Source organism: Apus apus, chromosome 17 (assembly GCF_020740795.1).
Source record: "Apus apus isolate bApuApu2 chromosome 17, bApuApu2.pri.cur, whole genome shotgun sequence".
Lineage (NCBI taxonomy): Eukaryota > Metazoa > Chordata > Aves > Apodiformes > Apodidae > Apus > Apus apus.
In genome coordinates this window covers 1,538,284-1,608,669 of record NC_067298.1, presented here as the reverse complement: position 1 = coordinate 1,608,669, position 70,386 = coordinate 1,538,284, and the positions used below count along the sequence as shown (strand labels likewise).

Below are 70,386 nucleotides of genomic sequence, written 5' to 3'. Positions count from 1 at the left end.
GTCAGTGGTGCAGGAAAGACACAAGAAGAGGAAAAGAAAATACTACAGGAAAATATAATTTAACCATCCAGAGAAGACATGCAAATGCAGACATTTGCTCAGTGAGGGGCTTCTGGATTTCTCCTAATGAACTCTAATGCAAAGAGGAAATTAAAGAACTCTGTTTTCCACTCTGCCCAGTTGCAAAGTGTCTGCAGGGGGAATGGGGCTGGTGCCAGGGAGGACCTCAGTGGATCATTCAGCTGGGGAAGGACTGGCCCATGGAGGAACATTTCTGCTCTCAGGCTGCACAAACCACACTTGTCAGGAATATATTTTTGGGGACAGAGTGTTCTTGTTTGTTCAGCAAAGCAAACAACTCTTTCAACAAAACTGAAACTTGAAGCAGGAGAAGATCAGCCTGGATAGACTGCTTGACCAAGTGGCTTTGGTTTTTATTTTTTCTGAAATGAAAAGATGTTCCAATATCTGAGACTGTTTCTTTTCTGAAATGGAGGCATCTGGTTTTCTAGTGCATCACACTTTTAATTTTGAATTGTGAGCTAAGTATAGCATGAATGGGGCTTCTTTGCTGAAGGTTTGGGAGAATTGAAACCAAATGTTTAAAAATTATCTATCCAAAATGCTTGGCTTGACTGAACTCAAATGACTGTTGGGTTTGTTCTTTTAAAAAAACTGTAAACAATATTGAAATTCTGTTTATCCCCATATGCCTTGAGAATTGTTTACAATTTTTAGACATTTTTCAGGAACGAAAAACCTGTTCCTCGTGTATATTTATGCTGGCAGCTGCTCTCTGAAGGACAGCTCAGCTCCTCCAAAAGTAGAAGCATATGACAAGTTTCTCTTTAGTAAAGCTGGTCGAAGATGGGATGTGACACCAGTATGAATTTCCCCTGGCCAGTCTGGCCATGGCTGCATCCTGGCAGGCTCTGCAGCGCCGGGTGCCCAGGGTCCCACGTGCAGCATCAGCCCCACAGCCTCCCCATCAGCTCCCCAGCTCCAGGGCACGTTGTGTCTGAGGTGGGGTTTAGGTGGTTGAAATGTGAGCCCCCGACTTTGGACAGACATTCCCAGCCTGCCTGGAAAATGAGCCACAGCTTCTGTGTGTGGAGGGTGGGATCTGCACCGGGATGTGGCCACAAAAGGGTGTGGGGTCCTGTGGCTGGGCTGGGCTGCATGGACACCCATCAGCTCTTCCATTAAGCAGCTTTTCTGAGGCAGTGCAAGCCCAGATTTTGATCCTGATGGCCATTACTGCATCAGCAGCATCTTCCAGATGTCTCTTACAGAAAGTGTCTGCTTGTGCCAGCTGGGAAAAAGCTGGAGCAGGGAGAGCTCACATGGCACCTCTTGCTCACCAAGACACCCAGGGGCAATATCCAGTCTCTACTGGCAGAGCTGGCTGTGTCCTCAGCCCCAGCCCTGCCAGCAGCTCACATGGGTAGACACACAGATAATGTCTTTTTTTATCCTCGAATCTTCTTTTTGTGGAAAATGGAGGAATTTGGTCTCAGGCCAATTCTGGTGTTGAGTTACAGGGGAGCACAGTGGGGGGTTTCATTATAAATCCTGGTGTAGTGATGCCCTTGGTTCTACCTTTCTAGAGGGCTAGTGATGTGTCTGTGGGATGGGATGTGGCCCTGAGTTGGGGTCCTTGGACTTTGCTTTGGACAACAGACCCTGTCTGGGCTTAGCAGACATGCTCTTGTGGTCAGAGAAGCTGACTATAAAAAGCAAGTAGGAAGTGGCTCCCAGCAATCCAGCAAACCCTGTGATGCTGCTGGGCTGATGATGTGCTTGCAGGGCCCCACTGGATGCTCTCTGCCTCCACCAGCCCTGCACCTTGCTGGATCCTGCCCCAATCATGTGGGCAGCCTGTGGTTGAAGCCTTCTGCACCCCAGAGCCATTTTGCACCCACCAGGCCCTGGGGAGCTGCAGACCAAGGCAGGCTGTTAGATCTGTGACTGCATTTGCCCCTGTCCATATCATACATTTGGCCATTTCCCTCTGTGCTCTTAGACCTATCCTTGTTCTCACCCCGTTGCCATCTTTTCTGTGCCCAGCCGTGGGGGTCTCCAGCAGTGAGATCTATTATTGATTCTGTTCCATAAGCCCTGTACAAGGGAAGATAAGTGCTCCCCAGCCAATACCTCTCAGTCATTTCCTTCAGCTGTTGCTCACATGCCCTAAATCACAGCTGGTGGTGAAAGACCAAAATAAATGAGCTGAAGAAACCCTGGCTGCTCAGGTCTAATCCTGTCTACAACATTGCCCCAGTGTTACTGGAGGGGCTCACGGGGGCCTGATGCTGGTGTGACTGTGAAGAAGGACCCTCCATTGCCAGGACTGTTCTGAGCTGCAAGAGAGGAAATAGCAAAGAGGTTTTGTGAGGGAGATGCCCTTGTGGCTGAGAAGTCGTGTTTGAAGTTCCTCTGCTGCTCTGAGGACCTTGGGTAGCACTCACACCAGGGAATTTGGCCTCCAAAAATGACACAGTTCTCTTAAGAACCATGAGGTGATTATCACCGTTATTATTCCTGTTTAACAATGCTGAAATGCAGGGCTGAGAGCCCTGAAGAGCTCTGCTGGGCTCCCAGCAGCTGTTGCCAAAAGCCAGGTCGTCCATAGGGCCTTTCTTGGCCACCAGGTGTGGGAAGTCTCCAGCTGGGCAGCGTGCTCAGGGCTCGGCGCAGTGTTGGCCTCCACTGGCAGCTTCACACCTGGATGGAGGACACATCCAAAGCTGGTTCACACGGTGCAGCACAAGAGCCTGAGGGCAGCCTTGGACTGGATTTGATGGATCCCCGTGGAGCTGGGGTGGAGCAAGCAGAGCAGCACCAGCCCCCACGCAGCGTGAGGACAGGCCCAGGATGAAGGAGGTACCATTTTTTTTGTTCACAGCCCATGGCTGGCCAACCTCTTAGGTAATAAATGCTGTGAGCTGAGGAATGCAGTCTTGTTATTGCCTGGTGGAGGGGGAATTCATTCTGCACGTTGGCTTCTCCAGAGTTTTCCACCCAGGCGCCGGTGACTTCTTCCCACCACGTAGATGTTTCTGGATTTCAGCAAAACTCCCCACTTCTCATCTGGATAGTCCTTGCTGGGTGGAGTGCAAAGCCCACGTCGTTAACTCCGGATAATGGTGATTAAAAGAACATGAAATCAAAGGTGCTCAGAAAAGAAATGGAAAACTTCTCTGCGGAAGCCAAAAGATTATATTAAACTTCAGCGGTTTAATAAAGTATTACGAAGTTTGGGAGCCTGTTTTCCCTGGGACTTGATCTGTTTATACATCTAAAAAAGTAAATAGAATATCACTTTACTTGACCACACAGGGAACCTGATCCATGCTCTGCTGTATGTATTTCTTGGTGAGTTGCTTCCACCTCGGGTTTCGTGCCATGCGCCGTGGGTCGGGGCTGTTCCTCTCCTCCCAGGTGGTAGGAAAAGTGGGAATTCATCCAGCTCGGTGGCAAAATGAGGCTCTTGGGCACATGGTGTGATTAGAGGGGTGCCCTGCAGAGGGACAGGAGTTGGACTCAGTGGTCCTGGTGGGTCCCTTCCAACTCAGCATCTCCTGGGGTTCTACAAAACACTGTGGACGTGGCAGGGCCAGCGATGGCCGAGGGGTGGGGGGTGGAGGGAGTGGTGAAGACTTGACTTTTCAAGGGTGGCTTTTTTTTTTTGCAATCTAAAGAAAGGAATATGACATGAAGCTTGCTGGAGAAACAAGAAGTGACAGATGATGGAAACGACGCCAAGGATGCCAGGGAGGAGTTCCCAGCAGGCAGATCCCCTCCAGCTGCTGTGGGGTGCCTGTGGTTTAGGAGCCTAAAATCAGACTCAAGTGGGTAATTCCATGTTTTTTTCCCCTTTTTCATCAACCTGCCCACCCTTTCCAAGTTGCTGCCTCCAGCAAAAAGAGAGCACGGCCTCTCAGTACCCGTAACCTTTATTGAATGTGTGCTTTTTTTGTTCTTAAATGAAATTCAAATCAGTCTGTTTCAGACAGAAATAGCACCAAAGGGATGACAGGATCACCAAGCAGAGGGGAGTGAGAAGACAAAACCCAGAGCCTGCTATCTCTGAACAAGATTTTTTTGTAATGGTTAAGAAAATGGGCAATTTATTATTATTATTATTATTTTTCTAATCTGGAGACCTAAAAGAGTGTCTGCTGGTGATTGTGTGGGAGAACTGAGGAGGGGAAGGATCAGTGTTGGTAAAAATAACTCAGTGCTGGCTCAAATCATTGCTGGCAATTTAACTTCTTAGGGCTGCACCCTGAAGGCCACCACGAGGAGTCTTGTAGGTGGCCCATGGGTGTTCATGTTCCTTTTAGCTGTGTAAATTATTGGGTGGCAGCGTTTCCTTAGGAGTTGATTAACTTGCCCATGGCATGAAGTCAGCATCAACGAGCACGTGGCCGCAGCAGCCCTATCCTCACCTTCCCAGAAATGGCAGCAATGGAGGGACTGGTTTTTGTCTTGCCAAACTGCACCAGTAAAGGAAAAGCCCATTTCTCAGAAACGTTTCCAGGTGTGGCCAGTTGAAGGAGGGTGCAAAGTAGCTTCTCACAGCTTGGTTTGGCTGAAAGCTGCTGTGGGCTACAGGGAGGTCTCATGTTCAAGGGTGTTTCTGGATGGGGCTCTACAAGCCTCCACCAAAGTGTGTATCACAGGATCACAGGATCCTTTTGGCTGGAAAAGACCTTCAAGATCATCGAGTCCAACCACCACCCTAACTCTGCAGCATCCACCACTAAACCCTGTTCCCTGGCACCACATCTGTCTTCTCAGATGTCTCCAGGGATGGTGGCCCAACCACCTCCTCGGACAGCCTGGATCACCCAGTCCAACTCCTGCCCCAGAACAGAACACCCCAAAGTTCACACCTTGTCCCTGAGGGTGTTGTCCAAGTGTTTACTGAATATTGTCAGGCTCGGTGCCACCACTGCTTCCCTGGGGAGCCCATTCCAGTGCTCCACCACCCTCTGGGTGAAGAATCTCTTCCTAACGTCCAACCTAACCCCTGCACATCTTCCCACCATTCCCTCAGGTGCTATCCTTGGTCACCAGAGAGAAGAGGGCAGCACCTACTCCTCCTCCCTCCCTACTGAGGAAGCAGGAGCTGCCATGAGGTCTCCCCTCAGTCTCCTCTTCTCCAGGCTGAACAGACCAAGTGCCTCCAGCCCCTCCTTGTATGGCTTCCCCTCTAAACCCTTCACCAACCTCGTGGCCTCCTCTGGACACTCTCCAGTAGCTTTATATCAATTTTGTGCTGTGGCACCCAAAACTGCACCCAGTGCTGAAGATGGGGATGCACCAGTGCAGAGTGAAGTGTCACCGTCCGTGGAAAAGAACACCCTGATTTTTGCAGAGTAAGAGCAACCCTGGTGCTCAGCACCCCTGCACTACAGCTCGGGGTGCTTTTCAGGGCTGTGATGTCTCCTTAGTGGGGCTGGGCAAGGTGCTGTGCAAACCTCACAGAGACCCACTGCCCTGTGGCTGTTGTGTCCAGTTCTGGGCTCCCCAGTTCCAGAGGGAAAGGGATCGACTGGAGAGAGTCCAAGGGAGGCTGCAAGGATGATGAAGGGGCTGGAACACCTGCCTGATGAGGAAAGGCTGAGAGACCTGGGGCTGTTCAGTCTGGAGAGGAGAAGCCTGAGGGGGGATCTCATGAATGTCTATCAATACATGAGGGCATCAAGAAGGCAGGACAAGCTCTTGTCACTTGTGCCCTGGGACAGGACATGGGGCAATGGATTCAAACTGGAGCCCAGGAAGTTCCAGCTCAACATGAGGAAGAACTTCTTTCCTGTGAGGGTGACAGAGCCCTGGGACAGGCTGCCCAGAGAGGCTGTGGAGTCTCCTTCTCTGGAGACTTCGAAGACCCCTCTGGACACGTTCCTGTGTGACCTGCCCTAGTTTTGGTCCTGCAGGGGGGTTGGACTTGATGATCTTTGGAGGTGCCTTCCAACCCCTGACATCCTGTCATTCTGTGAGGGGTGATGGAGGTGTGTCCATCTGCTGGAAGATTCATTTGGTGCTTGACATTGACAGGAGGCTTTATGAAGGTGATTTTCTCCTTCCTTCCTTCCTTCCTTCCTTCCTTCCTTCCTTCCTTCCTTTCCTTTCTTTCTTTCTTTCTTTCTTTCTTTCTTTCTTTCTTTCTTTCTTTCTTTCTTTCTTTCTTTCTTTCTTTCTTTCTTTCTTTCTTTCTTTCTTTCTTTCTTTCTTTCTTTCTTTCTTTCTTTCTTTCTTTCTTTCTTTCTTTCTTTCTTTCTTTCTTTCTTTCTTTCTTTCTTTCTTTCTTTCTTTCTTTCTTTCTTTCTTTCTTTCTTTCTTTCTTTCTTTCTTTCTTTCTTTCTTCTTTCTTTCTTTCTTTCTTTCTTTCTTTCTTTCTTTCTTTCTTTCTTTCTTTCTTTCTTTCTTTCTTTCTTTCTTTCTTTCTTTCTTTCTTTCTTTCCTTCTTTCTTTCCTTCTTTCTTTCCTTCTTTCTTTCCTTCTTTCTTTCTTTCTTTCCTTCTTTCTTTCTTTCCTTCTTTCTTTCTTTCTTTCTTTCTTTCTTTCTTTCTTTCTTTCTTTCTTTCTTTCTTTCTTTCTTTCTTTCTTTCTTTCTTTCTTTCTTTCTTTCTTTCTTTCTTTCCTTCTTTCTTTCTTTCTCTCTTTCTCTCTTTCTCTCTTTCTCTCTTTCTCTCTTTCTCTCTTTCTTTCTTTCTCTCTTTCTTTCTTTCTTTCTTTCTTTCTTTCTTTCTTTCTTTCTTTCTTTCTTTCTTTCTTTCTTTCTTTCTTTCTTTCTTTCTTTCTTTCTTCCTTTCTTTCTTCCTTTCTTCCTTCCTTTCTTCCTTCCTTTCTTCCTTCCTTTCTTCCTTCCTTTCTTCCTTTCTTTCTTCCTTTCTTTCTTCCTTTCTTTCTTCCTTTCTCTCTTTCTCTCTTTCTCTTTCTTCCTTTCTTTCTTCCTTTCTTTCCTTTCTTTCCTTTCTTTCCTTTCTTTCTTTCCTTCTTTCCTTCTTTCCTTTTAAAACAAATGTTCTACAGTCTAACCATTGTGTGGCATGGAAGCCTAAGCTTCATCAGTGCCTAATGGCACATTTGATTATTGAAAGCAGAACTGTAATACACCTAATTAGTTTCTCATCATTAATGTATTGATTTTCCTGCTTAAAAAAAAAAAAATCAAACTAGATAGGTCACTTTCATTTTTATTTATAGATAGTTTTGCTTTGCCCTCCTCATACAGATGTTCAATAGTGCAGGCCAAAGAGAGGTGCAGTTTTTGATAGTTTCCTTCCAATTCTTCCTAGGTTAAAATAATCTAAACTTCATGGCTGGATTTTAAAATAAGCCTAAAGAGTTTAGAGGCTTAAATGTTCCTAAGAGTTCAAAGCAATTTGATTGCATGACCTCTTTTTAAAAGCCATTGTTCATCCGTGGGGGGATTGTTCAAAAACACTTATGGCCCTGATCAAAAAAACCAAATCCCCCAAGAGTTTTATGAGGTGGGCATTGAGGGACTCCAACCCTGAGAAATGAAGGGAAGTAAAACATTCAGGGAATTTCAGGCAAGTGTCCCTGTGCAGCTGAGCTCAGTGCTGGGAAGAGATTTTTTTAAAGGTATGTGTTGATAGGCTTGTGTCCTCACCACAGCTCTGCTGATTTCATGGCAGTGATTTGGTGGCAGTTGTAGAAAGTCATTTGTGTGCTTTAAATTCATGTATGTGCTTTAAATTAACTTACGTGTTTTATATTCATGTATGTGCTTTATATTAATTTATGTGCTTTAAATTCATGTATGTGCTTTACATTCATGTATGTGCTTTGTATTGCTCTGGCAAGTTCAGCATGGGAGGAACCAGCTGTAGCACAATCAAGCTGCTTTCTACTGGCCTAAATGTGACCAGGTGAGAGACAATAGCAGAATAATTACCTTGATTTTTAAAAATCATACTCCTCGGTGGTGTTTATACTTGTCAAAGGCATGTACAGATTAGCTCAGTCTTAAGTCTCCTGGAAAGAGCAGAGGAACTCTTCTTTTCAGCTTGAGAACCTCAGCTGGGCCTCAGTGGTGCTGGCACTGCTGTGCTGACACCGTGTCCCTGCCACCAGCTCAGCATTTGCACTTGGCTGGAAGAGCAGTGGGAGAGCTGGTGGCCATCTCCCACTCCTGCCCCAACAAGGTTTTCCCAATAATTACTAACTGGCTGCACCTTAAGCCCATTCCCTCATGATGTGTCTGGCACAGGCAGGGAGCAGATTGCTCCCCCCACCTCCAGTGACACTTTGGGAAGGCCAAGAGCCCAACACTCTTCCAGCTTCTTCTGGTTTGGGTTTTGAGCTCCAGGAATGAGCTTCAGAGACTCTGGGAGGGACCACGACCCCATGGAGCCAAAGCTGCTTGACCATCTCTGAGTTTTGTCATGTCATGTCTTGCATGAACACGGAGGGGCTGAAGGGAGGCAGGTAAGAGAAAGGGCTGTTGAGGGGCTGTGAGGTCCCTTTGCTGGTCTGCTGTGGGGCGTTGGCAGGAGGCAGTCACATAAAATGTGACTGGCACAGGGCATTGCCAGGAAAGTGGCTTAAAATGGGACACACTGGAACCAGAATGGTGGGAAGGAGGGTGAAGGAGGCAGCAAGGGTGGTACTGAGCTGTGCCATGCCTGGACAGGCAGCTGAGCAGAGCCTGGCTTTGGTACCACCAGCCCATCAGCACCACTCCACCAGCTGGGGCATGGAAACCTGAGCTCAGGTGAGGCTTTGGGGTGACAATGGTGGGAGAAGGTCCTGAGGCCTCCCAGCACTGATGGTGGCATTTTCACAGAATCACGGAATTGTCAGAGTTGGAAGGGACCCCTAGAGCTCATCCAGTCCAACTGCCCTGCTAAAGCAGGGTCCCCTGGAGCACGTCACCCAGGGCTGCATCCAGGCAGGTCTCCAGAGAAGGAGACTCCACACCCTCCCTGGGCAGCCTGTCCCAGGGCTCTGTCACCCTCACTGTAAAGAAGTTTTTCCTCATATTCCAGTGGCACTTCCCATGTTCCAGCTTGTGCCCGTTGCCCCTCGTCCTGTCCCTGGGCACTGCTGAGCAGGGTCTGGCTCCATCCTCCTGCACCCACCCTGAGATACTTGTAGGCACTGATAAGGTCTCCCCTCAGCCTTCTCCTCTCCAGGCTGAACAGCCCCAGCTCTCTCAGCCTTTCCTCATCAGGAAGATGCTCCAATCTCCCAGTCATCTTTGTTCCCCTCCCCTGGCTTCTCTCCAGCAGTTCCCTGTCTCTCTTGAACTGGGGAGCCCAGAACTGGTCCCAGTTCTCCAGCTGTGGCCTCACCAGGGCAGAGTAGAGGAGGAGAACGACCTCTCTTCGACCTACTGGCCACACTCTTCCATATGCACCCCAGGATTCCAGTGGCCCTCTTGGCCACAAGGGCACACTCCTGGCTCATGGATAGTTTCCTGTCTACCAGGACTCCCAGATCCTGCTCCTCAGAACTGCTTTCCAGCAGGTCCACCCCTAACCTGTACTGGTGCAGGAGGTTCTTCCTCCCCAGGTGCAGGATGTTCTTCTCAGCCCAGCTCTCCAGCCTGCCCAGGTCACACTGGATGGCAGCACAGCCCCCTGGAGTGTCACCACCCCTCCCAGTTTGGTATCATCTGTTAACTTGCTGAGGAAAATGTTAATAATAATTATATTTTAATTATATAAGTAAAATAATTACTTGATAAATTTAATTAGCTTGGGAAATGGGCCTAGCATGAGAAACCTTTTTGTGTGTGTGTGTGTGTTTTTGGTGGGTTTGTGTCTTTAGAGCATGGGAAGGTCCCAAGATCCCACAGCTTTGGGAACAGAGGGAGGTGTGTCGGGATGGGTGGGAAGGAGGAGGGTGAGGGCAGACAGGAGGGCATGTGGGACCTGGTGCTGTGAAGTTAAGCAGGTGCCAAAGTGTGTTCCTGACCTGTCAAGCAGGACAGCCCAAGGTGGAAATTGCTCCTCTTGGGTTCAATCACAATTTCAGACACAATTCTCTTTGGACTCCTTGAAATCCCTGCTCAGCAGTGATTTTATGATGACCTTGGCCAGTGTGCAGGCAGCCAGGGAGCTTGGGCCCCAGGCTTCTTCATGACCAGGTGACCCCCCACTTTCTTTGTTCTACCCCATCTTTTACAAGTGAGACTCAGGAGAGGGAGCATCATCCTGTTGTGTTTATACAGCACCGGGTGATAACGAGGTGCTCCTGCAGTCCCCAGAATTCTGCAGATCAAGAGGCAGCAGATAAATGAGCCCATGGCAACACGAGATCCTGCTTCACTAACAGATTTTTGTCACTGAGACATTTCCACCAGCCAAAACCAGGTGATAAGGATCAAAGCAAAGAATGTAAAGCTCCTGGTTATTGCAAACAGGAGATTTGTTTTGCCTAGACCGTTTTTAAAGCCCTGCACAACCAAGGCTCTTGTTCCTACTTCCCCCTCAGTTCTGCTTTAGGAAAGGACAAGAAAGCTCCTCATTTTCTCCACGTGACTTTTGTTCATTTTTTGCCCCCAAACAACCCTCTCTCCAATGGTTTAAGACCAACTGAAGCCGTTCTTCATTATGGCCTAAATACCAGCCCCTGCACAGGGTGAACTTGCTTCCTGCACACAAGTGGTGGGATGGTGGGTCCCCCCATCACCTTCAAGACCACGAGCATCACTTCAGGGTGGCCTTTCCTTGCCCATCACTCAAATCCCTTCCAATGGGTTCCCCTGGGAAAAGGACCCAGCTCTCAGTGTAGGAAATGGGGTGGTGTTGCTGGCAGTGGGAGATGCTGGTTTTGAGCCAACTCCCCTCAACGAGGCCTTTTGACTACCTGGCAATTCTCGTCAGAGAGCCAAAAAGGTTTGTTTGTTTTCTTTCACTTTTGGCTACCCAAACTGTTTTTTCTCAAAACAAAACAAAGGAATATTGGTTTTGGCTCCTGTACGACGAGAAATAAGTTTGGTTGATGAAAAGAGCTTGATGAATGGGGGCAAAAGTCAAAGAAAACATTGGATAAATTAAAATAATTTCACCAAAGGGTTCATGCAATAAAAAAAAAAGTCCCCTAAGGGAAGGTTTTGAAAGTCAAATTCATTAGTAAGCCTCTTTTTTTTTTTTTTAATTGTTAAAAGTGATGAGGTCTGGTCTAAAATGGCCTTTGCAAGCCAAAATCTGGCTGCCCTTCCAGCAATGCTCTGAGCTCCCACAAGCACCCCTGTCACTTCTGGAGCTGGACCTGAGGACATCTACAGCCTTTGCACCTGCCTTTATTTATGCAGGCAGGGTGCTAAACCCTGGGCCCACCAAAGGGAGCAGCCAAAGCTGCAGGTCCTGTCATTAGGATGAAGTTGCTGTTCCCAGCTTCCTCTTCTGGATGGACACATCCCCTCAGGGGAGAGAAAACAAAGCAATGAGAAAGAAAAATATCAGAACCAAGCGTGTTTCAGCACAACTGTTTTGTTTTGTTTTGTTTTGTTTTCTTCTGTATTTCCCCCCCTCTCTACTGATAGGTAAAAAAAATATATATTATATTATATTTTCCTTTTCTTAAATTACTATTTTTTTTTTTTTGCAGCCTCAGTCCCATCCGAAGTCCTGCCCTGTCATCTGGTAGAACTTCATGTTGAAGGGCCGGTAGAAGTCCCGCAGCCTCTGCACCACCTCCTGGTCTATGTCAGGGTGGGTCCTGCCTTTTGTCTTCCCCAGGCAGTGGGGTTTGCTGCTGCCCTCTGCCTTCTTCAGGCACGGGAACCCCTTGGTTTTGTTGAAGTAGAAGTGTTTGTCGGTGATGATCCTCTTGAGGCCCAGGAAGTCCTGCACCCTGCCCAGCTCCCCCGCGGGGTCGCTGATCAGCCTCTCCCCGCTGACAAAGAGGATCTGCCCGATGGGGAAGTGGAGGAGCCAGTTCTCCAGGTGCTTGGCGTAGATGCCGATCTGGATGGCGCTCCACGAGGTGTCGATCAGGCCCGTAGTCCTGTTTTTGAAGGTCAGGCTCTCAAAGGTGGGGATGTCGGGCCTCTTGGAGAGCGTCTGGGTGTAGTCTGAGATGGCTCTGGTCACGGGGTCCCGCACCACCACGATCAGCTTCGTGCCCTTGGACATGGCGGAGATGCGGGCGGGGGCCTCCTTGGTGACAAAGTAGCTGGGGGTCTTCTCCATGGTGATCTGCCCCTCCAGGGTCCTGGGCATCAGGTCCCTGAGAGAGGGAGAGAGGGAGACGTTAGTGCCAAGTGCCCCTGGACGGGGTGGGGGGAGCCTCGTGCCCACAGTGCTCCAGGGATGTCCCAGGAACCCAGGGCAGGATGCTCCTGAGCCTCAAGCTTCCAGCACAGCTTTATTTCCCCCTTCTGTGGATTATCAGGAGGCCCATAATGTTCTGACTCAGCAAAGCACCTGAACACTCTCCTGGTTTCCCACTTCCTCTGGCTGCCCATTTACTTGGAGTTACACCTAAACCCATTTTGCCTTTGCAAGGCCTCTAAAGAGCTTCCTGAGGGGGCTCCCACCTCCCTTCTTGCAGCAGCACTTTAAGAACAGAACACATCTCTACAATCCTGATGTCCTGGCCCTTTAAATTCCTCCCTGCCCACCCTGGGGCTTCCTGCACCTTTGGCTTAAATTCCCTGGAATAACAGTGAAGTTCTCAAGTAACAACCCTCCCTTCCTGCAGGGCACAAGGGATTTTCCAGTGCCAGGAGGTAAGCCTCTATCTTTTGGTCTTTTCCAGGTGGCAGCAAGCTGATGTCACAGAAAAATGTGCAGTATCAGCCCCCTGACCTCAGCGATTTCCTTCTTCCACCCAAAGAAATCCTACACACAGGCTGCTTTGGGAAGCTCTCCCAGCTGTGGCTGGGAAGGGGCTTGGGGCTTGGGCCAGGGTCCATCCTGCTCCATGAGGTCCATCCTGCTCTTGAGCATCCAGAGCCCTCCTGGGCAAGGCATTGGGTGGGATTTGCTAAAGGACCACAGGATTTGGCTGCAGGATAACCTGAGATCCTCTGTGTTCAGGCAAGCCAGGAGGGTGTAGGAGCCATAGGGGTGCTCCCAGCTCCTCTCTTTGCTCCTCCCTTGCCTTCTACACCACATCCTATCCCCTCACATTCACATCACCCCATGTATCACCCCTGGAAAGAAACATCTGCAAAAAAAACCCCACAGTGATTCACACCATCATCATCTGATTACTCAAATCCATCTCTCCTTCCAGGCTCTCAGCCTGGTCTCCTTCCAACAGTCGGGTCCTTCCCGGTGGGAATGGGAGATGGATGGGAGGTGCCAGCAATGGTCACTGCTGTGCCTCCAGCAGTTCTCATGGCAACTGCAGCCCTGAGTCCTGAGGAGCAGGGACCCACAACCCCCCCATGCCCTGAGCCCTTGTCTTTGACATCCGTGTGCCACGATGACCTGCTCCCTGCCTGCCTTACTCTCAGCATCCTGCAGCAGCAACAGCTGGTTTGCAAACCAGTGCAATATGCCAGCTAAATTAAACTCATCTATCAAAAAAGCAACAGTGAAAAGCCAACAACAGCTAAAAACACCAATAACAACCAAACCCCAGGCTGAGTCGTTGTGTTACAAATGAGGCAGTGAGGACCAAACCCTTCCTCGAGCCCTTCTTTCTATTTGCAACCACATTACATAGAGGCTGAGCAAAGACATGGTCCTAGAGAAGCCAAATCTCTGCCGGGGCTTTCTGTTTGGGGTGGAACTGTATGTATTTGGGGCATTGAGGCTGGAGAAGAAACGAGCTGAAGGGTAGGAGAGCTCTGGTGCATCCTGAAGGATGTCACTAAGGTCGGGTTCAAAGCCAGCATGAGGACACCTTTGCCCAGCAGACACCTCATTGTGCAGTGGGATTTGCCATCACCTGGTGCCAAGGCCAAGAGTGTAAATGCTTCAGAAGCAGGCTGACCAAAGTCATCCTGGATGAAGTGAGTTGGTGGCGACGAACCATGGGTGTCCCAGCACCACTTCAGCCACGGGGACCCCCACTGCCCTCAGCTGGGAGGAGGTGACAGGAGAAAGACCTTACAAGCCACCACTTTCACACACTTTGCTGTAGACAGCTGATGCCAGCCACCCTCTGGGAGAAGGTGCTGTCCTGGCCAGCACTTTGCTCTGTGCTGCTCCCGTGTTGTGCTCAGGGCAGGCTCAGGAGCCGCCTTTTTCCCTCATGTGCAACAAGCCCACGCTTCTCAGGCATTGCTTGTTGCCCTCTGCTTTGGGAACTACACAACAACTGAGACGTCTGAAAGCTCCTGAACTCCCAAAAGGGTGAAGGAAGCAGGTCGTGCTCTCCTTCCCACTGCCCCTGGCTGCTCCCTGGCCCCGTTCCACAACCTCCTGCACCTCCCCTGTGCTGCTGAGCAGCAGCTGCTGATGCGGCAGCAGGAAGGCACAAGGTGCTGACTCCTGTTTGTGTGAAGTGTTGAAATCTCCGCTGTGTCTTCCCAAGGAGGAGGAGATTAACCCTTTTTGTGGTGAGGCTGTGACACAAAAGCTTTCTTCAGTGCCCAGGAATGAGCACGCAGCTCTGCTGCCAGGGCCGGCAGGCAGGGACGGGCCAGGAGCCACGGGGAATGTGCTACCACAGCTTTTGGGAGATTAATTAATTACAAAGGGCATCTTTCATGGACGTAAACAGTTGCCTGGAGGCCTCCCTGGACTAATGGCATCTGGGTTTTATTGCAAAAGAGCCACTTGAAAAGACAAGAACCACAAAAATGTTTTTGGCAAGAGCAGCCACCAGTGGGCCCTGCCAGAATAAATGGATTCTGTTATTTTAATTTTAGTAGAGCTCGGGGCTTTATTTAATTACTTAATAGGGGAGGAAGACTTTCCTCAAAGGGAGCATTTCAGCTCTGCATGCATATTCATATCTGGCCTCTCCCAGGTCTGTAGTCCGAGCTGGCTGTTCGCAGCCAAAGCCCCTGGAGGTGGCTCCTGGGGCTGCTGCTCCCGGGAGCTGTGGCCCCTTCCCCACCTCAGTGGGCTTTGCAGAACAACACTTGGGCAATGCAGCAGTTCGGGTTTGTCTTCCCGGTGAGCTGCTGCAGCAAACCCTACAGCACCAAGCCAGGGTGGGAGAGGAGCAGTACAGGTGGGCTGTGGGTGACGCTGGGCACGGGTGGGCACAGGGGCCAGCGATGCCCACGGTGCTGCTCTGGGATTTCCTGGTGCACCCTGAGGTGCTGGTCCTTGACACTGGCACTGTAGTGCTGGGGTCACATTAGGACATCCCAGTAACAGGCTCCCAACCCTCAGACACACCTGGTGTGATGTTTATTATGGCTTTTATACCTCTTTGTGGACTGTACAATGATGCCTTTAAAAAGCTTGACCCGAAGTTTCCCAGGGCAGGCAGGGGGGTTGGCTCAACCCCTGCCTGGGAGATCAGAGTCCTCAGAGACACCACCAGAGCTCAGGTCCCTGTTCTTAACAAGAGGACAACTCTGGGGAAGAAAGTGTCTCCTCATGTCAAGAAACCAGAGTAACTTTGGGCTCCCTCCTCACAAGACTGAGCCCTCAAGGGATGGGTTTCTGGAAATTCAGCCTGGAGGAACAGATGCAATAGCATGTGTTGGTGGGGGTTGCCACCAGCCCTTGCTGGGTACCCCCCTCAGCTCCCTCAGGGGATGGGAAATAGGTTACAGTGGTTTGCCTCAGCTGACCTGTGCTGCTCCAAGCAGCAACAGAAGCTGGTGATTAGTGAGACAACAAGAACTGGTTGTTCCAGAAATGAGATTTTTGGGAGGGGACAGCCTGTTTCATGTAGGAGGAGCAGCCCCTGTGCTGCTGTTTCCCACACAGGTGGGAGAAGCTTTTGGTCAGTGGATCCAGAAAACTCGAGGTGAGTTTATTATTTTGTCTATCTGCTGCTTTGTTCCCAGCTGGACAAAGCCATGTCCTGCTCAGGACCTCCTGGGCTTCTTGGCAGTGAGCAAGGCACAAAAAGCAGCTGTGGATGCACTTGCTACAAACCTTTCCCACATAAATCTAGTCCAGATCTCCCCCAGAGGGAGGCTGAAGTTGGCAGATAATGACAGCTCTTCACCAGGCCTCCTCACACCACCACAACCCAGAGCAATAAATAAAGCTGCTGTGATTCCAGCAATTGGCCCCACGTGGCCTCTAGCAACCCAGAAGGTGAGTTCCTTCTCCCAGGCAGTCCTAGTATGACTTTTGTAAAATAATCAGCCTGTTGGAGCCCGGGTATCCAGGGTGGCTGGACAGAAAAGCTCATCCAGATCATGTCCCTGCAGGATGCAGTGCCTCAGCTGCAGAGTCTTGCACACTCTTCTCCATGAGTGCATGGCCAGGTCTAACTGGAGCTCATCTGCAGCAGAGAAGTGAGTTTGAGCAGTACCTGAAAGGGTGAGGAGGAGGAGAGTGAGGATGCAGAGAACAGGTTTGGCCCAATGCTGGGGTTTGCAGCTCACAGCAACTTGGTGCTGGAGCAGGGAACAGCTCCAGGTAGATGAGGAGCAAAGGGCAAGATCACCTGCTCACCAAATGCTGGTATCCTGGTCCCAGCAGCTGCCTTCTGAGGGTGGCAGGGATGTGGGCACAGGCTAGGCCCCTTCCAAGGGCAGCCCCAGCCCCAGAGGGGCTGCACCACCAGCAGACACAGCCCAGGTACAGCCTGAGCAAACCCACCATCCTGGGATGCAGAAACAGACGCAGCCAGGGCATCTGCAGGGCAGTGACAACTTGGGGACACTGCTGGTGTCCCTGCAGCCCTCCAGCATACTGCTGGGCTGCCTTCAGGCTCTCCTCACCCATCTGCAGCAGCCCTGAGGCAGCGCAGGAGGAGCTGCCCCTGCTCAGCCCCTTCTCCAGCGCTCCCATCTTCACCCTTCCCTTTGGCCGCCCTCCCGCTGACCCGGCTGCAGCCCGGCAGGCCAGGCAAGCTGGGAACAAGCCACTGGCTCAGGGATGGGAATGAAGTGGGAATGTGAAGCCAGAGCTTCACACAGCCTGTGCACACAGAGCTGGGATTTCCCAAAGGTGCTGGTGATTCCAGCTGTCAGGATGTCCCCATCACACAGCCTGCAAGCTGCAGTGGGGTTGAGATGCAGCAGACACAGAGGGCACTGCCCACCCTGCCCTGCACCCCAAGACCTTCCCCCGACAGCCTGCAGGTCCCTTTTGTATCTTTGCCCCACTAGCCTGAGCTGCTGGTCTAAGCAAGGAAATGATGGGGAAGGAAAAACCCCTGGCAGTGATCAGCACATCTGAGGAGCCTCCCAGTTTCCGTGGCTCAAGAGGAGCTGGCGACGGATGAGATCAACACCTTTGAGCTTCTTCAAAGCCAAAATCTGCTCTCTGTTACTTTTTGCCCTGCTCAGCTTAAACCAGCTGAAGTTTGGTTTTGCTCCAGGCTCCACAGCCAGGGTTTGGACCCTCCCAGCCCACAACATTGTTGGAAAAGGAAGTCCCTTGTGGGGGCAAGGGTTCTTATGGAGGAAGTGCCACCAAAGAGGTCATCGCAGGAACAACCATATCAAAGAAATGCTGCTCCTTCTGAAAGAGCCCAACAGATCTGAAAATCAGCTGCGGGACCTTGTATCCCACAGGAGAGTCTTTTGGGCAAGGAAGCCCCAAATCTGCTCCCAGAAACTCAACACGGGGTCCCAGGGAGCAAACACCCATCCCAAGTCCTGCCTTGGCACCGCAAAGCCACAGCGTGGTTAAAAATGAAATTGGTTTGTTCTTGCAAAATCATCTTGTCTTTGTGTATGGCAGGAAGAGAAGAAGAAGAGAGAAGACATTCCCTTTATCCTGAGGACACAGCAGTGCTCAAGGCTTGAAGGAAGCCCCTACTCCAGCAACAACCCCAAAACCTCTCACCTCTCCAAAGAAATGCTGCCAGAATTTCTGTCACCAGGATGGGGCCCATAAGACAGCTGGGAGTCCTGGGGGAAACATGGAGCCTTCTCAGCATGAAGCTGCTGAACGAGGAGGTTGGGGAAACTGAGGCACAGCAAGCACTGCAGCTGGGTGCAGCCTCAGGCACTGAAGCAGCTCCCTGGGCTACAGCAGCCACCAGCAAGCTGTCTTCTCCTCCCCTCCCCACCATTTCTCTTTCTCTTCCAGATCATTTAAAGTAGTGCCTCTGCCACAGATACTTATAAAAAAAACTCCCCACCCACTCCCAGAAGCACCAGGAGGTGACTGAAAAATGCTCTGGCAAGACTAACTTGACATAACCCAGAGTGTGTATGTACATACTAATTAAAAAAGCACTGCCTAAAGAGATGTCCTTGTCCCTCCCATGAGGCCCTGGCAGCTCAGGGAAGGCTCTTGAGTTTGCTCTGATGAGCTGTGAGGGCACATCAAAGTTAGCTGAACCTCCTGCTTTGCCTTCCTTTAGATGTCAGGTGGAATCAATACGTGGAAAGATGCGTTTCGGGGAATTGAAAAAAATACTTTCAAGAAAAGCTGTGGGACTGAGGAAGCTGAAAGGAGAGTGGCAAAAGGATCAGAGAGGTCTGGAAGGAAAACAAGAAAACCTCTCATTGTGTTGCTGGATGTAACATCAAGTCCAACTGCCATTAATATCTAAAGCACACCCTTGCCTTGTTGTAACGCAGGATGGACTGGGTTCAGAGCTAAGGAAGAGGCAAGAATGGCCCTGGGAGGGGACAAGGAAGGCTGTGAATCTCACCCATCCCTACCCATCCTGCTGCTGAGGCATTTTCTTTGTATAAAGGGAAAACCTAGGTGTCACAGGGAGGACCTGCAACACAACCATCATCTTCCCCAGCCCTGCCTGCTCCTGGCACAGTTTCCAGCCCCGGCTGCTCCCAGGCTCGTCCTTACAGTGGATGTCAGGGTTCACTTGAGCAAGTCCCAGTATTTATGTATCTCATTACATCTGCAGCCAGTAGCATCTGTTTCCACCCTGTATCTGTCAAGCAGCATCAGTGGAGCTGCCTTCCCACCTCTCCCTCCTCTCCTTCCAGTTAAATTCCCTCTGAAGTTTAGGAGGCGACTGGCAGCTGACACGGGCTGCAGCCCATGCTGCAAACCTCCCCCCAAACCACAGTCCACAGGGACTCCCCGGCCACCTGCCCTGTCCACATCCAAACCCCAGCAGCAACCAAAGCTGGTGGTCTCAGCCCCAGCCCACCCAGCAGGCAGGGTCTGTCCTGGGCAGGGTGGGACAGAGGGAGGAGGCAGGTGGTTGTGCCCATCACACAGGCAGTCTGACAAGGTGTCTGCAAGCCCACCCAAAGGCTGTTCCAGGCTCTTGGGGGGTCCTCTGAAGGACAACCCCCCCACCCCTAATTGCACCTTCACTGCAGGCCAAGCTCTGCTCCTTGCCACCAGTGGGTTTAACCATTTCAGCATTTAAGAAAAGCCACTCTAGAAATCTCACTGCCTCCAAAACAGGGGCTTGGACACTACACTGCCCGGGCTGTGTCCATGGGAGTGACAGCTGGTGTCACCCCATCCCTGGGGGGATCGAAGCCAGGAAGCCTCCTGCTTCCCAAGGAGCTGGGAAACCCATCAAGGGGACACTCTGGAGCAAGTGGGTTTTTTCTGCACGGGCTGTTGCTGGTAACTCCACCATTGGACACTCCCAGACGGCAGAGCCGTGACCTCGCTCAGGAAGAGCAGAACAATCCCTGGCCCAGGGCAGGGTGGCTGAGCCCCAGGGACCCCAGGCAAGTGGCTGGCAGAAAGCAGCAGTGTCCTCAAGACAAGGGCTTTGTCCTGTCCCTGAAAGCCCCTGGATGAGCAGGCACAGGCAAAACCTGGCATCAGCTTCCCTGGAGCGCTGGGATCATGGGGCACTTCACAGAATCACAGCATGTCAGGGGTTGGAAGGGACCTCTGAAGATCATCGAGTCCAACCCCCCTGCCAGAGCAGGACCAAAACCAGGGCAGATCACTCAGAAAGGCATCCAGACAGGTCCTGAAAGCCTCCAGAGAAGGAGGGGCCGGGAGATCCGTGTGCCTGAGGGGCTGCACGGGGGGCTCTGCTCAACAGCACTGTCCCCCCACCCTGCTTTGAGAGCTCGGCTGCTGCCCCCCGGGAAGGGAGATTGCACTGATCAGATTGCTAATTACAATGTGCAAGCCCTCTGCCTAATTGCTCTGATTAATTATTGAGGGGCAGAGCTGCTGCTGTGAGGGCAGGTGGGCAAGAGCCCAGTGCTCAGGCAGGGGCCTGGTGGCCTCCTGGCTCCTGGCACAGGGGATGCCAATGGCAAGAAGTGATGCCACCATCCTGGCATCCCATGACCCATCTGGGAGGAGGAACCATTCTGAGAGGCTCCTGAAAATCCGCTGTGCTGGGAAGCAACATCTGAGCACCTCCTGGAGATGGCCAGTGCCTAAGTGATATTGACAAGCAGAAACTCTCTGGTGCCATTAGCCCTGCAAGCCATTGATTTTCTCTGCTGGAACAAGAAGCTCATTGGAGCTGAGCAATCATGGGTGGCATCGCTGCTTCCTCCAGGCTGACCAGCTGGGGTTTGGAAAAGGGGCCTCATGTAGTTACTGCTTTTTCAAACGCTAAAAAGGCAAGTAATCATGGCACATTTCTGCATCCAGCTGGGAAGATGCAGAGTCCTTCCCAGTGGTGTTGCTGGTAAATCCCACCCATCTGCCTACCAGAAGCAGATGAAGATCTCCAGAGCCCTTGGTCATAGCCCCCTTTACCATGTCTCCATCCTTCGTACAGGAATGGAGACACCACCAGGCAGCATCTAAAGGAGCTGTCTCTGCTGGGCTTGGGCACAGCTTCATCAGCCATGCCTGCCACTCAGGAGTCCTGCAGTGGTCCCTCCTCAGCCTGGCCACGAGCCTGCTCTTCAACCCAGCCTTAGGGCTCTTCTCAAGGCATTCCCAGCAGCTTTCCTGAGGGTGCAGTTTCGGGGTTTGCCATGCCTGGAGCACAAGCCTTGTCCTTCCTCACCAGACCCAGTGCTCACCACCTCCCTCAGTGGCCACACACCTCCTTTGATCCCCCGTTCTTCTGCATCTCAGTGGCCTCTCCAGCACCAGGTACCCTCCCCAGCAGGAGCTTAACCCCAGCAGTGGCCAGGGCTCGAGGACAGACCATGACCCGTTTGTCAAATCCCTGCAGCACCTGCTAACTCTTACATGGGAACAAATCAGGGCCCCAGTAATTTCACCCTATTTTCCATGTAGCTCCCAAATAAGTGATTTATTTCCTGGATGGATTTGCTTGGGTAAATTCAGGCTTCTGGCTCCTGGTTCTGTTGGCTTTTTGGGGCCATTTTTTTATTGTAGCTTTGGTGCCTCTTCATGAAAATGAGCACGAGTTCTGCTCTCCTCTACAGATGCCTCTATTACTCTACAACCTGCTGATTCCCCTCTCTGCCATATTATGCCAAAGGAGGATCTTCCAGCTGAGACAACGGGCACAAACCTCTTACAGCCTCACACCCTGCAAGAGGACAAAGAGCAAGTAAGAGATCCCAGTCCTATGGTGCTCGGGGGGAGGTCAGTGCTGGAGGCAGCAAAGGACAGTCCGTGTCCTTTTCCAGCAGATGAATCCAAGGAACCCAGTGCTCCCCCGGGGCAGAGGTTTGCTGAAAAACCTGTGCACATTTACCCCCTGCGTGGCTGTGCTGTGGGGAGGGGGCTCACAGCACATGGAAGGATGCAGAAGAGCCACATATGGACGGGCTGGGCCTTCAGCCTGGGCCTCACCCTCCTCACTTCTGATGTTAAAATATCCAGTTTTGGGACCTGCACCCCAATTCTGCGTGTGCACTGCATTTTGTTCTTCAGATTCAAGCTGTGCCTGTATGGGCTGATCTTTATCCCCAGCTAACAGATGACCAGAGCAGGAGATGGCACGTGCTCTGAAAAGCTTACAGAGTAAAAAGACTGAGGGATGAGAAAAAAAAAAGGACATAATTGACCCAGCTTCTGATATAATGAAGCCTCAAGCCTGTTCTTCTTCCCTAAGGGCACCCCACATGCCCCCAGACAATCTTCCAGGCACTGCTGGGGGCCTCAGGGGACCCAGAACTGCACCATCCTCAACCTCCACCTGGTGAAGCCCCTTGATGGGTCAGCTTGGGGTTCCAGGCCAGAGGGGTTTGTACTGAGAACATGGGAAAACCTTCACCCTCAACCCAACAACCATCTCACATCTATCTCACTCGAGGATCTCCAACACTGCACATTTCAGCCCTGACTAAGCAAATCACCTTAAAGAGGAAGGTTAAAGAACTGTTTATTATTGGAACTGTCTCCCTCTCTAGGACTCATTTTTTGATAAATTAGCTTCAGCTTCATTACTTCATGATATATTTCCCTTGACATTTAATTATACTTACCCCAAACACATTAAGCCAATCGGTCTGAACAGCTTCTTATTAATATGCAAATTTCTCTTTTGAAAAGCCATGAATCTGTGAAAAATCTCTTTAGCCTTCAATTAGGCCCATTTGGGAAGTTGGGAACCCCCTGAAACACCCTCCTGGTCCTAGGCTGGAGGGGACCAAGGGTCCCAGAGCCACATCAACATGCTGGTGCCTGGTTTTTTGGGATAGAAGGGGATGGTGCCATCCACTAAAGCACTCTCATGGGTCTGGAGTCATGAAGGTGGGAGGTTCAATCCTGCAAACCAATAGTGGTGTTGGCAGCTTATCTCCATCTCAGCCCTTCTCTGTGGGACCTGGTGTTTCTCCCCTCCACCAGCCCTGGAGCTCTGGTGATCTCTGCTGCCCACCCCAAAGCCTTCTCGTTGCAGAAGGTGCAGTCAAATCTCAGCTCAGTTTTTAGCAAAACAAACAGAAATCCAGTTCCCCCAGCACTCTGGGCAAATGGGACGTAATTTGCATTAGGCAAATAAATTGAACCACACAATGAACCATCTGCCCTGGAACAGCTTTAGCTTTTGCTTTAAAGCATCACTTCCAGCCTCGCGCATCCGTCTGAACACCACAGGATTTTCTTCTGGGAAACCAACAGGGAATAAATTCACTGAATCATTCTTCTAAGTCATTGGAGGGAACCATCAGTGTAGGTACCACAGCCCTGGGGGCCTTTGGCCTCCCGGATGTGTTTCCCACGGATTACACCAGTGGACAAACCACCAAACTACCTCCAACCCTTCTAGAGCCTTCAGTTCCCACCAAAAGCCTTTACTTGCTACAAGAAGATGATTTCCTGGGAGCTGCTGAGGGCCACATCATCTGAAGTAAAAGCCACCCATTTCATCTGATTTCAAAACAGGTTGTAGTTTTAGAAAAAAATAACATTCAGTGAACTTTTTTTTTTTTTTTTACTCCCTACATTAAGATTGGAAATACATTGCAATCACAGCACTGTTTAAATAGTCCCATTTTGGAAAACAGCTCTCATGAGCAATAAAGAAACCCAATTTACTGTGCACTATAATAAATATCTCTTTTAGCATATAAATCAAACCAAAGTGAACAGATAGAAAAATAAATAAATAAACTCAACCCCCCTGGTTTTTGCTTGAGAGAGCAGGCAGCCAGCCCTGGGGAAGGGCTTGCCTGCCCTATATAAATATATGCATGAGCAAATCTGTTAAAAATTGTAGCTACCACTTTGTTTTCTAAAGGTCCCAGTTTATCCTTCAGCAGAAGGAGGAGATGTGGAGGGAGGTCGACAAGAAACACAATCCCTTCCTGTATAAACAGTCTAGCCTGGGCTGATTTTAAGTGCATCGTATGGCGTATATTTTATGTGTGTATATACATAAAGAGGGATTTTTCAAGCCAGCTAGAGACAGAAAGTGATCTTATATCATCTAAACCCAACAATCTTACTTGGACTTCTGGCAGTTTTCCTCTCAGCCAACCCTGCTGCCCCCTTGCCCCTTCCCCCATGGGCTGGTGTCTTTGCTGCTGTCTGCCACCATTATTTTTCACAAAGGCATATAAATCACTGTGGAAACTCTTATTATCTTATTTTCCCTCTGCTTCCCTCTTGTCTGTTTCGAGAAAAATTAATGCATTCGTCTCCAGAAAAATGTGCAGTCTCTATAATTCAGTTTTAAAACAAGCACAACTAGCAAATGGATAGACCTCGGTTAGGAGACTCATTTTTCATGCCAGTAATTGAACCCTTCCCTTCGATTTTTCCTTTGGGTGTTAAAGACAACTGATGCCTTCCTGGAATTTGCTGAGGTCTAAGAAAGGCAGAAAGACAGACAGACAAGAGAGACAGAAAGAAAAAGCAGAAGAGAGAAGGAAAGAGAAAGAAAGCAGAAGAAAGAAAAAGAGGAAAAGAAAGAACAAAAGGATTAAAAGAAGAAAGGAAGGAGGTTGAGAAGAGAAAGAAAAAAAAGAAGGGAGGAGAAGGAAAGAAGGAAAAAGAAGATATGGAGGAAGGGAAGAAAGAAGAGGGAAAAGAGAAGAGTCTGAAGCACATCTCAAAGCATCAGCTGCCTCTGTAGAGGGAACTTTGAGCAACCAGGAGAGCATCCCAGCTGGGAGTCTTCAAAAAGCTGGCAGTGGTTTGGAAGCTCCTGCTGCCTGGGCTGGTGAGGAAAACCCTCCCCAACACCCCCTCCTGCCTGCAGCTCCTGCTCAGCCCCTGCAAACCTGGGGGCTCAGCCCCGCATGTCCCGCAGGCACCCCGAGCCCCAGGCCTGGTGGAGGGGGAAGCTCTTCACACTTAACACCAGAGGTTTCATCCTGATGCCTCTTCCTGCAGCCAAAACTCAGGGCATCTCCTCTGCTTCCCTCCCACACCAAACAACCCCCACCCCTACATGGGAATGCAAACCAACAGTCACTCAGACACCGGCGCGTTCCCCAACCACCGAAACCACAGCCAGCTTCAAAATAACCCTCATCCCTTGTGCTGCAGGACTCCCGTGCAGGGCAAGAGCCTCTCCCTAGGAGCACTATGTGTGACAAGGGCTCCCAACTGCAATGATGTGCATCCTCAGCCCCCACCACACCCTGATCCCTGATCAGCTCCTGCTCCCTGATCAGCTCCTGGGCAGACGAAGTGAAGGCAATTCCTGAAGAGCCACAACCCAGTGAGCACTCAGACCAGAGAAGTCTATTGTTGCTTTGTCTCTCACTATATTATCTCTCTCCCCTGGGAGCTACATTATTGCCTGCAATAGATAATGTGATTTGTTTGTTTTCCATGTGTGTCTCATTTTTCTCAGGCACAAACACAGGAGAACCTTGACCCCAGCAGCAATGCAGGCGTTCTTCCCATGGAAGAAGAGAAGGATGGGAGAGGAGCTAGGGCAGGGATGGGAGCAGAAAAGAGGGGTGGTGGTTGAGAAGCTGCAGGTAACCTGAAGGGGAACAAAATACCATCTGGGAATTGGAAATACACAGGAAACCACTGAATGGAGGTGACTGCAGGGAAAAAAAAAGGTGTTCCTCTATCCTCCTTTCTTCTGAAGGAAATCCTGCCAGATCTCAGACACCAAAAATCAGGGCCAAGAGAGTGCAGGAAGTAAAGCAGCTAAATTAAAGCAGCAGAAGTGGAAAATAGGGAAATAATATTGGAAATTAGCGGGGATGCAGCAGGCTGAGCCCACCCCAGGCCACATGGCCATGTTGTGGGAGGTTTAGATACCCCCAGATCCCTGCAGGTTGGTGGACTTGTTGGGAGCAGGGCTTTCTCCCTTCTCTGCAGAGATAAGAGGCTCTGTCCTCCAAAATACTGTTGTGGAGTCCTAAAGAATTCAACAGCAATAATTAACTTTTGGAAAACACTGTGACATGCCCCATGCTGCTGGAGATGCTCCCTGTGTATTTATGTTCACACCCATCAATGGAGAGTTTTATGAAAGAGCCAGACACCTCAAAGGACCCTGCCCCCCCTTTTTGAGAGCAGAGGTTGTTTCTTAAATTATGCTGAGAAGTGACTGCCTTATTTATCACTACACATTTCCTCCTGCTGCAAGGCCAAAAAAATTCCTCTATCTGTATTATAAAAACCAGAGCCTGACCTCAGGCTGTGATCTAAAATACATGGAGCTGCACAAGTTTACCCTCACAGCCGTTCTTCATCCTTCCCGTGCCAGCTCTCTGTCCTTTTGCTAAATGAAACTTTAATGGCCCGAAAAGGGCTCCTTACTTTCATTCCTGGGGCAAAGAAGTCAACTGCAAAGAGGATAAAGGTCTCCAGAAAACAGAAAGCTTAAAAAGATGCCTGTTAACTTCATTTGCAAGTTCTGGCAAGGCAGGGGGAGAGCACCAGAGACATGGAGCAATCACAGCCCGGCCTCCTCCAGCCCCACTGTCTATCAAGGGGTTTTGGCCACAGCTCACAAGGTCATTGGCCAGGTTTGAGCCAGGATGAAGCCACTTTTCCTGATTTTTTTTTTCCTCCAGTAAGCTTTCTTTTAACTAGTAGCAAAGTGTTCCAGCTAGGACTGATAACAAACGCTGGAATATTTATGCTATTGCTGGGACTCCAAGGTCATGTCTTTGCTCTGCTGGCTCAGGCTCTACCAGGAGATCTCTGATCCCCCCGTAGGAGGCTGAGTTAGACAGAGCAAAATTGGCCAGAGATGTTCCATTCCATATATCTACGTGAGCTCAGAGGAAGGTCACAGATCACAGAAGACAACTTCCTTCCTGCTTCTTCTTCCCTTCTCTTTCGTCCATAGCCAGCATCCGGGAAGGACTCCATCCATCCATCCATCCCTCCCTCCCTCCATCCCCCCTTCCCTCCCTCCATCCCTGTTGACCCCCAGGCCCGTGCATCCCTGCCCCTCATCCCTCTCCCCTCAGCTCCTGGCTGCTCTGCCCTCTCTCCAGCAGCTCTGGGACATTTCAGGGCTCTCACAGCTCAGGAGCTGCTGGGGGAGCTGCTGGGGGTGGGGGGAGGCAAGAGGGCTTTGCACATTCCTGAACACATTTGTGTACAATTGTGCATACTTTCTTTCAATATTACTGTTTAATTAAAGCTGTCTAGTTCAGCTTTCACTCCAGAGAGTCTCTCTCCTCATTCCCTCTCTCCTTCCCTACCCGGGTGGGAGGGGAAGGGGATCGAGGGCATTGTCGATCCAGAGCCAAGCAGTGACAACTGTGCAGTCAGGGCTCTGCTCTCTGCTCAGCTTTTCCCTCCTTCCAGGGAATGCACCACTGTCTGACCCCGGATCAAACCCTGTCATCTGACGTGCTTCAGGATGTTCTTTTTTCATAGCAACTCTCAATTTCATGAGTCAGGGCTGGCTGGTCCATGGGGCTGCACCACGCTCACCTTCCCGCTGCTGCACAGGGGACGTGGAGGCTGTTCCTTGGCCATTAGTGGGACACTGAGGTTTCCAAGAAGAAACCCAGCTCACTAGTGTTAAAAAAAAAAAAAGAATAAACAAAACCCAAAACCAGAAAGAAAAATGCTCTCTTGACTATGAATGGATGGGAAAAAAAATTAGTGACCCCAGCTTCATAAGTCAACCTGAGTCATTTGGATGCAGGTCAATAAACCCTCATCTTTTTCACTCAGCACCCAACTGGCATGGGCTGGGGCTTTCAGAGCAGCTCCTGGAGATGACCCCCAGCCTCTTGCTTTCCATGGCTGCCCTGCTGAGCAAGACCAGCCCTCCTTCCCCCTCAGCACCCACCAAGAGGAGAAAACCCAGTCTGGCTGTGCTCCCTCTTTCATTGTGCTCACCTGGGTAAAATGTAGGAAAATGCAGAAAGAACAGGCTGTGCCCATGTGGACACCCAACTGCAGCAGGGATTTCAAAGCCTGTGCTGACACCAGGGCCCAGCATCACCCCACAGCAGCCAGGCATTGTCCCGTGGCCAGGCCATGGGCTCTCAACTTGTGGGGCAGCAGCACCACTGGGACCCTCTAGCTTTCCATCCCAATGTGGAGAGACATGGCAGGTTTTGAGAAGTGATTCTGTGTCTTGGGAGCCCCAAGAAGCAGTGAGACATCTGCTCTAAAGCCACTTTGTCTATAAATACGTGAGGCTGGGGGTCAAGAAGGCAGGGACAAGCTCTTGTCACTTGTGCCCTGGGACAGGACGAGGGGCAATGGATTCAAACTGGAGCCCAGGAAGTTCCACCTCAACATGAGGAAGAACTTCTGTCCTGTGAGGGTGACAGAGCCCTGGGACAGGCTGCCCAGAGAGGCTGTGGAGTCTGCTTCTCTGGAGACTTTCCAGACCTGTCTGGATGCCTGAGTGACCTGACTAGTTTTGGTCCAGGGGGGTTGGACTCCATGATCTTCGGAGGTCCCTTCCCACCCCTGACATGCTGTGATTCTGTGAAAGTCCAGAGAGGACCCCTGGAGATGAAGATTTTTGAAGTGTAATTGAAGAGCCTGAAGGATAGCTCCTTGCTATCAAGGCACTAGCAAGGAGGATTAAAGCTTTCACAGAAGCTTGGTGAAAGCTTCTTAGCTATTCCAGAGGGGCTTTTTTCAAAAGGGCCTAAGGGAGCAAGGCACTTAAATCTCACCCAGATCCTTTATTTAGTTTGCAAATCCTGTGCTGCAGTAGTGCAGAAGTGTGAGCCCTGAAGCATTACTTTGAGTGTGTCTGTTGGAGTGAAAAGCTGAATTGATGCTGGCTGCATTGGTGACCTCCTGCAGCTGCTCCTGCTCCGAGCAGAGGGAGCCAGCCTGCTGCTGGAGACACTCAAGGGTACAATGTATGTAAAGAAATAAAGAAGGGCCCAACACCACACTGAAACCCTGTGGGCTGTGGGAAACCAAGGGAAAAGGCAGAGAGCAGATCCAGGTCTTGTTCCTTCCACAAATGTTAACGCTGGACATAATATCCTGGAAGATGATCCAGACTGTGAGAGTGACCTACAGCATCACTTGGCATCTCCTGTGGGTCTCACCACTACTGCTAAGAAACCTGCAGGATCATTTATTTCACGAGTTTGGTCATTCTTCACTGTTTGAGTCTCCCCACACTTTTTTTCCTCCATCACTGGCCTTCTAGCTGGGGGGTTTGTTTCACCAGATGGCTGCAAGTTCATGGGGTTTTAATCCTTCCCATCACCACTGCTAATGCCATCGTGGAGGCTTAAAGCAATATGAGGAAGCTGGAAGTAAAAGGCACAAAGAATAAACAAAGAACCTGTTCTCATGCAACTTTTCCTCACGACAAGAACAACAACAATAATAATGGGACAGATGAGAAAGACACACGGTGCTCTGGCTGCCATCAAGGCTTTCCAGCCAGGTCCCCTGGCTTTCCTTTCATCCCCCCCAGCACTGCAAACTGGATGGGGAGGGGGGAACCCATTGTCTGAGCCCCCAGGACAATGAAAAAGGGCCTGGGCATTGTTGGGAAAGACGGCACACATGTGACAAGCTATTGTCCCTAATTTGATTAATGAAGCGATCACGCTAACGGGGCATTCCACACCCACCCCCCCCCACCTTGTTACTAACCCATGTCAGGAACTTCCCATCAGAACATTAATTCCTCACTACTTGCCTATCCCAACCTTGTCAGGTAATTGTTTATGAAAAGATGAATGTATACAATAATACTGGGTGAAGGGAGCTGATGTATGTGGTGTTAATGAATGAAATAATCAGTTTGGTAATAACTGGCATGTGTATTTGTCAAAAGGGAACCAGCAGGACATTAGCATTCTGCAGCCACCCAACCTTTATCTCCTGGGCTTGTGTTTGACAACCGCCCCCAGATAGTCCATGAATAAAATACAGAGTAGTACCCAGACATAATTAAACTGCCAATGTGGATGTACCTAAATGAACTTGATATCTTAATGACACTAGATAGCATGTGAATAATGAAGGCGGCATGAAAGGGACGTGCATAATGAACAGAGACATCCCGGCTGGGGCTGAGGAGCTGCCTGTGGGGACCATCCCCTCCAACAGGGGCTCCCAGAGCCCCTCATTAGCACCCGGGGCACGGTCTGTGCTCCCACTCTGTGCCCAGGGAACCCGTGTCGTGCCTCCTCTGTCCTGGCACCCGGTGCTGCCCCTGGGGGAGAGGGGCTGGCTGGGCCCTGGTGACCCAGGACAGGGCTCTTGGCCCTGGCTGCTGGCACATCTCGCCCTTACTCCTCCAGAAATCTCTCCTTTGCCCCATCTCTCTGCACTGAATCCTCACTGCTCCTGCTGCACCTGCTCCTCCAGAAACCTCTGGCAGGCTGCTGTGCAGCACAGACGGGATTTTAGGAGCACTTCACATGATTAAATTACCAGACATGTTCCTTTTTAAAATTTCTTTTCCAGCATGGAGATTGTTTTCCAGGGGAGAAGCCACTCCTTGGGGACAGGCTGCTGCCCCAAGATAACTGAGCAGCACGTGTGGAGCCCCAAGCCCTCTTCCTCCCCATCATCCACAGACATCAAGCCAGATGCCTCCTCTCCCAGCACCTATGGGTGCAATCATCCCTTGGGAGGATGCTGGGCCTTCTGACAACCATCCCAGCTGTCCCTACAAAGCCACTCTGGTAGCAGGTGTTGGGTCCTGACAGGCAGGTTTCCACCTCCTCCTTCAGGGAGTCCCAGCACTGGGTTCCCAGGCCACACCACTCCGGAGGTAATTGCCACTCATTGCACTAATGGCGCCAATTTTAGCAGCAAATGAGCAATGTACAGTAAGTATCAGTCTTATTAAAGAAATAATAATGGGAAGCTAGAGCACGGGATACAGCCATGCTGGTGCTTGACAGCAGCAGAGTCCCTGCCTGCTGCTGAGGTAATTCCAATATACTGGAATTTTCAGGGTGTAGGAAGGTGACAGGCCTGGTACAGCTCAGCTTGCTCCAGAGCAGCTGCCCTGACTGGGGGCTCAGAAACTGCTGCAGAGCCAGCACGGAAATGGCAACTAGACCATGTCCTACCTCCTGAAAAGAAGGTGAGGGAAAACTGCTTAATGCAAACAGTACCACAGGTTTGGGGGGGAAGCACCAGCAGAAAACACAGCCAGAACAACCACTAGGTGAGCCAATGGAAAGAGCAACCTGCTGGAAGTTGCACAGCGAGGCTGGATTGGATTAGATAGGATGGTAGGAAACATTTCTTCCCTGAAAGGGTTGTCACCATCCCTGGAGGGACTGAAAAGCCACGTAGATGTGGTGCTGAGGGTCATGGTTTAGTGGTGGCCTGGGCAGGGCTGGGGGAACGGTTGGACTTTGATATCTTAAAGGTCTTTTCCAACCAAAACAGTTTGATGATTCCAAGGCAGGATGCAGGACGGAATATTGAGAAAGGTTAAGAACCATTACTCCTGCTTGGGCCAGAGATAGGGAAGAGGTGGCATCAGTGTGGTCCAGCCTGCCCAGGGAGGTGACAGGAGAAACCTGGGTACCTGCTCACCACCACCACGTCTTGAGCATTGACAGTCACCGTCAGAAAGATGCAGCCAAAGAGCTGGGTCCCAACCAGGTGAATCTTTCAAGTCACTGCACTCTGCACATTTACCCCCACTGAATATTTGGCCCTGATTGCCAGTTATTTAACCATTGCTTCCCTTCCCAGTAAAGACATCCCCCTGGTGCACCCTCGTTAGTCAGTAATGGTGATTTCACTAGATTAAATAACCCCCATGATCCCCAGGGACCAACAGCACTTTAAGCACAGCTTCTCAGAGTTAGAATTACTGTTATTTAACATTGATTACATTACAAGGCAAATCCAATTTTTCCCCTAAGCATAGATGGCTATGATTTGCCAAGCAGGAGACATTAAGGACAGCATTCCCAGAAATCCGTGCCCAGAGGGGACACCCTGCCTGAGTCAGCAATGTTGGGATGACCCACAGGCTCCTGCCTGAAAGTCCTTCTGTGGAGAGCATGATCAGGGCTGCAGGGCTTCCCCACCATCCCTGCCCTTGCTTTGCTCCAAAGCCAGCTGGGCCCACATCTGCCCTGTTGGCTTCCCACCTCTCCAGCAGGAATATCACCAGGAAATAATTGGGCCTCTTTGACCCATGGCCCGGTCGTGGCTGGGGCCATTAATCACTCCTTAGAGCTCCCTCCCAGCCCTTTCCCCCTGGGAAAGCCAGGGTTCCCAGCAAGGGACGTGCCTCTTGGCCGTGGCTCTGCCCACCACTGGTCTGCCTGGGTCTCCCTTTTCCTCAGCCCCAGGATCCCACAGGAATCCTTTGTATGGCTCTGGGGACCCAAAGGCTTGGAAGGAGCCTGGGAAAGGTTGGGCAAGGCAGGAGTGGGACCATCCCAGGGCTCCATTCCCAAGTCAGGGGTGTGATAAGTGCCTCCCAGGCCAGAGCAGGGGCAGCAGGGCTGTCAGTGTCCAGGGCTCTGTCCTTCCAAGCCCCATCCTGAGGTGTTCCCTCCATCCAATGCCTAGCTGAGGAGATCAGCCAGGACAGAGCTTCATTGGGTTCTCTTTGCTGATGCATCTTTGGGCAGCCAACAGGCTCCTGAACTTATTCCCCACACTGGGCTGAGCCACCTGAGGATCCAGGGATGCTGGGCAATCCCAGCAGCTGCAGGCAGGCATGAGCACAGCCCACTCAGACAGACTCACTCACTCTCATGAGAGCAGGCTCACCTGAGGGTGCAAGAATCACTGGTCTGATGATCAAGCTGGCTTTATACTGGGGATGTGTAGGGAAAAGAGGAGGCTCCAGGAGCAACTGGCTGCCAGCAACCAAGCTTGACCACAAAGGTGACCATGAACCCTGGGCTGACCATGGAATATTCAGCAGAAGCTCCAAGAGATGGAGGGGAGGAGAAGGACCCATGTCCTCACCCAGGCCAGAACAACCAGTGGGCTCCAGTCTGGGTCCAGACTCCTCCACCCTACTCAGCCCTGGATGCCTCAGGTGGGTGATGGACAGAAAATCCCCTGGGAGCAGCCAGGGCTGAGCAGGTCACCCAGGCTTGGGTTCCTTCAGCTAGGGGTGGGTTCACACCAGCTCTTACAGCGCTGCTGGATTTAGCCAACGAAGCCAAGTGCTCCTTTCAGGGCTTTAATAAAATCCAGAGTTGCTTATAATTTAAAGCCAGATTTACTCCAGAGGAAACACACCCAAATTCCTTCCTCACCACTGCGATCACCACCCCGATGCCTTTTCCATCCACCTTCCCAGGGCTACAACACGACCCAGCCCAGGCAGCATTGCTCTGGGGTAAGAGCCAAGAAAGCAGAAGCACCTGCTGAAGAGATGCTTGTTCTGTTCAAAAAGAAATACTTTAAAAATCGAGTGCTGCAGCAGCACACTGCTCATGTACAAAAGAATCCAGAGGTACACTAGGACACGAGAGGCTTTACAACTGCCTTGGGAAGGCTGGAGGCTCCCGAGGGAAAAACCAAGCCCATGGCTTTTCTCAGCTGCTGCCAGAAGCTGCTGGTGATGCCAGTGGTAGCCAGAGAAGTGACCTGCTGTCCCACCACGCTGCCCAGCACAGGCAAGTGGTGATGAGGAAGAACCTCTGCTGTGGGGCAAGCTAGAAGGGAGGGCAACGGATGCTGGGTTTTACTGTCCTGAAGCCCCTTGAATAGCTGGGCTGCCAGGATGGCAGCAGCAGAAATGAGGCCACATTCAGGCATCAGCTGTGAGCTGGCAGCTCGCTGACACTCGGCCAAACAACTCGACTGCAATTAGGAGGCAACACGAGGATGAAGCTGTAAAACTCAGATCCCCCTGGAAACCCGCAGGGAGAGCAGGGCCCTGCAGTGACAGAGCCACGACCCCCGCGCAGGCAGGGCAGAGCTCAGCCCCTCCAAGTGCCAAATGAAGCAGCTCCAACACCTGGGAGGGCTTCAGCCCCCCGGGCTGACCCCGGTCAGACTCAATTAAAGCTCTGCACTGCATCTGGGTCAGGCCCTGAGCCTCCCCCCCTCTCGGCCCCTCCGGAGGCTCCCGGGAAACTGCCTGCGTGTCCTACCAAACTCTTCCCTTCTGAGGCTCTTCCAGGGGATTTAGTGCTGCTGGGGGGGCTGGAGAAAGCAGGCAGAGGGATCACCATTCCTTGCGAAGGCAATTCTGGGGGCTGAGCAGCTCTGCCCGGGTCTCTGCTGCAGGGCTGGGATGAGCAGGGATCCCACCACGCGCACCCGATGGGAGGCTGTTGCCCAGCTGTTGCCCAGCTGTTGCCCAGCTGTTCTCTGTGCATCCCCTGCCTGTGGTCACAGCAAAATGCCACCTGGAGAGGGCAAAGCTGGAGGCAGAGCTCCTGGTGCTCACTGACGGCGAGAAAGCCAAGTCCCAGACTCCACAGCAACACCTTTAGCAATGATCTCAGTACTTCCTTGAGCTCAGCAGCATTACCCCCGTTCACAGATGGGGAAACTGAGGCACGGCACAGAAGAGGCCCCTGCTGACCACCACCCTGCCAGGCAGAGTCAGCATCCTGAAGCCTCCTCTAGCCCTGCACAGGAGGTGGCTGATCCAGCCCCAGACCACTCAGCCCCCTTGCATGGCACTCCCTGTACACAGGGAGACTTGGCTTTTGGTTTTGGACGAGGCTTTTGTTTCTTCCCTTCTTTACAGATAATGGAAGAGCCAGTGACCATTGCCACACAGGTACAAGACTGATAAATACCAGGCAAACCCTTAGAGGCAAGTTTTAGCATTCACCCAGCACAGTTTAGCAGTGCAAGAGGGCAGGAAAGCTGCACAACAGTAGCTTTTACCCTTGCCATGACTCTCAGCTTCTGCAGAGAGGAAAAACCCCATCATCTTGCAGGGCAGAAGACATTCTGCTTCCCAGCCACCCCAAGCCCCATGGTGGATCTCTGCCAGCAGCACGGTGCCCAGCAGGTCCATGGAGGGGGAACAAAGATGCCTGGAGTCAGTTCAAACTACAAAGTTAATTTTTAGGGGCAGAGACTAGAATTACCTGAGCTGGAAGTTAGCCCAGGTGTGGGGATTAGCACCCTCAACCCTTGTAAGAGGAGTCAGGGGAACTTTCTGTGACCTTCAGCACAAGGAGCAGATTGAGGAGCAGAGCAGCACCAGGGGGGACGTGGCTGCTGCTGAGGGACACTCAGCACATGCTGAACACCCATCACCAGTGCTGGTCCCAGACAGCCTCCCTTCCTGCCACGGTCAGAGCAGACCAGCAGCAGCATGGAGCTAGAAGCCAAGAGGGCCCATGAGCTAAGCCTCCCTCTGGGAGCTTTTCTGCCTCTTTCCTCACTGGTAGCATGGAGCAACCTCCTCCATCCCACCAGTGCTCATGGTGGTGGCACTGCCCTAACCCAGGGACAGGCTGCCAGGCCCAGGGGGTCACTCATGCCATGGCTCTGCCACTGCCTCTGGCTTTAGAAGGTGACAAACACCAAGGCTGAGACCTGTGACCCCAGTGTCTGTGGCTCAGAGGAGGGAGATCTCCCCCACTTCTGGCTTTGGCACATCATACAGCCTCTTTTGGCCATCACCAGTTTTACCCCAGCAAATCACTGCACATTAATGACCCTATACTAACTGCACCCAGTGTGACCCAGTGCTCCCCATATTCAGGCCTGGGCACCCACCATGGGCACAGGAGCAGCAGGAGCCAGGGAAAGCCATGCCTTGGTGTGCTGGGTGACCCAGGACCTCCCAAACACCTTCTTACTGAGGCTTAAAGCAAAACTCAGAAAAGCACAACCTGGAGTCCAGCAGAGTGAGAGACCAAAGGAATGTAAGGAGCACATTTCCAGCAGGGGAAAGAGCTCTAGAGACTGCAAAGTCCAGTCAAAAAATGGAGGAAGTTGCATCTCCAGCTGGCATGTTACAGGGGCTCTGAGCACCTCAGGGTCACGATCCTGGAGTGTCTTTTGGGGGGTTTCAGCTCAGCCAGCCCCCTCCTCGGGGTCTCTGCCTACCCCTTCTCCCAGGCCCTCTGCTTTTCACTCACTAACGCTGGCACAGAGCTCCCCCCAGGTGGGGCAACCAGACTTTTCCTCACTGAGCTGAAACAGGCCAACACTTGGGAACTTCTCCCCAAAAAGGGCTTCCCAAACACCCCAGTTTAGACACTGCAAAAGTGTTTAAATAACGTTGAAAGATGCTGGTCAATGGCCCAACCTCAGGACACGACTCCATGAAAGCAGAAATGAAATGTTAACAACAAAACACAACACTTGAGAGCCCAAAGGTGCAGATGTGAACACACACAAACCATCAGATAAACACAGAAGTCAAACCAATTGGATCTGATATTTTCCCATAAAAGGCTTCCCCAGAGAGCACGGGCTGCAGGAGGGAGCCATTTTCCACTGGGAGATGTCAAACCAAATCAGCCCAGCTTTTTGAAATTTTCAGCAAAAGGAGATCACACTGGAGAGAGATGGAAACAAACAAAGAGCCAGCTTCCCATCACGACCTGGTGCTTGAACCTGAAGATCTCTCACCAAGGGAAGGTGTCCCAAGGGAGGTTGTGGTCAGACCCAACCTGACTGTTCACATCCCAGTTTCCAGCCATCACCTGTGCTTGGGAACTGGAGCCGAGTGGTGGGGCAGGGGCAGGGATGGCTGCTCCATCTCCCAGGAGCCAGGCAGGATCCCACCGAAGCTGCTGGCATCCATCAACTGCACAGCTTTGTGCAAGGAAGGTGTCCAGATGCCTGGAGTTGTCCAGGTGGGATTTTCTTAGCAACGCTTGGGCACAACAGTGGGGAAAACACCCACACGAGGCTTCCGAAGCTCTTCTGAAGCAGAGATGGGAAGTGTCTCCTCTGTCTCCCACCAGAGACATACCCAGCAGCAGCCTTGAGCCCGGGGGAGTTTGAGCAGGGATCATTACATCTCTGCAACAGATGGTGTTGCAAAAGAAAGAGCAGGTTATGAATCTCCTCACTTCCAGGAAGCGAGAAGGATGGACTTGCCAGGCACGAAGGGAACTGGTGATTTCTTTTGCTGAAAGATTTCCTCCTGCAGAATCACATCACTCAATCCAAGAAACGCCAAGAATAATTCACTTCCTCCAGCAACTCTATTTATATTCTCACTGCAGGCACCATCCTGCTCACCTACCCCCCCCTCCAGGGAGCTGCAGGGGGCTCAGGAGGGCACAGCTTGGAGGTTCACATCTCAAACTCCAAACTGTGAAAAACTGAATTTCCCAGGAGGTGGGTTATGCAGGAGACAGGCAGAGACACTGGCCACTATCGTGGTCCCCCAGGACGACCCCAGTCCCACAGACCTTGAATGAACTGCCTCCCTGACCCACACAAGGGTCTCTAATGGGGCCAGACCCCAGTATTCAACCCCAGCAATGCAACTCTAACTGCAACCTAATCCACTTCCCTTCCACAATACCTGCATGTAATAAGAACTTGCAAAGATTTATGGCTACAACAACCAGCCCTGCTCCCCCTCACCAGCCTCTGCTGTTCCCCTGTGAAAACAGTTTGGGTTACCTCAATATTCTCCAGGGGAAAAGCACAATTAGCAGCTCAGGAGTTCTAATGCCTACATCAGGGAGGGAGCTCATGGGGGGGGTTATTCTCAGGTTTTCTGATCACTTGTTCTTTGCTCTGAACTCTTTGGAAAAGCACCAGCTCTGATCCCCCTCCCCAGTCTCAACTGCTCTTATTATAGACTTCAAAAGTTTGGGGGGAAATCCTAGCTTGGCTTTGGAGAACAGGCATCTTACAGGCATCTTGGTGGTGATGATGCAGCCAGAGCACAGCCCCAGCCCCCAGGCTTGATGTCATCAGCCCCAGGAGCCCCCCCCCAGGGCAGCAGAGCTGCTGGCAGGAGGACAGGCTAAGTGCACAGGTGGGCATTTGCAGGATCCAACCTTCAAGGAGGACCAGTGGTTTAAGCAGGGTGAATCTGCTGCTTCTCTAGAGAGTACCATCATATTTGCCATAAATGGGCTCCGGCCCCAGCCAGCTGAAGCTTCGTGCTGCTTTTCACAAGACCCAGCTCTAAGAATTTAACTGACAAAATCTTGGACAGTCGAGGCCATATTTTCAGGATTGCTCAGCAGCAGCAGGCAGGGCCAGGGGAGCCCTGGTTCCCAAGCACCCCAGGAAAGGCCACAGGGTGGACAAGGAAGGAGCTGCCCCTCCTCAGCCTCCCATGCCCCAGGGACAGGGGTGTGAAGCTGAAGGGGACGATGTGGTTTAGTGACTTCTGAACTTACCTGGTATATCCCCATGAAGAGATCAACAAAATCCTAACTCCTTATTTTGATGCTTCCTAGTGGGAATGGGGTTGACATCTCCTTATATGTCAACTCAGGAGCTCACTCCATCATCAAGAACAGACACAAACCCTGGATATGAACTTCTCCATTAACAGAAAACAGAAGTGATTGGTATAGACACAAAATGCTTAGAGGAACCACCAAAAATAACAACCCTTGGGGGTTTATTTAAGGAGTAAGAGAGGAAAGAGCCCAGCCCCAGCTCTTTGCATTTAGATCTTGCTGGAGGTGTGTCTGGACAGTGCTCTCATCCCTGGGCAGTGCCATCCATCAGGTGTGCACACTAGATGGACACTCCACCTGAAGCTGTGCCAAGGCTGCAGGACCTGTGCCACCTGCTTTGGGTGGTACTTGAGCCACAGCACAGCCCCACGAGCTCAGACTGCACACAGCACCTCAGCTCTATGCTGGAGAGAGGTGCTGCAGTCGCTGCCCTGCTGTCCCAGCCCTGCAGCACAGGGCAGTGCCTTCCCTCCCACTTCACAGAGGGACAAACTGAGGCACACCAAGACAACCCCCCAGCAGCAGGGTGCCAGCCTTCAAACTGCTTCAAAACTTTATGGAAATGCCTCGGAATATCTGAGTCCAAATCCCACACAAAGGCAGCAGCAAAACAAACACACGAGCTCCAGAAACCAGTTACTGGCTTTTTAGAACAGGCTCAGTGACCAGCCCTGATCTCATCAGCATTTCCAGTGCCTGAAGGGGCTACAGGAAAGATGGGGAGAAACTTTTTACCAGAGAGGGCAGTGATAGGACAAGGGGTGATGGTTTTAAACTGAAAGAGGGGAGATTTAGGTTAGACATCAGGAAGGAATTCTTCCCCATGAGGGCAGGAAGGCACTGGAACAGGTTGCCCAGGGAGGTTGTTGATGCCCTCTCCCTGGAGGTGTTCAAGGGTAGGTTGGATGGGGCTTGTGCAGCCTGGTCTGGTGGGAGGTGTCCCTGCTCACGGCAGGGAGGTTGGAACCTGATGATCTTTTAGGTCATTTCCAACCTTCACCATTCTCTGATTCTGTAATTCCAGTGAGTTCCTTCTGCCCCTTGCTCTTCTCCAGCAAGCAGAGGTTCCTTCAGCCATCCACAAACCCACCTCCTCCTCCATCTCCAATGACTCCTTGGGCAGAAGAACCAAGCTGCCCAACCAACCACCACATTCTCCATTGTCTTTGTGCCTGTCTCTGTGTTTCTCCACCTGTTGTTTACAGGGAATTACCTGCACTTTGGGACCAAGACCATCTTTTATTCCCTTTTTAGACAGCACCTGGCACCATGCACTCAGTATGGGGAGGTGTCTAATTACACAGCTAATAAATAAAAAAGGACCTTGATCCTCTTCAGCATGTGGCTGTCCAAGGCTGCAATTTCCAGAGAAACTGCTGCAGGCTGTGCTTGGATTCTATTAGGAATTCAGATGTGTTTGGGAGACAAGATATTCCCAGGACAAGGAGCAGGTGCTGCTAAACCAGACCTTCCTACATCCAAGAGCACCACCCATGTGCTGGGCTGGGCAAACCCTGAACACAGGCAAAGACCTGGTGTTTATTTCTTGGAGAGGATGGCTGAGGAAAGGTGGGGAGAAGATCCCAGCAAGGCAACTCCTGCTAATAGCATCTCCCTCCCACAGGGGGTTTTGCAAGAAGGTCTTTCCTTTTGATAGCCATTTGGTCCTGCTCTACGGATCATGAATTGTCCTTGCTCCTCCAAGGTCTCCCCTAGCCCCCACACCTAAGCTCCTCTCCTCACTTCCACACTCCCAAAGCTCTCACAGACTGTGCTGCTGATTATGGTGACCACAAAGCCCCATGGACCTCCAGGCCATCCACTGCTACAGGAATGTCCCAACTCTTCCATCCCCAGGGCCCAAATTTCACCATGATTTGAGGGACAGAGGACGGGAAACAGCACAAGGTGAGATGCAGCTGCTCACAGCTGCTGCAAGCACATTCCCCCCCTAAACAAACCTCCTTTGCCTCCACCCCAGAGCTCGTCAGCAACTGAGACATTCTCTTTGACTCAGAAACATCAGTGGTTGCCTACATTAGAAAGAAGAGGGGAAAAAAAAAAAAGCCTGTGCAGAAAAATCCCAAGAAGACATTAATTAGGAGACACAACTCCCCAGCTCTGGAAGCATCAAGGAGGAGCAACATTTAAACTTCCAACCTGACGGAGTAACTTTGAATCATCTTTCATCTTCCCCTGAATCGGGTGTAATCTAATGACATTAGCTTGGCTTTGCTCTAGTGAAATTGGCATCGGTGCTACAGAGGCAGGGAGATTAAAACATATGAAATAAACGTTCCCGGGGTGACTGACACTATAATGACATTCCAACAGGCAGCTCAATCAGTGCCAGACTAACAAAGGATCAGAGGGAACTGGCAACAAACCCCACAAATGCAGGTATTTTATTTTTTTTAACCTAGACACTTTACTTGCCTGGCTCAGCCCCTACTCTTGGGAGCTTTCCCCAGGCTGTGTACAAATGTATTTGGGGGCTGGGGGGGGACACAGCAGTTGAACTCTCTTAAGACCCGTGCTCACCTGCTATTGAACTCTGGAAGCTCAATAGCCTTGCTGAGGGTGGGAGCAGGGATTTCTGTGCAGGGAAGTCAATGGGAGCATTGTGGGCTGCCCCCTCCTCCTTTTGTCCCTGTATGAACAGGGGACTTGCCAACCCAAACCAGAGAAAGCTGCTTTAAGGCACACAGCTCCCCTTGATATTCAACCCACACACCGGGACCCATGGAAGCGTCACACTTACCAAATGAAATCATCTGGACAGTTTTTTCATAAAATCAGCCTCTGGGTAGGACAGCTGCCTCTCAGGCAGGCACAGCTCAGGCTGCGAGAGCCCAGCGATTATTCCACTCGATTGAAGGGCAGTGTTTCCATGCCCTGTGTGGCACCCCAGCAGGTGACAGGGCTTTCACCTGCCTGGCCCCTGCCTCCCAAGCTGCTGCCTTGCAGGTACCACCACCTCACTGGGAACTTCGGAAGCATCATCCTGCAGCTGCAACCACAGCTCAGCCCCCCTGAGCAACCAGCAGCTGCTAATGGAGCCGCTCTTCTCTTTCCAGGACCCCCAAGACCCCCACAGCCACCCTGCCACAGTCTTGGTGTGGCATCCTTGTGCCAGCCCACCTCCGTGCTCTCGTGACAAGGACACGGGCCACCAGCCCCCAGGGCTGGCTGCCCCTTCTCCCTTTGCCAGCAGCCCAGAGGCCGGGCAGGGCGCTCGCTGCTTCCTGCGGGCGCTGAAAACAAACCCAACTGTTTATCCCCGGTAATGATGCTGTTTAGTCTGACTGCTGGGAAACAGAAACGCACGTGAAACCTAAGCCTCTGATGCCGAAGATAAGAAATCAGAACCCCTGGCAAACATCTGGCCGTTTCCCCAGGGCTGTGCCCTCATCAAAGATTACAACAAACCTGTGGAGGGCGACGGGTATTTTTTTTAAATGAGTATTTAGAACAGGCTGGTAACTGGTCACCAGTGAGCTGACACCACAGCTCTGCCATCGCACCAGGACTCCCCCTGTTAGTAAAGATTACTCATACGAGCCAAGCCAGCAAGATTAGATCTCAAAGGAATAATCCCATACAAAGAATTCACTGTACTTCAGCCTCCACAGGGCTAATAAAAAAAAAAAAAAAGAAAAAAAAGATGAAATTCAGTCCATCAACTACCAGAACAAACTGCTGCAATTAATGGGAGAGCTCATGTACCAAATGCTAAAACATCATGATTACACAAACAGCCTGCAGGGCAGCACCTCGGATGAGTAAGAGCTGCAAGATCAAACCCAAACCTCTAGAAAATTAAATCCCCTACACCCAGAGCTGTACTATGCCCTAAATGCCTGTGGCTCCTCCTTTGTCTAGGGCTGCTCCCCTCGCTCGGGCACCGTTTCCAGAAGAGGGTCTGTCCCTCTGCCATCTGCTCCTCAAGGCTTCGGGAGCATCTTTGATAAATGAGCTCTTCCGCAGAGCCACCATCAATTTCAGTGGCTGCCACCCCAAAGCCATGTGTTTATTTTTCAAAGTCAAGACTTGATTAAAGTTCTTGAGGTTTTTCAGATTCGTTTTCAACGTTTCCTCTCCGATCCGGGGTCAGCGCGCGGGAACTGGATAAAGCACACACTAAAAATACCCTTCTGTAGACAGCTCCAGCCCACACAAAAGGAAATCTTGCTTCTCAAGAGAACCCACACTCTGCTGCCTGCAAAACCCAGCGTGTTTCTGACACCGACGGGTACACAAGGAAGCTCATCACTTCCACGTGTTAAGACTTTTACATAAACACTGGGACTGTCAGTACTATCCTACTCCACATTTCAATACTGCCACCACAAGCTGAGCCAAAACTCATCCTCTCCTCTCTGCTAAGAGCTGGGCTTAACATGAAAGTGAAGCAAGCTCTGGGGGGGGCAGGACGGGACCCAAAATACATCCCCTTTTTGCTTGCTCATTCAAGGACGCCGCAAACACAGGCACACTGTGCCGAAGAGCAGTTTCACACACCCCCCCCCCCCCCCCAACAATCCCTTCCATAGGAATCCGCCAGCAGGTGCTACTCCATTGACTCCAAAACACACAAAGAAAACATCTCAACAACATCAGTGAGAACCCTGCCCCTTGGCTTTAACGTTTGCTGTCTCGTTTGAAAGGGGATACCTCCTATTCGGTTTAATGAAACACGAATTAATTGCAAGCAGAACCCCCTCCACCTTCTTGCTTGTTTCTCGGGCAAGGTGAGTCCCCGGGTTATGCTCCTAAAACTGACACTTTGGGTTTCTCCTTACGGGGCTGCTGAAACGTTTGCACGGGAAAGACGTTTCTTTTTTTCTCCACCCTGGATCCAGGAGAGCTGCTGTTAGGGGCTCCTCTCTGGGCTGGGAGGTGCAGGAGGTGAGGACACAAGGCTCGGGGCTGTGGGGCAGCTCCGCTGGGAGCTGGGATGAGCCGCAGGTTTAGCAAATCATCCCCTCGGGGAAGGCTGAGGGGAGCAGCGAGATGTTGGGGGGCGGAAGGGGAGAGTTAGCGCTGCCTTTGCAACCCCGAGGGGCACCCGCTGTTCTCCCCATTGCCTCCCCCCTCCCCGTCCGGGCAGCACCCCGGGGAGACCCTGCGGCGGGAGGAGGGTGTGGGGAGAGAGGGATTCGGGAGCAGGGCCGGGAGAACGGGTGGAGGGGGAGAGGATGAGGGGGAGAGCGCCCGGGGAGTTGGGTAAACGGAGACCGGGGAAGGCGAGGCTGGGGGATGAGGGGAGTGAGAAAAGGATTCCGGGTGGGTCTGGGGCTGCGGGGAAAAGCGACGGGGCTGGAGGGGTAGGAGGGATTGGGGCAGAGGGTCGGGGAGCCGGGCGGCCAGCGGGGGGCACTGCGGGCTCGGCCACGGCCCCGCCGCCCGCCCAGCCCGGCCCGGCCCGGCCCGTCCCGTACCGGTACCAGGCGAGTCCCCGCTCGTAGTTGCGGTCGAAGAAGTGGGGCTCGGCCCCGACGGCGCGGACGTCCGGGTGCACCCGCAGGAACTCCAGCAGCGCCCGCGTCCCCCCTTTCTTCACGCCGATGATGATGGCCTGCGGCAGCCGCTTGCTGCCCTCGCCCAGCAGCAGTGTCAGGGTGCCGGGCGTGCCCGAGCCCCCGGCCCGGCTCCCGGCGCCCCCGGCCGGCACCTCCCGGCCCGGTGCCGCCTCCTGCCGCCGCCGTCGCTGCTTCAGCCGCTGCAGGAGCCGCTTCCTTCGCGCCGCCGCCGCCGGCCAGGGGGGCAATTCGGCCGAGCCCCCCAGGAACCCGCCGCCGCCGCCCTCCTCCTCCTCCGAGGCGGCTCCGGCGGCGATGATGGGTCCGGGCAGGGTCTGGCAGCGATCGGCCAGGCAGTAAAAGACGTAGAGGGACATGAGGAGGGAGCAGAGCATCACCAGGAACTTCTTGAAGATGCTGCGGGGCAGCGGCTCGGCGGGGGCGGCCGCCCCGCTCACGGCCATGCTCCCCCGGGGCGGCGGCCGGACCCCCTGGCCATGCTCCGCGCCGGCCCCGCGCGGGGCGCTCGGCGGGGCTGGGGGGCTGCGGGATCCCCGGGCGGGGGGACACGCCGCGGGGCTTCAGGGGGGCATCCCCCTTTGGGGCGGGGGGGCGATGGGGAGAGGGAAAAGGGAGGGGGGGGGGGGGGGGTAAAGCCGCCGGTGCCGCTCCGGAGCGGTGCGGGGAAGCGGTGCGGGGCTCCCACGTGCAGCGGCCGCCGCCGCAAACTTCGGCGGAGGCACCGGCGGGCGCGGGGCGGGGCGATGGCGGGGGCGGGACGGCCCGGGGTGGGGGCTGGAGGTGCGGCCCCCGCGGGGGATGCCCCTTCCCAGGGCGGGGAGCGGGCTGCGGGGTGCCCCGAGGAGGAGAGGGGTTCCCTGGAAGGGGGTAGGAGGGATGCGGGGGTACCCAGGAGGCTGTTGCGGGGGGGGGGGGGAGGTATGGTGCGGGGGTGTCCCGGGGAGTGCCCCGAAAGGTAGAGGAGTGGAGGCTGTCCCGAGGGATGGAGGGATGCGGGAGGCTGTCCCGGGGGTTGCGAGGCTACCGAAGAAGCTGTCCCAGGGGGTGGAGGAGAGGGGTGCCCCGGGGGGGGGAGTCCCGGGGGGTAGAGAAGTGCCTGGGAGACGGCATCGCGGGGTGGAGGCGTCCAGGGATGCCTCCAAAGTTGTCCTGCTGTGTAGTGGGATGCGGGGATACCCCGGAGGCTGCCCCGCAGGGCGCGGGCTGTTCCGTAGGACAGAGAGGGGATCTCGGCTCTTTTCTCTCGGTGCTTCCCGGGCTCTCCAGGCTCCCGCTGGAGCTGCAGGGCAGATCCACCCTCTGCCCGCCACAGGCTCGTGTCTCAGCCGAACTCCGCGGGACTTTCCCGTTGCGTGCGGTGTGAGGAGACCCCGATGTTCTCCTGACCTCGCTCCAAACACCTTTCAGCCCATCCACTCCGGCTTCTTAACTACCCCCATCCCCTTTCCTCTGGCCCCTGAGCACAAACTCTTGATCTGCCTGACGATTGTACCCACCCCCGAACACACCAACATCCACGGGGAAGAAAAGTCCCCCTTAAAATCAGGGAAACCACTGACTCGGGTGTAAAATACATTTGCAGAACGACAGCCAACCCTCACCCCAAGCACTGTGCTCAGTACAGCCCAGGAAAACCTGAAATCAGACTTATTTTCCTGCTCACTTGAACAAAACAATCACAGGCAGAGCCTGGCCTGCAGTTGGTAAGAAATACCTACAAACACAACATGATGTTGCTCTCAGAATTTGTTCTTCTCCTTTGAGAGCACATAAAACGTGGATATAGCTATCAGCTTCATGCCTTGGCTGCCTAATTCTAAGGGCTTCATTATTTCATTGCCTGTGGGAATGTCCTTTTAATTTGAAATGTTTGTCGTGGATCATAGAATTTTTAAACAAACTTGCACATGAAACACTTGATGTAAGATTTCTTCCCCCCTCCTCCCCCCCCTTCTGTCTGGTGTGGGCCTAGCTGAGGAATTGCACTTCAACTACTTGGAAATAAAGCTGGTGTATCCACAAATTATTCAATGAAAAGGGGAGGAAATTGCAATGAATAATAATCAGCCATCTGCAGTCCTGGCTGGCTAATAAAAATGTGTTTCCAAATAGTAAACAGGCCAAAATTAATAGCAACTGTTACTTGCAATGAATTAGTCTATTAGATCTTCTCCCAACTTCATGACATTTTTCCTCTCGAAGCAAAGAAGCTTGTCTTGAATGTATGGATTTCCAAATCCATACCCACCCCAGCTGTAGCACAGCCAGATCATGTCATGTAAAAGGAGTAATTCCAAGTCAGGATGTTTGGGGACTTCAGGATACTGTAGTGTTTCAGGTATTTCAGTGCTTCAACATGTAAGTAGCTGCCTGGTGTGATTTACAAAAGGCTACGAGCAGCCCCTGACACCTCTAGGCAACTGCTTATGTCATTAGGAACCCAAATGCCTTTATAAATCTGCACTGTGATCCCCAGCTCATTGAAGTCATTGAAAAGGCTTTGCTGACATCAATGGGCTCTGGAGTGGGCCCTGTGGAAGGACTGGGATCAATGCAAAGTGGTTTGACTTCTTCATGCTGGTTATTCTGATACTTCTTTCCTTGACTCTTAGAACAATGCTGCATTTTCTCTTTGAATAAGTGGTCATTTCAAGCAGAGAGAAGAAGAAAAGAGAAATTAAATCAGTGTGGAAGAGTGCAGAGGTATAAAGTGTGTTTCTCTGCTGTGGTTGTCTTGCAGGACCCACAGTTGCTGGTTTTTTTCCTGGAAATATTGCTAAGAATCTCAGCTGTCCTTTTGAAAGTTGCTGGTTGCCTAGGGAATGTATGACCAGAGTCTGTTTAAGAAATGTTGGTGTCTAGAAAAGAATAAGCCCAATATATCTGTATTTATACCAGCCTTATGATATTTAAGGCAATCTTGTGATTTTTTCAGAACCTGACTCATCGTTTCTGCCTGCTGGGGCTGGAGGCTCCAGTGGCTCCAGCAAGGAAGGAAAAGGTCTTACCTGGCAGAAAAAGCAATGAGGGGAAATAAAACAATGAATAGTTTCACCCCCCTGTCCCCTGTGTTGCTGTGGACTCTGCTGGTAGAGCTGCAAATGTGAGATCTTATAGAGGTTTATTAGCAGACTGGTTTGGTCCTTATTTTTGAGATGAGTTTATCTCAGTACCAAGACTATTTGGTGAACATGGAAAGCCAGAGCCATTGGGCTGTCATCACACCATCCAGTTCTGAGAATGTGCAGCTCTTACCTGTTTGAGCCCAAATTCAAAAATACCCCTTCTGGGGGGTAACGTGGTGTTTTTAATGACTTGGAGCAAAAGGTACTTTCCATTTTCTCAGCCTCTTACACAACTGACTCAACATTTTCAGTGCAGCTTCTTCCTTTTCCCCTGAAATCTCTGCCACACGGATCCACCTGCCTGTTCCAAACCTTTCCCTGCAGCCCGTGGCAGACACGGGTGGGCCTTTCCCACAGCCTGGCTGCAGTGGGGGGCCTGGGGCTGCCAGGATCCCTGGGGTTCAGGGGAACCCCTGTGCTGTGGGGGCTGCAGGGGCAGGTGAGCCCCCTCCCCAGGGGGCTGGCAGGGGGGTGAGTCCCAGCTCACCGGGCAGCACCTTGTGCCCATGTGCTGGCTTGGGCTCAGCCTGGGGATGGTCCTGGCAGGCTCTGGTTGCACTTGTTCCTTTCTCCTTTTATCTAGTAGTTATTAGATTGCTTCCCCCCTTCTGCCTCCCCCCCCCCCAAAGGAATAAAGGAATACTCTGCTGCACAAATCATGCCTGGTGCTACTACTAAGAGCTAGCAGGGCTCTTCTCCCAGCAAGGCTGGTGCCAAAATCCCCCTCCACCACCACCAGCTGCAGCCCATGAACAAGGTTTCCTTTTCCAAAGGGGCTGATTCAGGATGCTCTTCCTCTGGGTCCCTTCATGGGACACTGAAGAAATGAAGCTGCTTACCAGAAGAGCCCTTTGGCAAGTGAGTCTGCAAAGGACATGAAGCTGTTGGAGAGAGTCCAGAAGAGGCTACCAAGATGATCCAAGGGCTGGAGCAGCTCTGCTCTGGAGACAGGCTGGGAGAGTTGGGGTGTTCAGCCTGGAGAAGAGAAGGCTCCAGGGAGACCTTAGAGCAGCTTCCAGTGCCTGAAGGGGCTCCAGGAAAGCTGGGGAGGGACTTGGGACAAGGGCAGGAAGGGATGGGACAAGGGGTGACAGTTTCAAACTGAGAGAGGAGAGACTAGGATTTGATGTAAGGAAGAAATTATTTCCTGTGAAGGTGGTGGGACACCAGCCCTGGTTTCCCAGAGAAGCTATGGATGTGGCTCCCTGGAAATGTTCAAGGCCAGGCTGGATGGGGCTTGGAGCAACCTGCTCTAGTGGTAAGTGCCCCTGCCCATAACAGGGGGGTGAACTAAAGTCCTGTCCTACCCCAACCAGTCAGTGATTCTGTGATTCTGGGACTTAAACTCAGCAACCCAAATTCTCTGCCACTTCAGCAAACAGGAGCTGAAGACTTCACTTCCACCAGCTGACGTTTCCAGGTGCTCCCATACATTTTGGAAAGCAGAAGACTTCCAGCTGGGATGCCTGGTGCATGCACAGCCCACTCCAGTCCCACTGGGATGACTGTGGTTTTTCCCCTTTCCTGCTGACCCGTAGCCTCCATGGGATCAGGGGTTAAACTGGGAGTGTGGTGGCAAAGGAGCTGGGGACCCTGAGGCTAGTGCAGCTTAACAAGTGATTATAAGGTCTGAAGGCAGAGGGAACTGCTGCCTGTCAGGAAGCTGCTGCTGAAGAAAACATCCCATTGTACCAGGGAGATGGAGTATGGGACAGAGGAGAGGGGAACAGATTGATAACCAGGGGGTGATGTGACCCCATGGACTCCTACAACAAAAGATCCTTCATCTAAACTGAATAGGAACAATGGCTAATGGGGACAGGCCAGCAGCAGCCCAGGATCAGAGCCTGGAGGAGAGGGAGGAGTCAGTGGTGGGTCCTGTTTTAGCCAAATCCTCTATTGATCTCCATAATCTCCTGGGCTTTCCCCCCCTTGAAATCGCACAGGAAGTTCAAGGACTTTTTGCCTTTGGATTGTAGGGACATGCATTGTCCTGGAGAGCCAGCAGGACCAGCAGCCAGTGAGGTGTGTCCTGGGGAAGGCTGGTGGGAAGTGCCCTGCAGCAGGACTGGGGTTCCAGGGACGAGCCCCTGTGGCCACCTGGGCAGCCCTGGGATGTCCCCAGCCCCAGCCTGGCAGCAGTGACAGGAGGACCTTGGCTGCAGCCTCTGGCTCCCAGGTGGGTTCCAGCTCCACCAAGCTTTTTGGGGCAGAGCATGTGTGGATGTACAGAGCCTGGTGCAGCAAGGCCCCAGCTGGAGCACGTGCCAAGGCTGTTCAGGGCAGCAGAGGAGCCGTGCCAGCACTGGGAATGGGAACTGCATCCCCATGGAGCATCCTCCTGGGGGCTGACCATGGAGGGTGGGTTCTGGAGACATGCTGGAGATCTGAGCAGCATCTCCAGGATTTCTTGAAAAGATACCCTGAAATGTTGAACTACAGACATTAAAAATGTAGGGATGGGATTTTTCTTTTGATGTAATTTTTTTTAATTATTATTGTTTTAAGGATAAGAATATCCACAGGAACCATCACATAGACCAGAAAACAGAATGAAAGAAAGAAAAAAGTTCTGAGGGAGTGTTTTCAGCCTGCACTCACTGAACCTGGCAAAATGACTTGGCCTGTTGCAGAATATGCAAGAAGGCAACAGATCTGGGAGCAGAAAGCAGATGAAATCTTAGCCTTGCTTTGGCTGAGGCAGGAGGCAACGTGTCTCTCTACCTGATGCCTGGCCGAGGCAACTCTGTCCACCTTGTATCTGATACCTTCTGCCCAGCAGGGATGGGGAACAGGCCGACCTGATTAGAGAGCTGGCACAAGATGTGAGGACATCTGGGAGGCCTCCGATCAGGAGCATGAATTAGTAAGAGGTGGTAAGAGGAGGAGACTGCCTGGGCCTCCTGACAGGACTCAGGGCTGCCAGCTGCAGCTGCCTGGCTGCTGCACCAGGGTCCTGATTTCTGCACCTCCCCTTCCCAACTTGACCATCGTGCTCAGGGAAGTTCCTCTGCAAGGAGGGGAGGGCTTGGCTGGAGTGGGGCACTTGGTCATGCAAAATACAATCTAGGGGGCAAAAAGGGTGGATGTTTAAATGATCCCTCTTTGTCCTTCCCCGAGACAGACAGGCTGATGATTTATCTGGAGGGTCTCAGCAGCTTGTTGACAGCTCAGCCTCCCATGAAAGCAGCTCTATCAGTGTTTTCCAAAGACTCCCATGGGCTGTGGACCCTCCAGGGCCAGTGGGACTCATCACAGCTCTCCCTGGTTCCCTGAAGACACAGCTCCTAGTTGTGGTTTTGGTGACCTCCCCCTGCTTCAGGCTGCTGTGGTGCTGGGCCAGGCTGGGAGGCAGCAGAGCCAGGCAGGGCAGGTTTGGCAGCCTTGACACTTTGCTGAGATGCCCACGGGCAAACAACCACCCCCTGCCTGCATGAGGGATGCTCTTGCAGGAACATGCTCATTTGCACCATGCTGGTGGCTGCAGCCCCCCAGGGCACCCCAAGAGCAGGCAAGGACCCTGTTGGGGCCAGGTGGGATTGCTTGGCTGCACGTGGTGTGAGCCTAAAGAGCAAGTGCACAGAGAGGTCTGGGTGCTGCACTGGGGGTCTGGGTGCTACAATGAGGGGTCTGAGTGCTGGGCCCAGCTCTCATCTTGGCTTTTTGCCTTTCTGGGTTGACCAAAACGACAGCCACAGGTAGCCAGGGGCTGCAGGATACAGTGGATTCCCACTGAGAGATCCAGGCTGGGAGGCAGAGGGTGGGATTTGCTGCACAAACCCTGCCCCCTGGGGGGGCTGCACGCCTGGAGCTGCTACACCCAAGAGCATCAGCAGCTCTCACCCATAGAAAAAGCACTCTTGGAGTAACCCAGCATCACCCACGTCCTGAGAATAATGGAGTGATGCTCTGGCTCCGTGTCCATGCCCACAGGCCAAGCTGCAGGGTGAGCTGCAGGACACCCCAGCTGTGGGTGTGTAAGCTGGAAGCACTGGACACCTCCTCAGAGCCCCCAGCCCTCCCCAGCCACCCCTGGCAAATATTGACCAGAGCTCTCCAAGGGAAACCCATAAACTGCTCCCTGCTACAGCTTCCTGAGGATCACTCCAGACAGCTATATTAGCTGGAACATGAAGTAGTTACACTCCTGCTGCTCTCCCAGTGCTTTTGAAACAGATACTTGTCTCTTTTATTACCTTTGTTTGTGTCTCATTGTGTTTGTGTGCTCAGTGCTTCCCTGTGCTGGCTTTGATGCAGTTGTGACTGGGTATGGATTGGAACAAAAAATAAACACCTTCCAGGCTTTTTGTGCTTTTTAATATTATTCTCCACTTTAAAAAAAAAATAATAAAAAAATCCAAACCAAACAGAAAAACAACCCAATAAGGGGAAAATTAAACCCTAAATCTGCATTTATGGTTCTGTATTAAACACACAAGGGAGGCTGCTTTCAAATTGTTGATTAAAATGGTGGGCTATTTTCCTGTAAAAATGTGCTTTTGGGGAAAGTGTCATGTGGAGAAGGATTGTCTTTGAGGAAGGTGTTCTCAGGAAGCTTTTCCCAGGTCAGGATGGGTAGGTCAGCTGGAGACAGGGACCCCAGGGACCCAACTGGAGACAAGGCTCACCCTACATGGAGATGGGAGCTGCCCATGCTCACATCCTACTTCACTTTGCTCCTCATGAGAGTGTGTGGAAAGCCCTGGCTTTCTACAAAACCTTAAATTAAGAGCCCTTAAATAAAGGGCTCTTAAATTCAGGGCAGTCTTGTCATTGACTTTATTGGACATCAAGTGGTGCTTTTAGAGTGTTGAGGGCTGAATCAGGCTCCTGAAGGGCTGGGTGTAAAAACCCATGAGCTTCTCCCTTCACAGCAGGGTTTCAGGAGTAATTTGTCCTTTGCACAGTGATGGTACGTGTAGGTTTTGAGAAGGGAGGTGCTGATCTGAGCCTCATGGCTTGCCCTTTCCATGCAATCCTTTGGAAATATCCCACTCCCCTTCCAAAGGGGTTGAAACCACAGCTGGAAACAACTGGTTCAGGAGCAGACTCGGAGCCAGCAGCCCCACAGTGCTCCCAGGGTGTTGGTGACACCCAGAAAACCTCAAGCCCTACAGCATAACCAGCAGTCCCAGGGAGTCAGGGGCAATGATGTTCCCCCAGAAACCCAGCAGAGCCCCGGGGGTGCCAAGGGAAGGGCACGGGCTGTGCCCCCTTCCTGGGACACCCTGCTCTGCTGCTCCTGCTCCATCCTGGCTGAGCAGAGCTGGTGACAGCTCCGCTCCTTGGCTTCGCTGGGCTGAAGAGAGTGCTTTAAAAGGAAGCAAAGCAGCAACACAGCATTAGTTCCTGCTGGAAGGGGGAACGAGAGACGCATATTCCTGCCTTGTATGGGAAATTTGTCCTGCTTGCATCACCCCGGGAGTTTGGGCTGAAGGCTGTGCTCTCAGCACCCCATCCTCAGGCAGCCTGTGCTCCTGCTAGGCAAGGCTGCAACCCCTGCCAGCCCCGGGGTGGCTGTGCTGGAGAACCCACTGAGGCCTCCAGGAAGGCCAGAGCCCCAACAGCAGCGACAGCCCCACCAAAGCCACCAGAAGAATCCCCGAGGAGGGAACCTGCCCTGCTTGAGAGCACATCTGCACCCACCCGTGGGGGTGTGCCGGGGTTTTCCTGGGGATTCACACCCACACCCCAGCTGGTGGCTGAAGTGTCCTGCTGGGATGAGGTCTGGATTCAGCCAGAGACTCACAGCCAGCCCCCCAGGGACCCCCTGACTGGCAAGAACATCCCAGGCCCTTGGGGGTTTGGAGCCCATCCCAGGGCTGAGTTTTTGACAGCTTGGGAGCACAACATCCCCGAGTCATTTTAGGCCTAATTTGCATGTGCAGCACAGCACCGAGTGTGTAATTACTGAGCTGCACAGGCAGTTCCCAGCTCAGCTGGTTCAAAACGTGCTCTTCAGGGCTTCACCAAACACCTTTCCCCCAGCACAGCTGAGTGTGAGGCTGAACTAGGAGGAGCAGCGGGGTTGAGTGGAGGTCAGACAGGTCCACCTGGACAGCTGGACATGCCCAGGGGGACGTGGTCACCTGCTCTACACAGGGAAGAGGACTGAGATGAAGTCAGGTTAGTCTGAACACGTTGATAGCCACCAATGGCTCATCTTGGCCTCCATCCACATCTGCCATGTGCTAACCAAATCTACCATTTCTCAGCCCCCCAAGTTCTCAGGCTCCCCCTTTCCACTCTCTCTACTCCCTCCCTGGCCTCCGTGTTCACCCACGAGCCCTTCCCTCCCTCCTGGGACCTGTCAGAGGCACCTGCAGCAACATGTTGGGAGGACTCAGTCACTCCTGAGGGTGGGAAAAGCTCAGTCTTGAGGCTCCCCTTCATTTTGTGAGCTTGGATCCCAGCTCAAAGCCGTTCAGATAAAGAAGGGGAAAGTTAAGCTTAGGGTCCAGTGTTTGTGCATGCAAAGGGATGCTCTTGCCTGTGTGCAAGCATTTGTGTTGCATGCATGCACAGGAGAGCAGAGGGAGGTTTGGGCATCCTGGGGGGGTCGGGCCACGTGCTGGGGGGACAGTCTGCATGTTTGCAACGTGCCAGCTCTGTGCATCTGCATATCATACATATTTTTCACTGGGGTGGTTGAGTGTCTTCATAGGTTCTCTGCACGGATGTTCAGAGAAAAAAGGGCCTCATCCACATTTCTGAAGCCACATCTACGTCTGGAGAGGCATCCCATCCCCACAGACAGCAAGAACTCTGCAGTTACACCATGAAGAGCAGCAGAGGAGACAGAGCCTGGTCATGCCTCTGTGTCACTCCCAGCTTTCACCTCCCACTTCCCTGGGCTGTGTTCCTGCCAGGGTGGTGGGGAGGGAGCCGAGGGACTCCCTGTGCTCCTTCCAGCCTGGGGGCAGCTGGAACTGGGTTATGCTTTCAGCTTGCCTGTTTCTTTGCACCGGTGGATTTTTTTTCCCCTCTCTGTCTGCTAATATCAACAAAACCTGCCAGGGCACCTCCTCACCAGAGCTCCCGGAGAGCAAACCCCACATACTTGGAGCATGGAGTCAGCTTTTCCAGCCAGTCCACACGGCCGGTGTAAACTGTCTAAGTACCATCAGAAACCACTTTATAAACTCAGGATGGGGAGGAGATGATTGATGGCTCCACACTGGACATGACACAGCTTCTACACTTCCCTGTATTTATAATATTTGTGTGTTGCCCCTGCCTCAAAGCTTGACAGGGCCAGTCCCATTCACTTAGAGATATGAATTTGGCACAGCCTGACATAAACTCCACCACTTCAGGCCACCAAGGGAGAACCATTGTTATAAACTTTCTCTCCCCACACCCTGCTTGGCCCCTCTTTTCCCCCTTTCCAGTCGCATTATTTCTTTACAAGCCAACAAGAACAGAACCAAATGTTTCACATCTGTTCTTGCTGTCCAGCCATTTGCATGAGAATCGTGGTCAGTGTTTCAATGAGCACAGCTCACTGGCTGGCAATGGGGACAGAGTGGCCACCACCAGCCCCTTGTGCTTCTGCCAGATGTCCTGACTCTGCACAAAAGAGAAGGACACACAGCATTAACAAATCACCTTCCTATGGGATCTGGTGGCTCTGGAGATATGTCAGGTGATTTTTCTTTCTGGATGGTGTGGTGGAGCTGGTCTTCACCTCTGGGTCAGCCCTTCTGAACCTTCTGTTTAAGGGGTTTGGTGATTTGGGTCTTGTTTTCTGACATCATCTTCACGTTGGTTAGGCTCAGGGCAAGGGCAGTTTTTCTTTAATCAATCAGTACTGGTAACTGAAGTGGCAGGTCATCTCCAGTGACATGGCACCACTGGGAAAGGTCCTTGAAAAATATGCCCGTGTTTCAGAGGGAGTTCCCATTCATTATCTCCATTAATCTGCTCTTCTTCTGCCAAAAGCATCTTCCTCCCTGCCTGCTCTTCCCCTGCATCCCCTTCTCCCAGCCTGTCTGGCTCCTGCTCCTGCCCTAAGCAGTAGGGCTGCCAGGGAGGCTCAGGACTGAGATGTTTGGAAGCTGGTGCTTCTCCTTCCAGCAGCATTATGAGCTGCTGCTTGACTGACACAGCAGCACATGAAAGACATGGTGTTGATGGAAGCTGGAAAAACCTTCTTGGAAACTGTTGAAGCCCATCCACACCATCCACATGAGCTGCTCCGAGTCTCCCTCCCTGTTTAGCTGATGCTCTTATTAACTGTCCAAGCCTTGGGGTTCTTCCAGGAAAATGAATGTGTAAGGAGAAGTTTTTAAGGCACCACAGTCTGCAGGGCCTCTTGGGTGAAGGGCTGTGGTTCTGACCTCCAGGCAGCTCTGTGCAGCCCCAGCAAGGGCAGCACAGCCTTGGCACGGGGGGTGTCGGGTGCTTTGGTGCTTTCAGCTCTCTTGGGACACTTGCACATCTGAAAGCCTTCAAGCTTGGAATCATGCTCCAAAATTAAGGTAAATCCAGGTGGCAGTGTTTGAGTACAGCCTGCTGGGTCTCTGCACCAGGCTGTCCTGCCTGGGGAGCTGATACCCGTGTGCTGGCATCCCAGCCCTGCCTCTGTGCCTCACAGTTCCCATGAGCTGGGAATCACCCCCTGGGGACATGGGGGAAAGACAAGGTGGCCCCACAGGAACAGGCATCTGCTGGGGTCATGATCCCCAGCTGCAACATCCTCCTTTAGGCCTGTCCAAGCATTTAACTGTGTTTTGGAGGATTCCCAACCACAAAGGCGACACAGATTGTGCATCGATCTGGCTCCCTTTGTCCATCGCTACAAACCAGCCACAGCCACGGCAAGGTCCTGGCAAGCAGGAGGGGCTGAGCAGCACTACTGGGGGATGGCTGGGCTGGGGGGCAGCTGCACTAAAGGGGTAGCAAAGCCCCACAAGCCCGTGGTTCAGCCTCAGCCCCACCAGGGTGGGCTAGATGCAGTTGGCCCATCTGAGCAACTTGTGCTGACTTTGAGCCCACCTCGACCTCCGACCCTGGAACAGGCTCTGAGGAAAGACATTTCAGCAGCACGAATCACAGAATCACAGAATCCTAGGGGTTGGAAGGGACCTCGTAAGATCATCTAGTCCAACCCCCCTGCCAGAGCAGGGTCACCCAGAGCACATCACACAGGAACGTGTCCAGGCGGGTTTTGAATGTCTCCAGTGAAGGAGACTCCACAACCTAACAACGGGCTGCATTTCTCCACCCTACATACCAGTGGTAGAACAAACAACAGCTGGAGGGCTGGCATGGGTGCTCACACCCTCCCCTTGCCTGTGGCAAAGCCCTGGCAGTTGTGGATGTGCTGCCCTGTGGAAAACAAGGCAACCCCAGTACCTGCCAGTTCAAGGAGGGGGTGGAGATTAATGTCCTCTGGGAGCATCTCCATCCATGGGACAGTGGTGGTCTGAGCAGAGGAGATGGAGCAGAGACCTGGCTTCTCTGCCAGCATGCAGAGCTGCCTGTCCCATGGATGCACACACCCCTCAGAGCCAGGGCTTGTGCTGCAGGACGTGGAGGGAAGTGCAGATTTCCCTCCTCAGATGTTGTCTCCATAGGGGCCAGTTGGATTGATGGGGCAGAGCAATCCTTGGGGGTATCTGTGCCAACAGACCCTACCCTGTCAGGACTCTCATGCTTGAGCATCACCATGTATGGAGGAGAGCACGGGGAAAGCCCAGCAATCCACTTGTGTGTTCAGCTGTAAGGTGTGGGACAGGCAGGAGGGCACCTGGCACTGATGCTGCAGGATTTGTAGCAGGAAGGAGAACACCTTGGAAGGGAGCGCAGGTTGCTGGAGGGCTGCAGGTCACCTCCTGGTCACAGCCAGGGCTCAGCAAGCACAGGAGGTGCCCACGCTGCCAGGGCTCACCCTGCAGGGGTTAGGAGAGCAGGTCCATGGCACTCAGATGCCAGGCACAGAGGTGGTGGCATCTCTCCATCACAGGTCCCCCTGCCGTCAGCCCTCCTGCGCTTGGAGCCGGCTCTGCTCCACAGCCTGGGTGTCACTGGCAGATGCAGGGGACAGGGCTTTTCCGTGCCAGCCTGACTGCAAAGGGGAATGAAAACAGTGTCCACCAAAGAGCAGAGGTGTTCTGGTGGGGGGTTGCTGGTGGGTGACACCAGCGGGGCCTTCCCTGCACATCCCTCAGCTGTGCCCTTCACTCCCCAGCCAGGCCACCATCATGATGTGTGCTGGCCTGCAGGGACTGAGTGTTTTTTCAGGCTGCTGCCTGACAGGCCGAGGGTCTGGAATGTGCCAGGGGAATCCCTTTGAAGCTGACACTTCTCAGTGACCCATGTTTTCTGCCTTTCATTGGAGAGACAGGTTCAGGAAGGCTCATCTGCACGGCCAGTGTCGGGCTGTCCTCAGCCCATGTGCAGAACGTTGCCATCTCCCAGGGCTTGTGTGAGCACTCAGCTGGGCATAGATGACAGCATCAGACTCAGGGCACGGGGCAGTCAGTGCCTGGTCTGCTTTACATCTTGGTGCTTGCAGTGCTGCCACGGAACTGGACCTTCTCAGCATTGTTGTCCTGGGTTGATGGTTGAAAGGCTATGGGCAGGTGTACGGCAGCACAAAAGCAAGGCTGCTTTTAGAAGACCACTGTGAAAAAGAAAGGAACATGGGCATTTCCACGAGTGTCTTAGAGCTCAGGATAAGAGCTTTTGCTGTTTGCTTTCTGTGGTCCCACCTGGCCATTCAGAATCTGTTTTGCCACGTTGCAGCTTGAGCATTTGGAGAGAGGAGGTGATGAGTCTGCAGCTGTCATGGGTCTTCACCTCCCTCTGCACAACAGCTGGAAACACCCTGGGCATTGCATCTCCCTTGCCAAGAAAACAGCTCCATCCTCCCACCTGCCCCAGTCCTTTCTCTTTCAGATGATCTGCATTTCAGAAGTCCTCCTTGTCTTGAAAGAGAAGTTGTAGAAGCAGCTTCAAGTCATTTACTCCATATTGACACAGATGGTGACGCCTCAGGTGGCCTCCTGGTACCTAAACTCTCCTCTCTTGAGCATCCAGTGGGAGGAGATACAGCAGAGTGGGGAGTTCTTGAATATAATGATAAGGTGTATTTCTGTTTAAAAAAAGAAATAAGGTGGTTCTTTGTAACTGATGCTGCTTGGAAGCAGGAAGGACGACGTGCAGTATGTACTTGTGAGCACAAGAGGGAGAGCAAGGAAGGAAGAGAGGGAAAGGACAGGAATCAAGGAAGGGGACTTGATACCTGTTTGTAAACTAGGTCAAGATTAATAATCATTTGGAGAGTCTTGGCTCCATGCCCAGTTTTACAGGTGGTGCAAAGGCACAGGAAGAGAAGATAATTCATAGAATCACAGAATCACCAAGGCTGGAAAAGACCTCTAATATCATCAAGTCCAGCCCATGACCAACACCCCCACATCTCCAGCCCATGGCACCAAGTGCCACCTCCAGCCTTTCCTTGAGCACCTCCAGGGATGGTGCCTCCACCACTTCCCTGGGCAGCCCATCCCAATGTCTGATCACCCTTTCCATGAGGAAGTGCTTCCTGATATCCCACCTAAACCTCCCCTGGAGCAGCTTCAGGCCAGGCCCTCTTGTCCTGGCACTGGTTGCCTGGAAAAAGAGCCCAGACCCCCCTGACTAAACCTCCCTTCAGGGAGCTGAAGAAAGTGGGAAGGTCCCTCCTGAGTCTCCTCTTCTCCAGGCTGATCAACCCCAGCTCCCTCAGCCTCTCCTCATCAGACTTTCCCTCTGGTCCCTTCTTGTTGTCTCCCCTGGCCCTGCTCCAGCACCTCCAGGTCCTTCCTGCAGTGAGGGGCCCAGAGCTGCCCCCAGGACTGGAGGTGAGGCCCCAACAGTGCTGAGCACGGGGAGAATCACCTCCCTGCTCCTGCTGCCCACACCATTCCTGACACAAGCCAGGATTCCTACCAGGAAGAACAAGCAGTCAATGGCTCCACTCCACTGGTGATTTACAGAGGCTTCACTTCACACAGTCCTGGAGCCCAAATTCCACCCAACACAAACCTCACCACACGAGTGAGGATTTGCAGGTTCTGGGCTCACCAGGTTAAGGAAAGGCTCTGGCTTAATCCTACTTGCAACAGTCAAGCCAAGACTTACCCCAGGTGAAAAAAAAACCCAAACCAACCTGGCTTGTGAACTGACAATTTTAATTTCACTGCTTTATATTTTATCTGCCTTGCTCTGCCTTTCCCTCTTATCATCATATTCAAGCAGACCTGAAAATTATTTCTGCAATGGTTTAACTGATCCAAAATTAAAAAGTTAAAAAAAGAGAAGAGAAATGGTTGGTATTTTGTAAGACTGGGTCAGTGCTTGCTCCCTGGGCACAAGATGCTTTAGAGTAACTGAGCAGAAAGTCTTGTCAAAGCCCTCTAGAAAAGCAGGAGCGATGGTGAAACGCAACCAGTGCTTCCCAGTGTCTCCCAGTGAGGGGTGGGTGGTGCTGGGCAGGGACAGGCAGGACCTCCCTGGCAGAAACACAGTCCCAAGGCAGCTCTCAGGAAGCAGCCAAGTGCTGGCTGGCCTGATGAGAGGGTTTGAGAGCTATTTAGCAACACTGAATTGGGACTTGAAGCAGAATTAATTGAACTCAAATTGCATCCTCCCAGCAATCCACTAATCTGCTCCAGCAGGAGGATAATGACATCTCAAGAAGCCAGCTTCAAAAATTGAAACTCGCCGAGTTTTAATAACGGGGCTGCTTAAAAAGAGGATTAATACTTGCATATAAAACATTGCCATAGCCAGACTTCTGCTCGTATGGGAGTCTTTTGCCTCCACATGGAAGGGGGGTCTCAGGAGAATCTGTGAACTCCATGTCCCCACCCACATGTGGTTGTGTGCCCAAAGGCACACAGAGCCAAGCTGCTGCCGTGTCCCCACATTACTTATCTTAAACCTTGTTTATTAGTCCCAGGCAGTTCTTAGCAAGCAGGAACTTTAATAAAAGCTCCTTTCAAGCAAAGACCTCAAAACGCTCTGCAGACAGCAACAAACCAAGTGTCACATCATCCCTGGTGACACAGGGACAGCACTGCAGCCTCTGGGAAATAAGTGGTGCGTGGCAGATCCACGGCAGAACCAGGAGCAGGAGGCAAAAGTCTTTCTGAGTCCTGTACCCTCTCCCACTTTATGTCGTTATTCCCGTTTTTTGAAATCTTCATCACTGAGAGGCAGTTGAGAAAAATGGGATCTTAGCTCTGATGGTGTCCTGTTCAATCCAACAGCAAATAGCTTGGATTCCTGGAAAATATCCCTCCACCCTCCTCACCCCGTGGCCTGGGTGCAGGTGGCTGAAAACACCACATGCCTCACTGCCAAGTGACTCCCTTTGCACATGTGCCTGCACTGGAGGAGCTCTCATCTCTGCAGGCTTCCCTGACAGATCTCACTTTGCTTAGGATTCTGTGTTAATCGAACAAGACAGAGAAGAAACTCCCCACAAAGTCTTATCCATCATCCCCCATTTACATATTATTAGCATGGGTGCCCACAGCAAAGCAACTAAACTGCAGCAGGGTGTTCTCTCTGTTGCTGTCAATAATGTTTGTGTTGTCACCAACCCAATTAGAAGCATTTGTTGGTGCTCAGTAATCAGCTCAGAGCTGGTGCTGAGGTCTGTGTCTGTCACCAGGCAGCTCAAAGGCCATTATGAAATATTTATGGAGGGTCTTGCATGACATCTGTTTGCTGTTCTGCTGGTGATGTTCCCAGTGAGCTACTGGCCTGGGGAGCACACGTAGGTCTTTGCAGTGCAGGCAGCAGGTGAGGCCTGCCTGGTGGATCAGTGGGGAAAAACCAAAACCAGGGTTCAGCAACGCCAACCCAGACATGGCCCTGGGTTGTCCAGCCACGTGTGGCTGGAGAAACATCACTCAGGATTATGTGTCTAAAGCTCAGCAGGTAGCAGTGAGGACACTGGGGCTCCAGCCCAGCCCAGGGCTGGGTTCCTTTGCAGCAACATGTCTTGGACTAGCTCTGCTTCTGGTTTTGTGAGATCTTCATTAAATGGGAGGAGGAGGAGAAACTATCTGAGAAGCAAACACCTAAAGGATGAACTACTTCAGGTTTGGCTCAGGCAGTGAGGTATCATGGAGAAGCACCAAAGTGTTTGGGCCAGGGATGGAGTTAGTGCTGCTGGCACAAATCTGTGCTCCATGTCCCCATGGACAGTGGCCTGGGCAAGGGGAGGGGTGGTTGGACCTTGCACCCATGGGACCCTCACCTATTGCTGAGGCTGGTACAGCATGGGCTGAGCAAGGAGCAACTGTGGAGGAGATGTTGCACCTTCACTGAGCTCAGCCAAATTACCTTGCTGGCCACAGACTTAAAGGCTCTGTAGTAAATTACAAAATGCCCTGAACCATCCAGTGCCCCAAAACTGTCATCATGATTGTCTGAGCTCTGTCACTTAGAGAGGATTCAGCTCTCCTTGTTTTAAGCAATTGACTGAGAGCCCTACACAGGTATTTATTGCTCTGGCCTCCCTCTGCAGTCTGCAGTGAGCAACTTGCACCCAAACCTCTGCCTGAGATGGGACTTGCACTCCAGACAGGGCTGTTTCTCTCTGGGGAGCTGTGCTCCCCAAAGCTCCCCTGGGGCAGGACCAGCACCACGGTGCTTGGAGGCTCCACAGCTCTCCAAAGAGTTGATCAGTGTTGACAGGTACCCAATGACTGTGCAAAGGCTTCCTACCCACTCTTTGGTGGTCTGTCTATCATGAGGTGACTGGCAGCTGCCCAGCCTGGGCCAGAGTTATGCTGGTAAGATCCCCTCAAGGTCCTGCCTCCCCTTTGACTCCAGTGTTCCCTCCTTCCCACCAAGCCAAGAAGTGACCATCTGGTTTCTCCAAGAGAGCAGAGCTTGCTCCTACCCTTGGCAGGGAGGGAATGAGGGCAGTGGGGGAGGACCAGTGCTGCAGGCAGAGGGACAGGGGGATGCACAGTGTGCACCAGGCTCACGGGACCAAAGGGCTGCCCAGCAGAGAGGCTGGCTGGGCACATGGGTGGGCAGAAGCCCAGCAAATCACCCAAATTACACCCTTCCTGCTGCAAGGAGGAAACAGAGGCTGGGCTGAAACTGCAATTTGCATGGGAATAACAGGGTTGTTGTATTTATATCATATCATGAGTCTGAGTGCAGCTCATTCCCCAGAGCTCCTGGTACCACCAACACTTTCTCCTGAGACCCTGTCCCCACTCCCTGAGCCTCCGGCTCCCTCTCCACCCCCAGATCTTCCCTGAGGTTGTGCTGGAGCTGTCAGCAACAATACTCATTAGGAGGGGAGTTAAGGACAGAGGTCTTCATCCCCAGTCTGACAGGCTGGTGACACTGTGAGGGAGGTGTCAGCTTGTCATCAGTTAACCCTGTCACCCCCATGCTCACCACCACGCCCTTGAGAGATGCTTTCCTGCAGGGCAAGCCCTGGCAAACCCCACCATGCTGCAAGTGTATGAGGCAGGGGCAGTCCTGGGGTATCCATGCTGGCAGCAGGGACATGCCAAGGGACGTGGTGTGACTTGTTACCAGAGCCAGGGCTGGGCTTGCTGCTGGGGACAAGAGGTGGGGACAGCCCTGCAGCCCACGGGGCATGTGGAGCCGTGCAGGGCAGCTTCCTCTGGCAGCACAAAGCCCAGGGTCTTCTCTCTATCTCCATCTCCATTTGCACCTCGAGTGTGGAAGGATCACACGGACAATGCTGGAATTGGGATCAAGTGAAATGACCTAAGAAGAGGTGCCCATCTGGATATTCCTTGCACTGAATCTCCCCTGGGAGCCAGGAAAGCTCTTGGTGAAAGGCCTCCCTGAAGCACCTCTCCACAGTCACTTTGCTTCCCAGGACTGTGCTGTTGGAGAAGCTCTTCCCTTCACTGCTTAGCTCTGTCTATCCAGATGTGTCAGGATTTGACTGGCCCAGGGACTCGTGTGGGTCCTGTCTGTCTGCATGTGGAGGCTTTACTGGGAAAGTCCTTGGTGATGCCCCTGGGGCTCTTGTGTTTTGAGCACCCAGCACTGCAGCCTCTTCATGTGTCAGTCAAAAAGCCAGGAAGAGCAAAAAGAAATAAGACCAAAGGGAAGAGTCTTCCCAGCAAAGCTGCTCTGGGTGTTTTCCAGACTTGACAGGAAGGACCCAGTGCCTCCTCCAGCCATTCCAAGGTGTTTTAATTAAAGCCTACACAGCACAGACACCTTTTCATGTCTGCTCTCCAGGCAGGCACTTCCCTGTGGGTTGCTCCTGGTGGAGGGTGTTGCTGTTAACACCTTGTTCTACCTGAAGTATATGAGGACGAAAGATAAGTGGAAACAATTTTCCACTGAAGGACATCAGTAAAATGCATGAAAAATGCCTGTCTCTGGACCATCTGGCTGCTGATAATACAATATTAATAAGTACAGTCAATTAAGCTGGGCCTCCCTTGGGAAGCAGGGTTTGAGTTGGGCCATGTCACAAGAATGGATGTAATCCAAGTTCTGATGCCATTGACAGCAGCTGGGCTGGGAGCCTGGAGCCTGGGGAGGTGTCCAGGCACCCCCCAGCTCTTCTGGGAGAGCTGCTGCCACTGGGGGAGGCCTTGCAAGGATCTCTGGGAGAAGAAATGTTCAAGATGATCTGCAGGTGCTTTGGGAGCCCAAGCCCAACCAAAAGCTTCATGTCTTAAGAAAGCCTGGAGTGGGAAAAACTCCTGAGAGGTGGTGGTGGGCACTGTGAGATGCTGGAGGGGAATGTGAAGACATCCACGGGCAGATGGGAATAGTTTTCCACTCACTGGGATCACAGGAGCTGAAGGGGACACCTGGACATGCCCAGTGGTGGAGTCCCAGCTGCTTCAGAGGAGACACAATTTTCCCTCCTGCCATCACTTGTAAAACCCTTTCTTTCCTCCAAGGCAAAGCTTTTCCTTCTTTCTCTTACGCTTTTTGAGAGGTTGAGGCTTGTGAGTTGGCAGGGCTTAGCTGGCAGCACAGAAGCAGCCCAAGGAAGAGTTCCCTTCATATTAAGGACAATTTTCACCTTCTGGCACCCCTCAGCAGTGCCCCCCACTCCGAAGCAGCTGAGCTCTGGCACCCAGCCCGTCCCTTTGCAGGGCTCCTGCTCTCCATCCAAACCTCTGCAGGACTCCAGGAGCATTTCCAGCTGCAAGGTGGACTTTTTAATATTTTTTTTGTGGCTCTGGAAGAGTTTCACCCAAAACACCCATGGGGAAATACCAGAGTGAGAGGCAGGTCACCCTGAGGATGCTTCAACACCAAGATATCTTGCACACTCGTGAGAGTGATCCAGGAGACACGTGTTTGCAGGATGATCCCCACATGCCCCAGCAAAACCACATCAGCCCAACAGCAGCTCCCCAGAGCTCTGGCTCTTTGGCATGTGAGGAGTCAGAGCTTAAGGTGTCACTCTGGGAAGCACGTCTGCTAGGGAAGACAGTGTTTTCTGGGACAACATCCCTCCAGGATTTTGCACAAAGGCTTCAGGAGCAAGTTTGCTCCACCAAAAAAAAATACCCCTTACCATCTCCCTGGCAAATTCCTCAACATTTGAGATAATTGCTACAAATCTGACATGAAAAGGGGAGTAATTTTGCATTTTAAGGGACAAGGCAGGCATGGCTAGGATTTAATTCCCCCCCCCCCCCGGGTTTTTTTGGTTGGTTGTTGGTTTGTTTTGACATTTCGTGACAAATTTGGATGGGGAACAATTTGGCTGGAAAATTCACACCATGCAAAACTTTGGGGCTTTCAAATAACACCTTCCCCAGCAACAAAAGCTCATTTTGATTGAGAAACGGTGTCACCTGTTAGTTTTGCTTGAAGTTTTGATATCTACATTTTTGTTACCCCTTCCAGAAGTCCAGCAAAAGAAGGTGAAGTCTGAAAGGCAGAGGGACACGAGGCCCTCAAAACTGGAAGGGGTGAGGAAAACCCCCTGAGGGAGAGAGCAGCAAAGGTGGTAGCTCTTGAATGCCCTTCAACACACAACTGTTCTGGTTGCTTTGCCCACAGGGTTTCTTTGGCACAGAAAAGTGGTGGCATGGAGAGGCAGGAGGTGACACACCCAGGATTGATGGGATCCCAACGCACTTCCCACAGAACCCCTCTCTGGGGAAGCCAAGAGGGGACCCTGTTTTGGGAAGAGCCAGAAGTTTCCCAGCTGTGGGGAGGCAGACTGCTGGTGTCCAGCCTCAACTCAGGGGGTGACCCCCTGCAGGTCAGCCTTTCCCCTCTTGTCTAATTAAGCTGTAATTACACCCTTCCAAACACAGGCGCCTTGATGGGAGTGTGCAGAGCAGCCATGGCAAAGCAGCTCTGGGCACGGCTGGAGCCGTGTAATAAAAAGCACATTAATAGGCAACAGGGGGAGAGAAAAGAGCAAAACCAGTTCAGGTGAGCACACCAGTTTCTCAGCAGTACTTTGCAAGGGAGCTGAAACATCTGCTGAAGTCAGGCCAAAGAGCAGTTAAAAAGAACAGAGAGGGAAAAAAAAAAAAAGGTGACATCAAAAATATATTGTGTGGTTCATTTAACAATGGTTAAAGCAATTTAGAGGCATCAGCAGGATCAGAGCGAGGGATTTGCTCTGTTTGATCAGACAAATAAGCCATGATGTTGGATGTCTCTGCCTGCAGAAGTTCAAATGCTGGGGCTTCTTCTGAGAAGAAGCTGCTTCTCTCTGCCTCCCCAGGAGCCTGGACACGTTCCATGTGGAGACAAGAGTTTCTTTCCTGACCCCCCCAGGGGATCTGCTGTGGCTGTGCTGGGACTCAAAAGCAGAAGATGGGATTAGGCTTTCCTTAGCTTGCCTCACTCCAAATGCAGTGTTACCAATTTGTATGATTTTCTGCCAAGCCTTGTGATATTTGGGATTTTTCTTACGGCGCCAGTTCCTGGAATAAAGTGATTACAGAAGAACCTCATTCCTGTCCCATGTTGTTACCAGAAGGGTGGAAACAGGGAAGAAAGAACATGCAAGGGAGAGCTAAAGATTCCTCTTCCACCACCCCATTTTGGGGATTTGTGTTCAAATCTCTGCTTGTTTTTACATAGTGATCTCTGATCTGCATCTGGAGCAGCCCTGCTCACATCTTCCTTGGACTTGCAGGCAAATTTCCTAAATATTTGGTGCATTCAAAGGGAAGTCTCATTTCTGGAGCAGTAACAGAAGATAATCAAAACTGCCCTGCTGGCTCTGAGCAGGGCTGAGCTGATCCAGGGTCCTGTCCTGAGGACAGGGGCACTTCCCCAGGATGCTCTTGCAGGCTCAGTGATCTCTGGCTCAGAGATAACTTGAGCTTTCACCCCAGACCATCTCCTGCAGGGACTAACAGTGCAATGAGAGATCAAACTGGTCAGCACATCTGGGTGACAATCCAACATCTGCTGAGGGCTCTTTGCTGCCCAGAGGTGACCTTGGTTTTCTGCAATGAAGGTGACCCCTCCATGTGGTTATGAAGATGCTGAACCACTTGGGATGAACTTGACTTCTGATCAACTCACTTCAGTGTTTCCCTTCAGACACCTGCTGTTTTTCCATGCCGTACTGTAAAATGAAGCACCTTCTTTCCTTTCAACTTGAACATGTTGTTCTTTGATTCAGAATCACTTGGGTTAGTTTTGGGGGCCACCAAGTTAGTGACCTTAAGGATTTTAGCTGATCACTGCAAGCTTGTTTCTCCTGGCCCTGCCACACGATGCCACGCAGCAAATGGACAATCTGAACCATGGAATCCCCTTTAAAGATGAGTCTTGTTATTTTTCTACCAATTACAAGGTTATGGATCAGGCTAAAAGGTGTTTAATATGTTATAATATTTAGGCACACTTGGCTCCCACGTTTATTGGAGCTGTTTGCAGCAACATGTAATATGTGCTCACTGTGGAAGTATGTGGCAGGCACATAAAACCAGCCCAGATGTGCTCAGAAGCTCCAGGGAAGCTGGGCTGGCCTGTGCTGTGGGGACTGAAGCTCCTACCTGCAGCAAGGGCAGCAGGAGCAGGGAAGAGAGGGCAGGGAAAGATGTAAACTCGTACCTGTTGGGCTTGCTCCACTCATCTGATCTTCCTTTTACACTGTGTTTTCTTTTGAGGGCTCCAAAGCCCATTGCACAATATTGTAAAAATGTCATAAAATATTTTATTGCATCAAGAACTGAAATGGTGCCAAGAGCCTTAACCCCTGAGCTGCCTCCTTCCTGTCGTGCCCAGTGTGTCCTTGAGCAGGAACCAGCTCCCTTGGTTTCATGGCTGAACTCTGGGGAGGATGGAAGGGGTTTGTGGGCTGGGAGGTGAGAGTTGCCAGGTCACCATTCCAGGGCAGTTGGTCTCTAAGACTGATGGAAGCTAATTCAGGGCCTTCCCGTGCCTCTGTCTGGGGATTCCAGTTGGATCAGAATTAGAGGCACAATCAGTTCTGATGGTTTCACTCCTCCCCTTCTCACCCAGTGCCAGCCCTGTGAATCCCAGTGGAAATGTGATCACTGCTCTGCAGGTACCCTGGGCTCATCCCACTCTCTCATTTCATGCTGAACCCACCAATCAGCCCTAAAGGGATTTTTTTGAAGCATCTGGAGTCAAATCACCAAGGTACAGGATGTGAAGGAGCAGCCCTTCCAGCAAGGCCATGGCCATACATTGGTCCTCAGGAGGCTGCTGGTGCTGCTGGACAGGTGAGCTTGGGAAGTCACTTCTCAGCACAGAGCCTCATTTTCCCAGGGTTTGAACAGGGATAAATAGATTTATTGACCTGCTGTGTAAAGCTCCTGGAAATTTGCTGGTGAGGACACTGTGGCATCAGTGTTTATGAGACTGATGGTGGATCTTCTGAGGTCAGCAGTGACATGCAAGTGATATTAGACCCTTTCCTTATACCAGTTCCTCAAATCAAGGAGCAAACTGGATAAGGCCAACATCAGATTAGGAAGTTCCTGTTCCTCAGAGCAGCCCCAGAAAGAAAACCTGACCCCTTGGAGCATGGTTCTTGAGTCCAGCTCTGCACAAGGTTGGGTTTTTCTTCAGTCACTTGCCCTGGGATACCCAGCTATGCATCCAAAAGTGACCACCTGGCTGCCCCATCCCTGTCTCGACAGACACTGTCATTAACTTGGGAAATGTTTCACATCAGCTGGAAAATTCCAGCAAGCTGGGGAGGCCACAGACCCTCCTGCAGATGTTAGGTCTGTGTTGCCAGCAGCCAGATCTTGGCCTGAGTTTGTTATAAAGAAAGAGGAAAAATTAGCCAGCTGTTCTCAGTGGTGATTTTCATCCCCTTTTTCTCCCCCTTTAATGAAAGAAAGGACTCCATGAATGGCTCAGGCAGAACTTACTCAGGCCCAGGGGAAATTCACCCTGCTCAGAGGTATAGATACCAATTAATTCTCACTTAAAACCTATTTTGAGTGGTACTTCATGGGTGTAAATCTTACTTCTGGTGTTCATACTGAGGTGAATTTTCAACCCAGTTGTAGCCCTGAAGGGCTAAATCCAAACTCTGTCTTCTTTCATAGTTCCCAAGGATACCAGCAAGACCACATTTTCCAGCCTTCCTTGGCTGTAAGTAGGTTATGGTATTGAGTCATGGGCTAGAAGAGTCCTTAGGAGAAGCATTTCTCTGCTGTAATTAATCTCAGGGTAACCCTTGCTTTGCAGGCTGTGCTACCAATGGTGCCTCCTTTTCCTCCCCCAGCCTGTGGTGCCTCGTGTCCCACAGACACTGCTGGGATTTTAATGAGGGACTCTTCACACAAATTTCCCTTGAGTTTGTGCTGAATCTCCCATGCCAGCAGCCCTTGAGCTGGCTGAGATGTGCTGGGGAGGAATGTGGGGATCTGCTCGTTTGCTTTTCTGTCTAAACAAAATGATTTCCCGTAAACACGGAGGAGGAAACCCCACTTGGCTGAGCCCCTTGGAAGAAGTGTCTTCACTGGGAATGTTTATATGTTGCCTCTGAAACCTAAACTAAATTAAACTGAGGCTTTGAGCAGAAGCTGCCCTGCTTGTGACCACTGCTGGGGCTTTCTGATAACACCAAGCTGGGTAGGAGTGTTCATCTGCTTGAGGGCAGGAAGGCTCTGCAGGGGGACCAGGACAGGCTGGATCTCTGGGTTGAGGCCAATGGGATGAGATTTAACAAGGCCAAGTGCTGGGTCCTGCACCTGGGTCACAACAAGCCCAGTCAACTCTCCAGGCTTGGGAAGGGTGGCTGGAAAGTTCCCAGCAGAAAAGAACCTGGGGTTGTTGGTCGACAGCAGCTGGGTACGAACCAACATGTGCCCAAGTGCCACCAGCATCCTGGCTTGTGTCACCACAGTGTGGCCAGCAGGGCCAGGGCAGGGATTGTCCTCCTGTGCTGGGCACTGCTGAGGGGGCACCTCAAATCCTGGGGTCTGTTCTGGGCACTCATAACAAGAAGGACATGGAGGGGCTGGAGAGTGTCCAGGGAAGGGCAAGGGAGCTGGGGAAGGGGCTGGAGCACAAGTCTGAGCAGGAGCAGCTGAGGGAGCTGGGGGTGTCCAGCCTGGAGACAAGGAGGTGAGGGGAGACCTGCTGGCTCTGCAGCTGCCTGGGAGGAGGTTGGAGCCAGGGGGGTTGGTCTCTGCTCCCCAGGAACAAGAGATAGAGCAAATGAAAATGTCCTGAAGTTGCTCCAGGGGAGGTTTAGACTGGATATTAGGAAGAATTTTCTTCCCCAGAAGGGTTGCCAAGCCCTAGCACAGGCTACCCAGGGCAGGGGTGGAGTCACCATCCCTCGAGGTATTCCAAAGCAGAGGAATTACTACGGATTTCATCCAACTCTTTGGCACTGGTTTCTCCTCTTAGCTCAGCCAGAGCAGGATACCTGAAATACACCTGCCTGTCCCCAGTGTTCTAAGATAAGCTCCACTCCTGCCCCTCGAAACTGCTGGGAAACAAAGCTCTGCTGTTAGAAGGACAAAAAAAAATCCCTGCCGGGTGCAGGGGCAGTCAGGGCAGCTCCTACACGTGCTGCAGAGCAGGAGAAGAGCTGGTGTGACCTCCTGCTGGGCTGCACACCCTGCAGCAGGCGCTGAGCACAGCCCCTCGGGTGGCAGGTGCCACAGCCCGCAGCTTCACGCCTGAAGTCCCACGGGGTGATGCTCTGATTTCCAGCAGGAACAGGCCCAGATCCATACCTGACACCACAGGAACCAGCACAGGGACCCGTCCTGCAGGCCTGTGGTGCTGAGCAGGGTCTCTGGGGGGTCACAGGTGTGTCCAAATCAAAGTGCAACACAAGCTGCCACGAGGCTGGGAGGCACGATGCGCTCATGAGTTGCCTGGTACAGGGTTAATCCACCTGTAACCACAGCACTACCTTTCAGGTAGCACTGCCACCTCTTCAGAGCCTTTTTTTAGATGGACAGGACTTAGGGGACAAGATCTATTACAGGCAATACAGATGCACACTTATATTAATTAGCTGTGGCTTAAAATTACCTCAGCCCAGGCAGCACGAAGCCAGTGGTGGGATGCAGGAATGAGGACCACAGGAGGGTGAGGGACACCTCACACCACGAGGCTTGGGCCCTGTGTCCTGCAGGGCACACGTTGTACAACCCCAGCAGCAGAAATAACACAAAACCAGAGCAAACCAACAGCC

General features: G+C 52.0%; 1 protein-coding gene across 1 annotated transcript; it reads right to left on the bottom strand.

Annotated features, from left to right (window-relative positions):
- Positions 1-11,582: 11,582 nt before the first annotated feature.
- Positions 11,583-44,060, bottom strand: HS3ST3A1 (heparan sulfate-glucosamine 3-sulfotransferase 3A1). The gene is made up of 2 exons (XM_051634813.1): positions 43,516-44,060; positions 11,583-12,216 (listed from the first exon to the last, which is right to left on the bottom strand). The coding sequence occupies exons 1-2, from the start codon at positions 44,058-44,060 to the stop codon at positions 11,598-11,600; spliced, it is 1,164 nt and encodes a 387-aa protein (XP_051490773.1). The 3' UTR covers positions 11,583-11,597.
- Between the last annotated feature and the right edge of the window lie 26,326 nt (positions 44,061-70,386).

What these genes read in the sequence shown, in the direction of transcription:
- HS3ST3A1 (XM_051634813.1), bottom strand. Translation starts at nt 44,060, where the DNA reads ATGGCCGTGAGCGGGGCGGCCGCCCCCGCCGAGCCGCTGCCCCGCAGC. An exon ending in CGGGGACTCGCCTGGTACCG is followed by an intron (nt 12,217 to 43,515) that starts GTACGGGACGGG and finishes TCCCTCTCTCAG; the next exon opens with GGACCTGATGCCCAGGACCC.